This window comes from Protopterus annectens, chromosome 5.part1 (assembly GCF_019279795.1).
Source record: "Protopterus annectens isolate FY-2018-M chromosome 5.part1, PAN1.0, whole genome shotgun sequence".
Lineage (NCBI taxonomy): Eukaryota > Metazoa > Chordata > Ceratodontiformes > Protopteridae > Protopterus > Protopterus annectens.
Window position 1 is genome coordinate 194,434,635 of NC_056736.1, and position 72,089 is coordinate 194,506,723.

Genomic DNA, 72,089 nt, shown 5'->3' on the forward strand with positions numbered 1-72,089 from the left:
GGTACTGTAAGGCTGTGTAGTGCTGCACCGACGACATGGTGCTGACTTGACAGCTACAGTGTACACTGCAGTGTGTACGTGTGTGTCCTGCACCTGTGACAGCTGAGATGGCAGCTGTGTGTGTACAGGTCACTGCATGTGTGACCGCCCTGTGCGTGAGGACAGTTATACCTTACTGTGCCCTTCTGTACTGTGCCCTTCTGTGTGTACACTCCATCTGCATGCACGACAGGCCTTTGCAACAGCTAAATGTGTGAGCATGCCCAGTATGCTGTTGTGTAGATGGACACACAGTACAGTCCATGTACACAGTTGTGTAGATGGACACACGGTACAGTCCAATCTGAGACCTTCCGTGTTTACACTCCATCTGCATGCAAGACGGCCCTTTGCAACAGCTAAGTGTGTGAGCATGCCCAGTATGCTGTTGTGTAGATGGACACACAGTACAGTCCATGTACGCAGTTGTGTAGATGGACACACGGTACATTCCACACTGCGCCCTTCCATGATTAGACTCCGTGTGCATGCAAGATGGCCCTTTGCAACTGCTAAGTGTGTGAGCATGCCCAGTACGCCGTTGTGTAGATGGGCACACAGTACATTCCACACTGCGCCCTTCCATGATTAGACTTCGTGTGCATGCAAGATGGCCCTTTGCAACTGCTAAGTGTGTGAGCATGCCCAGTACACCATTGTGTAGATGGACACACAGTACATTCCACACTGTGCCATTCCATGATTAGACTCCGTGTGCATGCAAGATGGCCCTTTGCAACTGCTGTGTGAGCATGCCCAGTACGCCGTTGTGTAGATGGACACACAGTACAGTCCACACTGCGCCCTTCCATGATTAGACTCCGTGTGCATGCAAGATGGCCCTTTGCAACTGCAAAGTGTGTGAGCATGCCCAGTACACCATTGTGTAGATGGACACACAGTACATTCCACACTGCGCCATTCCATGATTAGACTCCGTGTGCATGCAAGATGGCCCTTTGCAACTGCTGTGTGAGCATGCCCAGTACGCCGTTGTGTAGATGGACACACAGTACAGTCCACACTGCGCCCTTCCATGATTAGACTCCGTGTGCATGCAAGATGGCCCTTTGCAACTGCTAAGTGTGTGAGCATGCCCAGTACGCCATTGTGTAGATGGACACACAGTACATTCCAAACAGACGTGTGATACTAAGCGTGTGGGCATGGCCATTGACATCCTGTATTGCCATGGTGGTTATCCAGGCAACAGATGTCCATTTTCAATGTCACGATGGATGCCTACATTGAACACACTGGTTGCTGTCTCTAAGGGTGTACTGTCTGTGGCGCATCCTGTATCTATTTAGTGTTGTAGTGCTCCATAGATATTTAGTTGGCCCGATGACAGCACTGCCGTGTTTGTCCACGTCTACCTTGGGACAGTAATATGCTTTCAGACTGCTTACTCTCTAAACATTCCCTATCGGCATCTTTGCCTTTGCGGATGATGTCACCCACCTAGAAGTATGCCTCTGGGAGTGCTGTGTTCAGTAATCTCAATAGCGCATTCTGTAAATGCGTAATGCTGTAGTGTGATAAGGTAATTAGGTGTATGTTCAACTCCCAGCCCTGCCAAGTGTGTGTGTGTGTGTGTGTGTGTTTCCAGCTGCCTGGGGACACAGTAATACTTTTAGATGCCTCACAACACATACATTCTCTATCGGCGTCTTTGCCTTTGCGGATGATGTCACCCACCTAGAAGTATGCCTCTGGGAGTGCTGTGTTCAGTAATGTGGGTAGCGTGTACTGTAAATGCATAATGCTATAGTGTGATAAAGTAGTTAGGTGTATGTTCAACTCCCAGTCCTGCCAAGTGTGTGTTTCCAGCTGCCTGGGGACACAGTAATGCTTTTAGATGCCTCACAACACATACATTCCCTATCGGCGTCTTTGCCTTTGCGGATGATGTCACCCACCTAGAAGTATGCCTCTGGGAGTGCTGTGTTCAGTAATCTCGGTAGCGCGTTCTGTAAATGCATAATGCTGTAGTGTGATAAGGTAGTTAGGTGTATGTTCAACTCCCAATCCTGCCAAGTGTGTGTGTGTGTGTGTGTGTGTGTGTTTCCAGCTCCCTGGGGACACAGTAATTCTTTTAGATGCCTCACAACACATACATTCCCTATCGGCGTGTTTGCCTTTGCGGATGATGTCACCCACCTAGAAGTATGCCTCTGGGAGCGCTGTGTTCAGTAATCTCAGTAGCGCGTTCTGTAAATGTGTAATGCTGGAGTGTGATAAGGTAGTTAGGTGTATGTTCAACTCTCTACCCTGCCAAGTGTGTGTGTGTGTGTGTGTGTGTGTGTGTGTGTGTGTGTGTGTGTGTGTGTGTGTGTGTGTGTGTGTGTTTCCAGCTGCCTGGGGACACAGTAATGCTTTTAGATGCCTCACAACACATACATTCCCTATTGGCATCTTTGCCTTTGCGGATGATGTCACCCACCTAGAAGTATGCCTCTGGGAGAGCTGTGTTCAGTAATCTCAGTAGCGCATTCTGTAAATGTGTAATGCTGTAGTGTGATAAGGTAGTTAGGTGTATGTTCAACTCGCGGCCCTGCCAAGTGTGTGTGTGTGTGTGTGTGTGTGTGTGTGTGTGTGTGTGTGTGTGTTTCCAGCTGCCTGGGGACACAGTAATGCTTTTAGATGCCTCACAACACATACATTCCCTATCGGCGTCTTTGCCTTTGCGGATGATGTCACCCACCTAGAAGTATGCCTCTGGGAGTGCTGTGTTCAGTAATCTCAGTAACGCGTTCTGTAAATGCGTAATGCTGTAGTGTGATAAGGTAGTTAGGTGTATGTTCACCTCCCAGCCCTGCCAAGTATGTGTGTGTGTGTGTGTGTGTGTGTGTGTGTGTGTGTGTATATATATATATATATATATATATATATATATATATATATATATATATATATATATATATATATATATTTTTTTTTTGTAATATGTATGTGGATATTAGCACTATTGAATGTGCTGCATTATCTGTACATGATCACCTTGGATGTATCTGAATGTGCTATGGCTCTGTGATAGTGCACATACTGTGTGCTGTAGTGATCCTGGGTTATAGTTGTGTAGTGACCAGTTATTTTGTTGCTGGGTATTACAAGGGACATTGAAAACAATGATAGTACAGCACCTTTAAATGGTCATGTGCACATCTCAGCAGCAGTCAGCAGTGGTTATTACTTTGGAGGATGAGTATGGCTCATATAACTATGTATTAAATGACAATACTATGCAAATCAGGTTAACATTACTGACATCCGTTTATCCACAGGTTGTGATACAGATCCCAAGAATGTATGTGTATTCATTGCCAGGTGCAGGACTGGAATATGGTTGACTGCATGGAGGTGTGTCCATGGCCAGGAATGGCGATCTGTACAGCCTGGCAGGTACAGTCTGTGACTGTCCCACAACCTCCAGTATATGGCTGACACATGCTGAAACAGTGTACATGCAGAGACACACATAAAACAAACAGCTAGGGATAACACATACACACACACATTGCATCAACATTGGGCCATGCAAAACCTGTTGTCCCTCACACACACACAAATGCATACATGTTGATTGGATGGTTCAATGACAGGCTCTGGAAAAGAAACTACATACCCTGTGCATATGATGACACCTGTGCCACCTCTTGTAATGTGTAACATTGATGCAGGTACAGACTAACATGGCGCTGATGCACAGGGTTGCTTCATAGCACTGTAATAATATTACAATGTTGTTAACACAAAGTGTGATTTCCTTCTAGGTGTATGTAAGCAGGCATGATACATTACAGCTAGATCATCAATGTAGTATAGTGTAAGCACTGTTAATTCTGAAGATGTATTATCCATCCATGTGCCATTTGACTGACATGTGTAGTATTGGCAGCATGTGTTTCAGAGTGTGCAGTACGTGTGTGATGTGTGTAGTACAGATTTTCATGTATTTATATGTGAACATGGTGAAGGTGCACTGTCTGCATGTACATGTATAGTGGACACATTGGAATGGTGACATGCCCTGTATTACACACTGTTAACACTTCATAGTTTCTATTGGTGGCCAGTATGCATTATACTACACATATTGTTGTACTTGTCTACACATGTGTGATTGCTATGGTTTTACACGGTGCTGTGGGTGATACTGTTACTATCTGTGATTGTTTTGCATTATGGTAGTAGACACGACCCCAACAGTCTGAATAACCAATTGTTATATGATATCTTCACAACTGACCCACACATGTAGGACACACAGTAGCATGTGGATCCTACATGTACTATACTATACCAGTACACACTGGTATTGACCACCACACATTGCTGGGACCATTACTGTTTGACATATAGCCATGTTAGTTACAAGCAAAGACAATAGGGATATTCCTGTCCACATCTGGGAATTCATACTGTGGCCTAGAATGCATTCTGCACATGACACAGTTATTCTACACAAGGGTCTCATACAGACAGATACGTTTTATCCAACCCATGCTGTAAACCTATAAGGCTAAAAAGAGTCAGTTATCCACATTTACTACACATACTTTACCAACAGTAACACATAGGTATTACACCCCAATATGTATAATGGGTAACAATGTGTACATATAGATAAGTGCTATGTCATTTGTCATTTGATATTTGCATTTACAATGGTATTTTGAAGTACATCACTGTATCACATATGCAATGAGAGTTCTGCATGCATATCCTCCAAGGTGGTTGTACAACTATGATGAATGTCCATTATTGACATACTTTGCTGTGTTTGAACTGTTCTGCAGTAATACACATACATGAACAGTCACTCACACTATGTATATAAACTGTCATGTGTGTGTGTGTGTGTGTGTGTGTGTGTGTGTGTGACACAGATGACCTAGGCCACAGACAATTCTGGCACATGTAGTTAACAAGTGCTTTAATGCTCCACCAGATGTGTCCAGGCACCAGAACTGTGACTTGAGCGACACAAATACATGCTAGAGTAAAGTTTCTGTATGTGCGTGTGCCTCATTATGGCATTCCTGTTCATGTGTGTGTGCATTTCTGATGTGTGTCATCAGCCACCGTTGAACTGCACATCCAGCATCCGCCACTAGGTGACCATGAGGGTTGTCCCCATTGCCAAATGTTTTGTACAGCTGCGTCAGATATCACATATCAGAAGCATTGCAGCTTCCAGGGCATCCAGCACACACATTCATTATTATGAGCTGGCCATCACACACAATCCGCCACTTCATGGAGGGGAAGCCCTTGTGGATGATGTAGGCCCTACCACACTCACTGGCTGGTGCTTTGATGCATATATGCGTGCAATGTATTGCACACAGTACTTAGGGTATTCCACTATTGTGTGGAAAAGACACATATTGCTGCCCAATACCTTACAGGAATTGGGGATATATACATCATCATTGACATGTGCTGACATGGCATTCATGAACTGGTGCAGTACCCTGGATGCTGATGTTTGTAAAATCCACATCATATCACCAGTTGATCTCTGGTAGGTACCTGTTGCTGGTATCCTTAGGGCAACACATACCTTGGTTTCCACTGGGATAGGTTTCCCTCTGTTGGTTCTGTGTGTGAGACATGGCCTGCACAGCTCCACAATCTTCTGCAGGAGGTCTCTGTCCACTCTATAGCGCTCTACTATCTCCAGCTCATAAAGCCCCTGGTAGGTTACCCTGTGCCTGCACACTCCTCTCTGTCTACTCACTGTGTGATGCTGAGCAGCATTCACATTGGCACAACCCTCCACGTGTTGCATATGTTGACGTATAATAGCAATGGCAGCCCCTAACATTATGTTGTCTCAGTTAAGCTTTTACAGTTTTCACATCTCTTAGTATACTACAGTGTTGCAGTGTGTCTGAGAAAAAACATGGTGGAATGCTGTTTGTAGAGTTGTACGTGCTGTGCTGTGCTGGCCTACTGTACTGGCTGTGTAATATACTCAGTCTGATTGTTTTCACCTGCTAGCTGTGGTAGTTCTCCTTGGTTAACTTACTGCTATTTGTTTACCTTCCTTTTCACTGTTTGTGTCCGCAGTGAGCGGCGCCGCGCATAGGAGCACAGTGAAGTGCACATCCGCTTCCACGTGCGCACACAGGCTTATACATGCGTACAAACACTTACACTGGCTTACACAACATTACACGGGCTTCAACAATCTTACAGTAGCTTACTCGTTCTTCAACTCGCGCACACTGGCAGACACACATGCACACATGCTTACTCAGGCTTACAGGCTTGCACGGGTGCAAGCACACTTCACCAGGTTTGCAAGGAACTTCAGTGATATCCATGGAGTACATCATCAGTTTACTGACTTTACCTAGGATAAATCATAACACGCCTCTTCCACTGTTGAGTCACTGACAGCAAACATGTGACACTGCTCCAATAAGATTACAGTGTTTTATACATACACACTCATGATGTTACCTATCTTCTACGCTGATAGTCCCCTTAACATACTCTTACACTGTAGAGGCTTGGCCCATATGGCATGACAAATTGTGCTTCACTATCCTCAGCCTCAATTGCACAGGATTGCCTACTAATGCTTGGTTACATCTCTGAGAATGCGCTTCCACACATAGCAACCACTACTCAGTAGCCATGTTGTCTTCAGCTTGCCATTCACCTGCATGACGAACTAACTTTTAACTGACATTACAATTTGTATGTATATTTTACATATTTGTCTTGTTTTGTATGCACAGCGCTGCATTTCGCTGCGCTACGCTTAAACACCGGAGATCGGGGGAGGACAACTAGAGTTTTATTAATTTCCAATGGAAAAACATGCCACTGGCCTTATATTTGGCCATTGGCATGCTTCTTCAAATAAATCCATCCTTTATTTGCAGATGACATTGCTCCGTTTAGCTACTTGCAGAACGTTACTCGGTTAACATCCGTGTACATTTCTGCACATAACTCTACTCTTGCACAGACAGCTTACTGTTTCATGTATCGCATATTTTACAGCATTTGCATAGCTTTCACCTACAAATGGGGTAATTTGCATATCCTAACATTGTCCGTGCAACGTTTGTTTTAGAGGCTGTGTTACACGCCCCTACAGGATATTGCTGAATAGCTCGGCAGACATCTTGCCTTGCTCTACTCTTACTCTACTCGTACACACCGACCAAAGCTTCGTGAATCCTGGGCTAAGCTTTGCTGTGTGCTAATATGTCTATTTGTGGAGTAAGCATGGCTGTAGGTATGTTTTGACCTGCTACATCTGTCATTTCTACAGAGCAGCTCCCACTTTCATCATTTGTAGAGGTGACAGCCCTATAGGAACTATATGTACAGCTGTGACATTTGACAAGTCCACACATACCTGCGGTCAATACTAAACTGACTACTTCAGTACTTTTCATACCTTCAGATTTGTCTTGTAGTGGTATAGTCGATAATACTGTTTCCTATAACATGTATCTGTTTCTGATACAAGATATGTCATTTTATTACACCACTACACACAATATATGAAAAAATCACAGGCCAGATGCCATTACATTCCTTTTGTAGGACACACCCGCCCAGAGTGTTGTGTTCCTCACAAAAGCCAACAGGTGCTAATCAAAACATATTCTGCTATCACCTACCTTATGTGTTCGCCGGTATTTGTCTTTCCGTCAGTGGCAGAACTCACATGCGAGTGTGGGAGACTGAACACTGTATCGGGGACACTGCATAGCACCCTGAGGGACACATTTATGTTGTTTCTATTAACCTTCCACATTGACTATCACAGGGCATAAGTATTCATCCAAATTTATCGAGGTACATGCTTTTGACTTATACATGTTTTGTCATTTGTCATCATGTCTTTCTTCACACCTGTCCACCTAATCTCACTAGTTCTGTACATTTATTTAGGTCAGGGTTACCTTCATACCTCTCAACTGTACACATTTTGGGTAAATGTCCCGAACTTAGACTTCTGATTTTGTTCATTTTTTAATAATATTGTGCCTTTCCTGGTAATTTAGCGGCAAGTCATTAGGGACTGTGGGGTTAGACAATAATGACAGAATTAGTAGTTTACAATTAATAACCCTCAAAACATTCATACTAATGAATGATCCATTATTCTATCAACGTTCTGACTTTGTAAGAGGAATATTTGAAATATTCCCTATTTGTACTTATTTTAAAATGTCTTTGTCCAGATGTCTTATTCTGATTGAGAGGTATGGTTACCATCTTAATCGTACACATGTATGTCCATGATAATCGCTTACATGACACTAATATAACTCCCTACGTCTTCCCCCAATAGTTTACACAATATCCAGTAGATTGGTTCTTCATTTTTGGAAGTCAGAGGCGTCTGCTATACCCACATAGGAATATTAATCACTCCCATGGGGCAGACCTCATAAATCTGTGCCAACCAACACCTAGGCACCTAGGCCCATTATTGCATACCCATGATTCCCAGACCTGACACCCCTCCACAGTAGTCATAACACATATTTAATGTGAGCGATAATAAAGTATGAAGACACTTCTAAGCACTATCCACTCTCCGCATGTCGGGACATATGTCATACATTCTGTCAACCCATGTGTTATTACACTTGCACAAGCTACTGTTGCATGTACAGCTATATTGTAGTTGCGGATGACACTTCTTTGCAGCAATCATTACAGGACAGTGCGTGTACAGATTCACAATTTTTGGGGTCCTGCAAAGGACACCTATATCCATGTTTAAAGAGTAGGACTTGCAGATCTGGCACACTGATACTTTCCGGGCAATAGTTTTGAGAGCAGCAGTGTATTTACTTTAATTGCATGTCTGTATGTCTATCCATACTAGCTATGGTGTAACCTATTTATGTACATGTGTTATATCTACGAGGACATTTGTTTATATGTTTGTTAGGTATATATCAATTAATGTTGTATGTGTTTCTGTATATATATATATCTATATATATATATATGTATATATATATATATATATGTGTGTGTGTGTGTGTGTATATATATATATATATATATATATATATATATATATATATATATATATATATATATATATATATATATGTCTGTACATTCTTTATTTCATATATTTATTTAGTTTAAGTCTGTGGATATATATCTATACACAAATGTATATATTCATATATAGACATTACGTGTAGAAACCAGCATTCATTTGCTATGCTGTGAGTGGATTACACATGCAGAGGCACACTTGCATTTCCTTACTGTGGGTTACGTGCAGGTGCACATGCATATCCTTATTGTGGGTTACATATGTTTACTAAGTCTTTGTGCTTACGTGGGCTTTATTACTTGTGACAGTACCAGTAAAATATATGTAATACGGTTAATGGACATATGCGAAACACACGTTCACCTTTACATATTTAAATGTCTGTACAGCACAGACGCATTCATTACACTTTAACATTATATGTGCTATAGTCGTAGTTGAACCGGGACTGCATTCACGTTGGCCGGATGCTGTAACCACTATACTTTAGGTGTTCTGACTCATTTATATGCATACCCATAGTACATAGCTACATTAACATATGCCTCACCGCTTCACTTACGACACAGGCATCCATTCTCCTGCTGGGAAAAATGCGGTACTACATATTACACATTCCCTATTCCCTACTGCTCTGGACCCAAGCTGCATATTTAATCACTGCAGGGATATTCAGAACCCCAAGGCTTATAGTCCTGACACATACAAGTCTTTAATTGTCAGGGTGTTCATGTGGTGATCTGGGTTTAGGCTTGTCTGCCTGGTGAACGGAACTGCCCTAACCATGTTCAAATGTCAGACAAAGCACATGGACAGAGTTTGTCTATTTTAAACATTTTATCTGTGTTTACAGACACAGGTGTTTGGGCACCTGTCAGCAGCTTATAATGTTGGCAATACATAATATGGGTGGGGGTGGTTACAATACATAATCCACGGTGAGTGGTGTTCCCATTCACATTTGACTATTTCCTGTATTCATTCATACGAGGATTATTATTTTGGACATGAATTAACTATGAATTAACTACAGGTATGCAGTAGTACAGTAAACATATGTGAAGGTTTGTTACAGTAAAAATGTACGGACCTCTGTAATACTCGGGGACTACCCACATCCTTCACAACATTTCATGCTAATGTACATACTATTATTCTGTGAACTTTCGAAGTTTGTGAGAGCAGTATTTACATCTGTCCCTATTTGTCCACCCATCATTTTAGGCTTTGTCCAGATTTTGTTGCTGTAATAGGTTGAGAGGTGGTGTCGGCATGTGATTGAGTTGAATATATACTGTCGATAATTCAGTGGGGAGTAGGGTTACCACCTGTTCCTCTTTGCGAGGGGAAGTCCCACTTTGGACAGTTGTGTCCTGCGATGAAACCTAAGACATGGCAAATGTCCTGTGATTTTAAGACAAAAGTATATTTCTTATTTTCTTTAATAGTTGCATGATACAGGTATTTTGTATCTGAAGCACATAACTATTATTTGGGATAGCATAAGCAATTCAAATGCTATGAAATAAGCTTTTATCTTAGCAAACAAGTGTAATTCTGTCCTTTGCACTGGCCGGGGGTATGTTTTATCCTGCAAATTCTCACATTTCTACAAAAGATGTCCCACCTTGGGCATCTGAACAGGTGGCAACCCTAGTGGGGAGACCTGCTTGGTGGACAGGTGTTCCATCCTGCGTAGTATGTTTTGCATGTCTGTCTAGAAACTGAACAGTACCGTGACTACACATACATGTTTTGTCCAGATGTGTACAGTACTAGACACCGTGGTGTGTAAACAACTCTGATGTTTCAACAGGTTACTTATCCCACGTGGGATGTACACACATTTTGCCAAACCATGAACGCGCGGGCATTTGCATTTACGTAACTGTGATGGGATGTTTACAAACGTGGGATACATATTTGCAATCCTGACACTGCCTAGGACTATACTTCCTACTACATATGGGGAATACTCGGTATGTGTAGGTGTACGGCTGCGCAAGGCTGGTATCTGGATTTGGTGGACATTCGGACATGGGTGCGGGTTATGTGCTATACAGGGGATGTTGCGTATTGCATTTGCATGCATGGGTCCTGCATTTGGATGTCCCGGTTCCGCATATAGTATCCTATGTGTATGTGCTGGTTACGTTCCTGTTCATGTGTATAGCACATTTTAATATTCATATGTTTGTGTGAGTTTGGTATAGAATTTGGACTGTCAGGTTTCTTTACGGTTGTTATATGGCCACAACTGCCCAGCTGTGTACTATCACTACCACTGTGGGACTGCTGGTGACCATGCCCATGGGGCTAGATGTGTGTATTGGTGGCGCGCTGACATGATGCGCTTCACTTCCACTGGGTATAACTACTTACAGTGCAGTACATTACGGACACATGATTTTAAATATCATTTGTTCCATGGACGGAAACTCATATTGTGTTGTGTGCATTTCTGTTTGGTTCTCAATTTTGTGTGGCCGGGAACTCTCTTGCATGCTTTGCATACGTTTCATTATCCACGGACACTGATAGGTGCAATTACTATTGCAGGCAGACTATAATATTCAGCAGTTTAGGTTGCTCATCGACAGCCGACATTGACACGCCTCTGGGCGCAGCTTAGTAACGCCCCATGCACTCGTGCACGTGTCCTATGCACGTGGATGTGGTGGCAGCGCACCTTCATTAATATGCATATGGCGCTACTACACCATATATACGCTGCACGGCCGGTGCAGGCCTTACACCAGCCTTGCGCCAAGCTTCATGAATCCGGGGGTTGGTGTATCACAGGATTGGATAGTTTGAATTAATTAGTATTATTTAAAGGCTGTTAGTTTGAGAAATGGTGTTCTGAAGAAGTCTATGGAGGATAGATGAAAGCGCTTAACCTGATGTACCAATAAACAACACTTTTAGTATTTCTTGTCTCTTTCCTTGGAACTGGACACTAATTTTTAACCAGTTATATCGCATTTATTGACTAGCATATGTATGTATATATATATATATATATATATATATATATATATATATATATATATATATGTATATGGACATATAGATGTAGACATATATATCTATAGATGTATGCATATGTATGCATATATATATATATATATATATATATATATATATATATATATATATATATATATATGCGTATATATATATATATATATATATATATATATATATATATATATATATATATCTACATATATGGATATGTTATATCTATTTAGATATTAATATATATACACACACACATACAGCTACATGTTGAAATACATTTCCTGTACTGTTGAATGACTGGGCTGGATGATATGTTTGTGAAAACAGCGGGGCTATGTGTTTCTGACATGGCTTAGTGGTAAATCATTTTGGCTAGGGTGTGCAGCTTCCTGGGTTCGAGCATTGTAAAGGCTATTTATTTTGTTGCCCGGCAGAACAAGGGCCGTTGGATACAGAGTGATTAAGGCACTTTTAAGCAGTTGTAAGCGGGTTTGCATGGTTTTGCATGGAAGTAAGCACTGCTAACTTCCGGTTACAGTTTCTTATACTCAGCTTCTAAATTGCTTAACCTGTGTAGGCATTGTTTACCCCCATGCAAACAAGCGTAAACCCACTTACTGCTGCATAAAAGTGCTTACTCCTGCTTACCCCAATGCTAATTTCTTTAAAAGAAAAGAAAAAAGGGTTGAGAGGAAAGTGGTGAAAAAGGGGCACAAAGAGGGTAAGACATTGGGGAAGATAGATAGGGATGTGCAGGAGGGTGTAGGGAAGGTCCATAGCTGCCCATTTCTTCTACAGCAACAGCTGTGCATATACACTGAATTTGGAGGTAGATTTGGACACTCAAACTCCTGAGAGAAGGATGAGGCCAACAATAATATGTTGTGATGCCAATTAGACCCGATTACTTGTGTCCAGTGGACATGTATGTGAAATGGACAGCTATGTATGGGGCACTGGGTAGGTTAACAGATGAGACAAACAACGCATAGAGGGGGCAGTATATGACACTTGTGAGAGGAAACACCTTGACGGGGAGGGGTGTTGGGAAATCGGAAGCCCATGAGCCCCCTAGTGGAAACAGTGGGACTGAGATTCCCACCCATGGGCAGTCACACTGCACCTTCACTGCCCCGAAGGTGGCTGTACTGGGGGCTGAGTCGGAGAGCCAGGCCGACCATCTAGTCATGACACGCAGCCCTCGATATGGTGTAGAAGATCTCCAAACTGCTGACTGAGCTCTCTACGCAACACAACCTGGACCTGATGATGGGTGACATCTTTCTGTCCGCATCCGCTCCCAGAGGGTTGAGCCCCATCCCCTGAGGTGGTTCCACCCAAAGGTGGTGCAGGACCAATGGACAAAGAGGTCCCGGGTTGGGCCCCAGACGTGCTGGTGCCCAGTGCCACGGCCAGCTGAGGTGGGTCTGCTGGGACCTGCATTCCCATACGTGCTATGGTGTTTTTGATTTATCAACATATGCAGGTTAGTATTAGTCAACACATTCCAGGGTTAGGTATAACAGCATGCATAGATATTCCTATTGACCCAGATACCAGATATGGAACAGTTGCATAGCAAACAGAACACATGCATATATGGGACCACAGTGGTAATATCAACAGCATGCAGGTACATTGACTGCACCATGCCACCAATGTTGGATTATATCAACATAGCACATACATACAAACAGATTTAAATAATTATCAACCAATAGGACATATGTCCCAACATAACAATGGAGTCATCACGTACCAGTTGAGGTGGGTATTTAGTGTATTGTTGGAGATATGGTGGGGGGATGTCAATTAACAACTAGTATATTCCTATAATTCGCATTACTTTCCTAGTCAGTGCTGTTATCTGTACCTTACACGTATTACTACACTACCCTATTGCCTTAGTTTGGACAGTGATATGGTTGTCAACATCTTTAAACATGAACTGGTTCTACTTGCAGTATACACCTCTTACCTGGTATACCAGTGGAGGAATTGTTTGTCAACACTAACTAACTGTTTCAACACATACTCCCAGATTCCAGGTTGATGTTATGCACATACCTGTCCATCTCTTTTTGCACAGACTCTGACCATGTCTTGAGCACATTCAGGTGAATCAGGACATATGTAGACTATTGTCCTGTTCAACCTTTAGTGACTTACAACAATCTTATACAGGATTTCCTAGACCATTATATTATGTAGCACAGTGTGGGTGACAGTGATCAGTGATACCTTGTTATTCAGAGCAACTGCAACACTCATAGTTCCAAACAATATCAGAGTAAACAGTACCAGTACAGGGTATCAAGCTTTTATTTCTTGGCACAGTGTTTGTATCTGACGTACCTGTGGGAGCAATGTTTGTTAGAACTACCTGTACGTTGCTACACAAAGTACCAGATTTCACATTAGTATTATGCACATACATCTCACTCTGGTCACAGCTTGACAACATGGGGGTGTAGATAGGACATACTTGGCTTATTACTCTCATAACAGTTTGGGGAGTTGCTAGAGTGACAGGTTTGTTCTCATAGATGTGTGACAATCAGTTGTATTTCTTGTTTGCTGCCTATACGTCTGGGATCATCCCTCTGGTTTCCCAGGAGGACAAAGTGACAAGCAGCAGGTATGGGCCAATTTACAGGGCATTCTGGACATATCTGTACAGTTTTGAGGTATGATTCTGTATGCAGACTACTACCACTCCCAGGATTCGAACCATGGCTGTGTGTACTAAAAATACAACAGTTTATGTCTCAGTTGTGGGTGCTATTCAGATTTTATCGGTCTTTTCACTGTTTTCTGTCTATGTCTCTCTCAGTTGTACTAAATGACCTCTGGGGATTACACCACTCATATACATACATTCCTGCACATTATATTTATGTTGCACAGTGTGGGTAACAGTGCTTAATACAATGATACCAGAGTATACACATACAGTCCAGCAGTTAGACCTTTATTGTCAGGCTATTATACTTTTATTTACATACAAACTATATGAGACTCTTCCTGACATATTCTTCGGTGTATGCAGTACTTGCCTTAAACAATACAGGTTTTATACTGGCAATTAACTTACTAATGCTTTAAGATTTAGTACATATGACAGTACATGCAAGAGTATTACTAACCTGCCTCTCATCGCAACCTCTGCAGGTGACATCCATGGGCCTCCTGGTTCGTGGGCTGCTCACTTGCCGCTGTGAAGGACATAAGAGGAATATTTAGCCATACCCCTCCATAATATACATGAGCTGGCAATTATTAAACAGGTTGTGGAGTGATACTTACACACAGCTGGGACAACCCCTGCCATCCTAGCCTCTTGGATCCATTGATCCAAGAGATCCCACTTGCACCACTTCAGGTCGGCATAGTGACACCTAACCTGCTCACCAGTTCGAGGTATGCCAGTGGCACTGGTGAGGTCACTGGCGAGATGGTCCCAGGCTTCCGCCTTATATTGGGAACCCTGGTACTGGCCCTGCAGCAATCTCTGCTCATGGTTTTTGACAAGGAGTCCTGCCATGACTCTCGACTTCTGGATTCCCCAGCACTGCACCCGAAAGCCCATTCCCTCTCCCCTTTCTGACATGGTGCCTGCAAGGGGAAGCTACAGCCAGTTATGAGATGTACTCCCACCTGTTGGGTTTAAGAAGGGCCAAATTCCCACACTTTGCCATGATTGGCCAGTTTTGAAAAGGCTAAGCTATGGGCAAACCTGCTTACCTATGGTTGGCATTGTTTAAAGGGGTATACCACTGGGCAAATTGAGTTAGCTGGCCTACACATTGCTTACACCATTGCTGTTTGGCATTGATTTATTATTCATTATATTTTATATATAAATATATATATATATATATATATATATATATATATATATATAGCATCCATGAGTCATGTGTACATACACTGTATGGGGTCCTTGTGTTTAAAAGGGGACTTCAACTCTATTACAATTACACCTCACATCTGGGCTTACTTCTGTACTCCAGTTCACATATTTATGTTATGTAGTAGGTTATAGAACATATGACTGTATACTGATTCCATTCACATGTTCAGTTTGATTTTACTGCAGTGAGGATTTGTTTGATGATACCTCATACTTATGCACTGCTGTGATGGTTTAGTGGGTCACTACTGTGACTATAGTGTGTAGGGTCCTGGGTTCAATACCTACAAGGCTTTTTATTTTGTTGCTGGGCAGAACAGCGGCTGTTGGATACAGAGTGATTAGGGCACTTTTAAGCACTTGTAAGCAAGTTTGAGTGGGTTTGCGGGAGGGTGAGCACTGCTAACCTTTGGTTAAATATGCTTACAGAGAGTTAGCTTCAATATTGCTTAACCTGTGTGCACATTGCTTATCCTCAGGCAAACGGGCTTAAACCCGCTTACAAGTGCTTACATATGCTTACTCCCGCTTATACTGCTTAATAGTGCTTACACTTGGTTACTAGTGCTTACTCCCACTTACCACTGCACTAATTTAGACAGTAATGTCTAATGTTTCTTGGGAAGGTGGGGGATTTGGAAGCTGTATGGAGTTATCATTGCACATTTTACCTTCCATTTGTATCCCTGATTTCTGTCCTTATCTGTGGACTTTGCAACATTATGACACTGAAACTTCACATCTGCATTTAATGCAGTACTCCAGTTCACAAATATATGTTATTTAGTAGGTTATGCAACTAAAAATATTGGTCATAACGTGATTTGACATGGAAAAGTGAATATGCTACAGTGGGACTCAAACCGGGAATGACTGCTCATAAGGAAAATGCTCTGCCCACTACACTATTGCTAAACTGCTTCATTTGCATATATATTCCTTTTTATCCTCTTCTGCCATTTAAGCTGCATTAACCATAGCTAAGCGATGGGCAAACCTGCGCATCTACAGTTAAATTTAATCTGTTTCATAAAAAAAAAAATTATCTTTATATTGCTTGTGTTTACTATTGCTCTTGTACATGTAGGAGCATGTTGCTGGGGGTATGCGGACACTTATGAGCGGTCTTGTTCATTCTTTTAGAGCTTTCTGCTGTTCTTCATTGCAGGGGCATGTATATTCTGAGACCCTTGCTCTCAGACACGACCACTGCACTCTTACATACTCCATGTAAGATTAGGAGCTCAGGCAGCGAGCCCTCATTAATATGCATGGCACACTACTATCCTGCTCCTAAACAGCTGCTTCCGTGCAGGACTAGTTTAGTCCTGCATGGAAGATTAGTAAATCCGGAGGAAAGTAAAATATTAGAAATAGGGATGATTGTTGAGAATTTTAAATCCTGACCACAGCTAGCTTAGCAAAACTTTGAAAAAATAAAAGTCCTCTTTCCAGAGGAAAAAAAAAAAGAAAATCCAGTTAAGTGTTTAAGCGAATCTTTATTCATTGATGGATGATAGTTGTTTGGATGTAAATAATATAGCACTGTTAAAATTTCTTTCTCTTCATATGCCACAGTAAGCCTTTGTACCCCATTTACATCAGGAATAAATATAAATAAGCATATGTCAAACATATGAGTAACCGGGAATAATTCTCATCAGTACAGCAGTGAAGCCTTTGATTAATGGAGGCAACTGACTGTGTAAAACATTGTTTCCTCTATTAGAATGAACTGCATAAAAACAATCATTATCCACAATTTGCACAGAGGTGTGGTTTTCTCTTATAATGGCTATTTCTACACTCAATTTAGTACCCTCTCAACACCTGCTGAAAGAATCACGTTCACAGTCAGTTATGAAAGCAGAAACACATTTATTTCCTTTTAGATGGTAGTGCTCAACACCTGGCAGAGAGACATATGGTTCATCTCTGGGATGGGTTCTACTAAACTTCAGGCCATATATATGTATATATATATATATAAATATATATATATATATATATATATATATATATATATATATATATATATATATATATATATCAGAATTTGAGTGTATGTTATTTGTTATATGTACATTAACCAATAGCAACATACAGAAAATTGAAGTCATATAAATCTGATAATTATTCAGAAGTTCTGACTAAATGTTTCTGGAACCATATTTTTCTGTCTGCTTTCGTACAACCTAAGGATGTGCATTTTTTTCTCTCAAGATAGAATTCACTAATGCACTGTTTTTCTGCTTACAATATTTACTTTAGGAATTCACTTAGTGTACTGTATGCTTAAAGGCAAATTTGTTGTAGCAGATTCATTATTACACACCTTATGTTATTTTTTTTATTTACTTCTGATTATGTTGTACTTATACTTGGAAAGATATAAAGAAAGAAAGAAACACAAAGATCAGTGCATATTTTTCAAGCATTTCTGATGATTATTTAAATAAATTCTGCATTAAACATTATAGATAATAAAAGACTGCCTTGCAGATTCATAAAGAACCCTAGTGCCCGTGTTAAGGGCACAGGTAGAAAGGACCTGTTTCTGTGATGCAGAGATTTCTGATTCAGAGACACATTAATAATTATTGGCTAATTTGCATGTCTCTGAATCACCATTAACTTCTGCGACTGCAGATCAGCACTTTCCTGCAGTTTTTAACAGTGCAGACCCCATTGTGTTAGCACAGGTACACTAATCAGTCACTATGTCGCACACAAACACACCGTAAAGCATACATATGTGCATACACACATACCCCATCCCGATCCCTTTTGTCAGAATATCCAAAGTGTCTTCTTTTTCCCCTACTCTGGTAATTTGTGGATGATTACAGTCACTCCTTAATACCAGACATTTCATTTTCATAGGTTCATGGGATCATAAGTGTTTACTAGGTTAACGACCACAAGGACATTTTTGAACCTAGACATGCATCCTAAATCTCTGACAAGCTCTGGTACCCTTGATAAGTGTAAGCAGAGGCTTGGCAGATGAAACATTTACAAGCAGGGCTCTGGGAGATTAACCATTTACGGGTTGCCTGTGTCCATTAGATACATAGGTCTCAAATCAGAGATGATCCCCATCAAACTGTCTAAGTTGCATTTGAATTAGGCTAGGGAGGAACTCTGCTTTATATTGATGGAGAATCTGTTCCAGAGAAGGGGCAATCTCTGAGATACACACCTGTCTCTCCAGCAGGTCCTATTTATACCACAGGCAAGGTTAATTATTTTGAATGGGTCATTTTGGTTCTGTTTGTTTTGTGGATATGCAGGAGGTCCATCAGAGTGGGGTTTGATAATGCTTTACATGCCAGCCATAGATCTCCCCTCAACAGCCTGTAGGAGACAGAATACAGGGATATGGACTTGAGGTGGTCTGCATAGGACATTATACTTATGCTTTGTATTCTTTTAGTGATGAATCTCTGTGGATGTTCCCTTTGTTAGATATGCTTGAAAAGGTACAAAATAAAGGGGGCATTGCACTCAGTGATACGTCTGATTAATGCAAAAACAGTGGAACAATGATTTTCTTAGACCTGGATGCCATACCTTTGCTTATAAGTTGAGCAACATAGAATGATTTTCTCACTAGTTTAGACACATGATGGTCAAAGGATAGATTACTGTCTATGTGTGGCCCTAAGTCCCTGACTACTGGGTCAACTGTAAGCGGTGTACTATCAATATGATAGTAACCAGGAATTGATGGATGACTTCCCAAAGGATACTATTATGCATTTCTTAGCATTTAGTTTTAGTCCATGGCTCTGATACCAGTTGTTTATTTGTATCAGCCCTTCCTGGAGAACATTTGTGTCAGTGGGTGATTCAATGACAGCTCCTAATTTACAATCGTTTGGAAATTTATTCAACCAGAGGCCACTGACATTGGCCTTGACTTCGGAGAATTAAATGCCAAAAAGGAGTGGTCCAAGGACCGAATGTTGAGGGACTCCACTTGTGAATGGCCTCTTTATAGAGGTGGACTCCCCAGTTCTAGCTTCCTGGAGCCTGTCTGTAAGCCAGCTGGCTATCCACTGGGTGACATACAGGTTTGTACCTAACCTCATGAGTGTGTCAACAATGTCTGAGTGGTGTATTGTGTCAAATACCTTGGCCAGGTCAAGGTAGGCAGTGTGAGCCATTTTGTCCTCATCTATTGCTTTGGTGACCTTTTCAAAGAAGTTCACCATGTTGAGTACACATGACCTGCTCTTAATGAAACCAAACTGGGTTGGGTCCAGTGCCTGGAGGTTTACTATATTATTAGTGGTCATTTCCATGATCATTCTTTCCATGGCTTTGCATATCAGACTAGTGAGACTTATGGGTCAGTAAATTCCAGGATCTGTAGATGGCCACCTTTGTGCAGAGGGATAACTGTTGCTATTCTCCATTTATGTGGCATGAATCCTATTTGGAGGCTACAGTTAAAAAGTAATTCCAGAAGGTCTGATAGGTTATGTTTCATGCTATTTAGAATGCATCCTGGGATATTGTCTGGGCCCATTGATGCAGTGTTCTTGGCCTTAGAGAGAGCATTAAGGACCGGTTCCCTAGTTAAAGCAGGGGGAGTTATATTTGATGGCATTTCATGAGAGAAGGTTGAGGGGGAGAGAGGGATAAAGTTGGAGCTGAATTTGTCAACCATTAGGTTTGTTATATCTTCTGGCTCAGTATAGGTGGTTTCATTTACAATGAGCTCTGCACACAATTGTGCATTGCCTTCATACATCATAGCTTTTGGGAAATGCATCCTAATGTCTTGCTTTACGAGTTTGAGAGATATGTTTAACACTCTCTGTTTCTGTCCCCTGTAAGTTACAGACTGTCACAGGCATTCTATAATGCTAGATACCCTCATATATGTTTAAAAAAGCTGTACTAGCAGGTCAGTTAGCACACTGAGTTAATGGTGGGGTTTGGTGTTCTCTGGGTGCAAGGTTCAAATCTGTTTGCACACATTATTATTTTTTCCTCACTTTTTTACATGTAACATGATATCCTGGATATCTAGTGGTGGGGAGGTCAGAGGGCACAGGGCTGTAATCCCTTTTATTGCCTTTAAGCCACACTACCTATCCCTGCTGTCTATTCATTCCCTGCACTACATTTTTTTTAAAAATGCACTTTTAAAGCACACTATGTAGAGTATCCTTGGTGTCTAGTGTCTCTCTCTCTCCTCTTGAACCACATTGTGTTTCAGTGCCTCTCAGGCATGTTATACAGAGTAATCACTGTTTTCTAGTGTTTCACCAACCTGAGGGAGATTAAGGTATGTAGCTTAAGATTAGTGCTTTCCCCATCTCCCAATCCCCATCCTGTTTAAGTGCCAGTCAGGCATGAGTTTAAAGAAGTACCCTGGAGTCTAATAATTCCTACCTGCCCCCCCATCCCTGTTCGGTTTTAGTGAAACTCAGGCATGAATTTACAGAGGTATGTCTGGTGGTGACTGGTTTCTACCATCCAATTTTTCATGTTCTGCTTGTTAGTCTAGGAGTATGTGGAAGTATGACAGCTACCTCAATCTACACACATATGCATACACATGCACACATACATACACACACACACACACACACACACACACACACACACACACACACACACACACGCAGACAGCAACTAACTCCCCACCTGATGGCACTAACTGGTTCATTCATCCATCCATTCATTCATACAAACAAACAGACATTTACCTAATTTACCCCATCACTAACCCCCTGGCATTACCTCTAAGGCAGACACATCCTCACATATTTACTCATATATGCATCCTCTGTCATGTTCCCACTCACATACTCCATAGTGCTACCTTATCATTAAACTCCCCACCACTTATCTCTACCATGTCACATTAACATGACCAAAACATGTTCACTATTACAAGGGCAAGCAGTAGCCATGTAATCTATACAGCTAAACTATATTCTCAGTCTTTCATTGTATAAATCCCTTATTCCAGGCAGTTCTGATGAGGCAGAATAACTAATCAGCTTATACATCTCCACCAGACTGCCTCATTAGCACATAGGACAGCCTTCATGCAAAAGCCGAGACAGACTTTGGGTAAAAGTACCATGGTAGGGTTGTCTTTAAATTCCAAAATATTAATGTGTGTTTTTTGCAAGGGTGTGTATTTTATGGTTAGGGTTATGGTTAGTTAAGGGATTGATGCAGTGCTGTTAATGTGTGTTTGTGTGTGAGTGTGTGTATTTTATGGTTAGGATCAGGGTTAGTTAAGGGATTAATGCAGTGCTGTTAATGTGTGTTTGTGTGTGTATTTTATGGTTAGGGACAGGGTTTGTTAAGCGGTAGACAAAGTGCTGTTAATGTATGTCTGAGTTTTAGCTACAGGACACTTTCAGAGACCCAAATATGACATTCTGAGTGTGTCACAGGCATCAGCATCCAGGACTGAACACCAATTCCTAAATGCCATGCAATAGCATGCCAGTGACTATATATATATTTCAAGAAAGTACTGAGAGTACTAAACAAAACAAAGAACCAAATTGAAGGTAATGCCCTGGAGATAGAAAGAAACCAGCTGCACACTATCACAGGTGCAAACAAAAATGTTTATTTAAAAAAAGATTTTGTGTTGTCATCCCTAGCCAGACGCTTCATTAGAACACCAACTAACTTGCATCATCCTTTTATGTCATCAGCAGTTGACACAGATCCATATTATTAAAGAGCCATTGCTATTAAAACCAGTGCCATTGTTATACGTATTCTTAACCATTTAAATCAAATATATAATTGATCAACTACTTGTTTCAAATTCAATATATAAATAAGTAAACAGTAATAATCACTTAAATTAAAATTGTATGCACAGTGAATGAGCAGTCACACATTCTAACATATGTAAAAAAGCATATAAAGAACAAAAAACAATAACATTCCCTACTCTATCTATAGATGTATATATCTTGAATAAAACAATATGAGCATCTAAACATAAAAGTAATAAATGTTCAACAAAAAGCAAATGAGTACAACAAATAATAAGTGTTCCCATAGCAAATTAGAGTTTGGCAGAAAGTAGCTTTAACACATGTTTTATTGATACATTTTCACTCAAACTCCCTTGTCCTAATATTATAATATTGCTCACAAATTCTTTCTTGAGTGTCCTCTCAGTTTGTACCACATAGAATCGAGCACAAGTTGGGTGCTTTGCAATATACTCCACACCCAAAGTCCTACAATTATCCTTTTGTAAATGTATTATGGTATTAAGGCCTTTATCAAGACTTAATACTTTCGCCACAAAAATGTATGAGCACTACTTGCAAGAACCACATATCCTAGCATTGTTCTAATTACAGGCTTTTATTGTTGTTTGGGCCCATACCACTATTACTTTTTTTTAATTAAATTATTAAAGTTCATAGCAGTCTTGAAAACTAGGGAGGGACCCTACTTTTCAAACATGGTTGGATTGTTTTTTTTAAATGGTCCAGCTATAATTTACACTTATTTTAACCTGATTGGAGCTTTCATTATATTGGATGACCAGTGGTCTTTCTAAAGCTATATTCAAGGTTGTAAAAAGATGCAGAACTGACAAGCTTGCATGTAAAATCAAGACCCATTTGGGATTTGTATTCTTTAGCCCATTCCTGCAACAGTTATTTAGCAATATCAACAGTGAGGACCCGGGATAACCTCTTTCCACAAACATAAAAATGAGTTTATCAATTTCCTTTTTCCCTTCATCTAAAGAGGAAGCCATCTTAGCCACACTTATGCACTGTCCGTTGATCATACTTTTCTAATAACTTAAGGGATGAGCTTTCAAAATGCAAATATGAACTGCTAACAGTGGGTTTTCTATACATGGTTGAGGTAACACCACTATCAGGTGATCCAATCACAGTGTCAAAACAGTTATTCTTATATCTATTGAAACTGGATGTAAATCTAAATAAGCCAGTTCATTTATTTAGATATTCAATAAAGTTCAGAATTTCATCTTCTGTCCCAGAAATAATTTAATTTGTTGTTGATTACCAAGTGCATAAGATACATAGTCACCTGAATCAACTCACCTGAAAGGGAAGTGAAATCCACCAAACTTTCATAGAAGAAGTCCAGGCCATCTTCCATAGGTATTCATGTAAAAAAGATCAACTACATCTATAGTAAGGAACCCCAGGTCCTTCAACCACACCTCAGGCGTAAGTTGCCCAAGGAAATCCTAAGAATCTTTAACTAAATTGGACTTTTGCTGATAGTTAACTTCAAAATCCTGTCTATAAACACTGCCAAAGAGCATGTTTTTGAGCCCTGTACAACCACAATGGATCTAAAAGGATGTACCAGTAAATCCTTCATATCTCAAAATGGTCCAGATTTTTTCCACATATTTTTGGTCTTTTCTACATAAAATCGTATGTTTTTTTTCTAGCAAATTATTGAGATTTCAAGCCATTAAGTAATAATAAATAATGACAGACATTTGAGTTTCAGACTTAATATCTTTCAGAAAATACTAATTCAAAACCTAATCTTCTATTGATTTTTAAAGATTATAGGAGCAATTTTTAAAATCTGTCCCTATTTTTGAGACTTTGCACCACCCCCATTATTACTGGCTTTTTTCCAGATTTCTTGCTCTAAAGGTTTCAGAGGTATGATATCATTATGGATCTTGTGGGGATAACAGGCTCCATATTCTAAAGGAAATCATACAACGTTTTCAAAATCAAGATCTCAAAAATTAATTATTCAAGTGCTAAATAAATATTGGAATAGGCAGTATTGACCTTGTTCCTAGATATTACATTGTAGGTCATGCAATCATGCAAAATGTTACCCACATTACTCAAATAATCAATTGGGTTAAAAATAGCCATACCTTCAACTTTATCAGGCTACATGATGTGAATTGATTCTTCCTTCCTTAGGGAGTCCAAGGTGGCCTTTTCATTAATACTTAAATTATACTTTCTAACATGTTTACTAACCTTGGCCAATTTACATAAATAATTGACATAAACCTTTTCAAAAGCCTGCATGACTGACTATAGCACTGGGTTAAATAAGCTTTTCTTCTGAAAAGGACTTTTTGTGGGTTACTTATTCCCTTTTATATTACCCTTATCATCAAACAGAACAGTTAAATTCAATTTCCTAATAAAAAGTTTTAATTCAATCAAAGAATTACTAATGTCGAAAGGTATACTGGGTATACATTTTTAACCTTTTCTAAATAGTGAAAAGTGATCTAATGAAATGGAAATATGACTATAATTAAAATGTTGAATCCAATGTGTGAAGTCATTATTTCATTTGTGTGTGTGGTATCATCACATTTTTTTTTACTTTCCCTTTGCCATTCCCTTTGCAGCCTGTGGTTTGTCTATTGTTGTCCCTGTGATGGTGTAAATCTTTTCTGGCTGGGCCCAGATCTGATAGGTGTTGTGTTGTGTTGTGTATCACTGGTCAGGCATTTTGATTGACATAGGATTGGAAAATCCTGAGCATAGTTCATATCCAGATTGTTGGGGTTTGTGTTTTGTTCTATTAATAAAAAGTGATCCTTATTCTGCCCTGTTGCTTAATTACTCAAGTCAGATGGAAGCAATGCATTTCTAACAGGCAATGGATATGCAGTTTTTTATGATACTGGCTTGTATTTCTAATATTTTAATTTATATTTAAGTTTGACAATATCAACACATTTCTTATCAATCTTATTACAAATATTGCTGTACTGAAATTTATTACTCTCAAATAATAAGTCATTCTGAATAACATTATTCAACTGTTCATAGGCTCATAGGTTCATAGGTGTGTACTAGGCTAATGGCCCTGGAGCCTTTACAAGCCTAGCCCATAGAAGTGCCCTGGCATCATGGACTACAACATTAGTTCCCAGTGCCACTATCAAGTAGAGCCATTGGAGTGATCCCTGGGTGAACTTTCTATTTATCATCCACTCATTAAAATTTCTCTTGAAGAGGGCCAGTGAGGTGCTCTGCTTGACATGTATGGGAAGTCTGTTCCAGAGCATGGGCAATCTCTGGGTTATGAACCTGTCCCGCCAGCATGTTCTGTTGATTGTGGTAATGAGGGTGAGATCTCTAGAGCATATGGTGCAGGGGGATTGGGATTTCTTTAGATGCAGCATTTCTAACAGAGCTGGGTCAGACATGGCTTTGAAAGTCAAGCAGAAATTGTCTCTTAGTAGATGATATGAGAGAGAGAATAGCTGGAATTTTTTGAGTGTGTCCATGTAGGAAAAGTGTTTAAGGCCTAGGATCCTCTTCATGAGGTACTTTTGTGGTCTTTCCAGCTGTTGCATGTGTCTAGTGAGGTACATGCCAAATGGGGCATTATACTCGATAATTGGCCTAATGAGGGAAGAGTAGAGAAAGATGATGACCTTTTCCTTCCTGGATGCAAAACCTTTGATATGAGATGTGACACATAGAAGGACTTTCTGACCATGGTGGCAATGTGGTGGTAGAAGGAGAGGTTGCTGTCAACCTGTGTCCCCAGGTCACTTATGACACCTTCAGTGTTCAAGGGGCTCCCATTGATGGGGTAATTAGTGGGAACTGAGTTTTTCCCAAAGGGGATGACGACACATTTTTTGACATTAAGCTTAAAGTCATGGTTTTGACACTAGTCATTGGTCTCAGTAAGGCCCTTCTGTAGGATGTCTACATCACTTGGGGAGTTAATAATGGCTCCCAACTTTCAGTCGTCTTTGGACTTGGTCAGCCAGAGTCCCTCTGTGTTGACCTGAACTTCTGAGAAGTAGATGCCAAACAGAAGAGGACCCAGGACTGATCCCTGTGGGACTCCACTCGTGACTGGTCGGCAGTCTGACTTGGAGTCCGCTACTTTCACACTGTGGGTTTTATCTGTGAGCCAGTTTGCAGCCCATCTAGTGATATGGGGTTGATACCTAATTTGGTGAGTTTAACAATAATTCCTGAGTGGAGAATGGTGTCAAAGGCCTTGGTCAGATCATGGTAGGCTGTATGAACTGCCTTGCCCTCATCCACAGCTCTGGTGACTGACTCAAAGAAGTCAACTAGGTTAAGCAGGCATGATCTACCTTTCACAAAACCAAATTGTGTGGGATCTAGAGTTTGGAAATTCCCTGTATCCTTGCTCATTAGGTCCATGATGATGTGCTCCATAGCCTTGCATATTAGACTTATCAGGCTAATGGGGAGATAATTCCCAGGGTCTGTAGTCACTCCCACTTTATAGAGTGGGATGACTGCAGCAGTGTGCCATAAACTAGAGACAAAGCCTGAGGTGAAGCTGTGATTGAACAGGGCATACAGATGTGGTGCCAGTTCACTTTGTAGTTCATGTAGAACACATCCAGGGATACTGTTGGGTCTCATGGAAGCTGTATTCTTGGCCTTGGACAATGCAGGTTTAACCTGTGTTGCAGTAATGCTGGGTGCCTGGCATTCATCTGGTATTGTGATTGGTCCTTTACAGGGGAGAAGGGGTAAAGTTGACATTGAATCTGTCGGCCAGTATGTTAGCAATATCTGTTGGCTCAGTATAGGAAGTAGCTCAGAGCAAACATGGGTATTGCTGTGGAGATTTTTGATATAACTATAAAAGGCTTTGTGGTTGGCTTTAATGTCTGCAGCAATTTTGCCTTCATAGCTGGCTTTACAGGTTTTGATGATGTATCTCAACTTTTTGTTGAGGCTAATAAGGGAGTTTTTCCAGTCTTGGAACTTCACCTTTTTCTGCAACAGTTTCTTCCTTCTGTTGCAGAATTTATTAATGGCAGGGGACCACCAGATTGGCTTCCTTTTTTTTGGAGGAGAGCATCTTGATTATGTTGGGTATGGCTAGTTCCATGCATTTATGTACATGTTCATACAGTGCATTGGTGTATGATTCAGCAGTCATGCATCTATTTTCCTTTGACATGGGTACTGTGAAGTTTGTCACCTCTGTTTTTAGAATCACACAGTCAGCTATGGAAAAGTTTTCATGGTGGTTACCTTTGCTGGGGGCGTGGGTGAGATGTGGATTTCAATGGTGATTAGCTTGTGGTTGGATCTAACCAAGGAGGAATTTACTATGTAAGAATGAGCTGGTCCAGGGCATTGGACTTGTTGAATTCCAGGAAGCATTGGGCCAATGTATTGGTGCATGAGTAGTTTTCCCAGTTGATGGAGGGGTAGTTGAAGTCACCTAGTATGAGAGTGTTGGATTGGACCTAATAGTTTCCAGGGTGCTTAGGAAAATGGAGGAAGTGTCTTGGGACATGGTATGGCACCTATAGCAGGCTACGACCTGAATCACCATCTTATCCAATGTTCATTGTACCTGAAGTATCTCAGATGCATTATGCTGGGCTACTACTCTGGAGGTGTGCATATCCTTTATGAATATGGAGATGCCACCACCTTTGGAGCTTTGGTCTATGTTCTGGGGCCAAAAGGTGTGGAATGAGTTATAGCCTGGTAGCACAGGGGTACTTTCTGCTGCTTCAAACCAGGTCTCTGTTACAGCACAAATGTCAATGTTCTCCATTTTGAGGAGTGCTTTCAGCAAGTGCATCTTGAAATTTAGACTTCTAGCAGTGAGCAGCATGACCCTCAGATTTCATTTATTTATAGCTGTGATGGTGGTAATTTGGTCTTTGGAACTTCACCTAAAAAAGACACTATTGGGAGGCAAGTGCCTTAGCCAGTATCTGGAAACCCAGGAGTGACAGATGTAGGCCATCTCTGGCAAAGCATTGAGGTCTGTCAATCATGTCATCCCAAGCAGACAAATACTGGATCCTCTTAGAATGACACCAGAAAGTTAACCAATTCTTGAAGTCAATAATTTTCTGCTTTTACTGCGGTATCATTCTGGGTGACACTAGGATGCTGCTCAGGGCTAGGTCCATACCTGCCTGGACCAAATAATCCGAGAGCTCCTCCATGTCTCTTTTCATGTCATCCAGGGAGGTGCGTCTCAGGTCATTCACACCCACATGGCAGTGACAGAGTCATACTTGTACTTGTTTTGGAGTGACCTGAGTGCATGTGTTATGTGTCAGATTCTGTACCTGATTGACAGCTGACTGTTACCTTCTCCTTATTCAACCTAGTGAGTGGGACATCAGTGTGCCTCACTATTGAGTTACCTATGATTAGTGTATTGGGCAAGTTGTTTTGTCTTAGGGGCTTAGGTTGAGGAGCACACTGTGTAAGTGAGCTATGTGCCTTGTGGTGTGTGCTGTGTTGTGGTGGTTGAGTACATTTTTGCCTTGGAGGTCTCTGCTGTTTGGGTAGATTTCTCTTGAGAGCCTCCATGAAGGTGGGTATGCAGTTTGTGTTTTTATGTGAGAGCTGTGATGGTGGATGTTCTGGAGGGCTATATATTTCATGTGGGGTGGTGCAGACATTGATCTTCTCCTCTTGACCAGCTATTCCGGTCTTGGCTTGAGAGTGCATGGCTTCCAGTTTGTATATATATATATATATATATATATATATATATATATATATATATATATATATATATATATATATGCATCTCTCACAAGTCTGAGTGTTGGGAGGTAAGAGGGGAGGGTTGTCTGTGTACATGAGGCAGTTGCTACACTGCCTCAGAATGCCCAGGTTCACCAAGTTAATAGTAGAAAGTGCAGGGAACTGACCTTTAGACATGCCAGGAGGGATGGTCATTATTACTACATACTTGGAGCTGTTTCCTTATATATTCCTTTTACAGGAAAAATGTCTCTCAAGATGTCTGAGTCTGAACAGAGCACTGCCAAACACTTGAGGGGAAGCTAATACATAGACCCTGAAAATTTCAGGATGAAGTATTTAGGAGGATATTCTGAAGTTAGAAAAAATCAAGCAGTACTTACTGAAAAATAAAGAATTAGCTTGTTAAGAATGATGAAAAGAGGAAAGTCACCTGAATGGCTACTGTCTGGCTACTACTAATGCTGGTCTCCGCACAGCGTCACTCTGTTGGGGTACAATACTCCTTTGATTCTTCTCTCATCAGAAGCAAAATGTTAGTACCAATCCCAAGAACAGAAGCAGGCCACGGCCTGTTTGGTGAGCCACAGTCTTGTCCGAGATGATGCAAGGGTCTGTAGGCTTGTAGCCTTTTTCTGGTAGATGCCTCGAATAGCAACTAGACCAATCAGGTACGTTAAGTACAGACACTCACTCTCCAACCAGAAAGAGTCAGGAATCAATGCACTCTGCTCCTACTGTCACCAGGATCAGAATATAAGCACAGATTCCAAGCTGTCAAGCAGTTATTAAGCTTTCTGCTAATCAGCAGTCTCCAGGAAATAATGTAACTGCACTCCTTCTCTCACCAGGAGAAAATAGAAGCACTAATCCCAAGATGACTACTGAGAGGCAGAATGTGGTAGAAAAAACAGTTTTTGGCTTTAGAAGAAATAAAAAATCTGAAGGATTTATTATGTCATGAAGTGAAGACAGAAAAAAGTAGGAACAATTTTACACAACGTGCAGGTACATGAAAGTGCAGAAATTGCAAAGCACGTGAGTATGTTGTGGAGGCATAATCCTATGTACACCCTGTATCAGGAAAACAATATTGCTTTGATTTGTATGCAGATTGTAGAACAAAGAATGTTGTTTACATGGCTGTCTGTCAGGACTGCAGCTCATTCTATGTAGGAAAAATTAACTGCATGCTGAAAAACAGAATTTTGAACCATTTGTCCTCTGTAAGATTAAAAAATGAACACAACACACTTTTCAGGCACATTTTTAAGTAAAAAAATCATAAGTTTAAGTTTATGGTTATACAATGTGTAAATAAAAACAAAAGGGGAGTTGATTTGATTAACGAGACAGAGTTGAATGAAACCAAGTAGATCATTGAGCTAGCAGCATACAAAACCCCAGGTTTAAATGGGGTTATACCTTTAAGACCTGCACTAAAGAAAAGGAGGGTATGGTACTGAATGTCAACTGAAGAGCTATATAAAAACTGCAGTTTCATTTGAGTTTTGTATCTGAAGAAGGGCTTGATCCCAAAAGCACTCATTCCTGTGTTTTTAATTGTGTTTTAAATAAAAGTTTTGAAGCTGTTCAGCGTGGTGGTCAGTACCTGCTTTTTTCTTCTTTCCTTTAGAATCTTTTCGGGCAGGCAACCTTTGGTGGAGTATCTATATTTAAAATCAACTGAGAATGTCCAACTGTATGAACTGTCTAATACTGGATAAGAAATGTGACTTGCTTTTATGCACATGATTTTCTTGTTATTGCAAATCTATGTTTGGGAAAAGAGAGATAGCTCACTACAACTCTATTGTTTATTATTTATATATTTGACATTTGTTGAATGGGAAAGTCCAAGTGAGCTAGTGTCCTTTTTAGTGGAGGCCAATGAAAAAAGCTCCACAGAAGAACAAAACAATGTTATATACATAACATGAAAGAGAACATAACAGAGTGAATATACCTTGGCATTCAAGAAAGCTATACAAGTGTATCCAACAGAAATAAATGCACACATTAAGTGTAAGTACAATAATAGGGTCCATATTACGATGTTGAAAGACGAGTTCACCAAACACGGCTTTATCAACATGTGAATTTCTACCTTTTCAAACTCCAAATGGCCACTTCAGCACATTTTTTCCTAGGGGAAAAATCACTTGGGTTTACACAAACAAACCAAACTTTCAAACCCTACATTGTGGGGGGGGGGGGTGGCTTTGCCCCCCCCCCCACACACACACACCCCACCTACTAAATATACCAACTCCAAGATTGCACTACAGTGGGGAAAAGGGCAAATCCCAGATGACAGCCAAGCATTTTTTCCACTGGGAAAAAATTCACTGAAGTGGCCATTTGGCATTTCAAAAGGTCAATATTTACGCATCAATAAAGACGTGTTCGGTGAACTCGTCTTTCAACATCGTAATATAGACACCAATAAAATTATGGATCAAATCCAGAGCTGTCTAATTGTTTAATCTTTGTTTCTCTTTTTTAATCTATCCATTTTTTTTCCTGACTTTACCATGTGCTTGGCACATGGCATAGCGTAAACAAGGTTTACGGCTTAAGGAAAAATTGAAAAATTTAATTTCAGTCACCATATAAATAGCAAACATGCTTATCATCATTGAGTGGAGGTCAGCAAAATTGATGGTAATTATTGCAGAAATTCCAGCTATTACTCAGTTGTCTCTGTGGCATAAGGTGTAAATACACAGATCTATGAAAGAGACAACATAGGTAAGGCAGGGTTGGAGTCCTACAGATGTTTTCACTAAAGAGAGGTGTTAATGAGTATTTACACAAGTAATATGTTCATTATTGCTTTTATATTTGCATATTGCCTTCCTCTGCACAAACAATGTTCATTACTTAAGGAAAAAGTGAAAAATTTAATTTGGGTTACATTCCTTCATAAAAACAAGTTCAGCAGTGATGCATGGCATCAGCACTCTGGACAGTACTGAGTGTAGAAAAGACACTGGCACCAGGCATAAGGGCAGTGAGTCCATAGCCAGAACACAGGTAAGTCAGAATTCAAATCCAACACATTCTACTATTCAGTAAGGGTGTCCCGTTGTCATTTTCACAAAACATTGATTATAAAGGTAATACTCCATAACAATAGCTATGTATAGCAAGGTGAGTGATGGAAAGCTATCATTACTGCTTGCATACGTATACTTTTGTAGGTATACAAAATTACTTACTTACTTAATTAATTAATTAATTGTCATTAATGACTGGCACATGAACCCCAGTTGATTATGTGTGTAAATAATTTAGCATGACAATGATTATGTAATAAAAAATGCAGTTGCATATCTGTGATGGACAGAATAGTTTGCTGTCAGTCATGCTGATTGGGGGTTGGTGTAATGGTTAAGGTATTTACCTCACAGACCAACACCCCTCCCATAACCCAAGTACAACTGTAAAACAGAATGTATTGTGAAGAAATTATCATAACCTCATACTGTATTACTGAACTCATGCAAGTCTATCCATTTCCAGTATATTGTCAGACATTAGTCCTGTATCACACATGAGAATGCATAAGTCAAGACCTTTTAATGCAACACAGATACAGGCCTCGTTGAAGTATAGCACCAGTCACTCTTTAAACTCTATATCTGTAATGACCATGGATGACAAACATTTTCTGTGCCAATGAGGAATAATCACCTCTGTGGAAATGCATGCATTTTCTTTTACATAGGTTTGAAACTCACATTTTACAAATTATTTTAACAGTATGTGTAAGTCCCAAAAAATATGTGCAAGTCATTCCATTGATTGCCCCAAAGTCATGGGAAAAAAGCCATGTCCTGTAGTATTTCAATGTTGACTATTGGACAAAGTGTGACCAGGTATAGCACCACACATGCCATAAATCAATGCCAAATGCCGCTTCATCTTTGCTGTTTCATAAACTCCATTCCTTTTTGTTTGGCAATGTTTCTCTTTGCTTACCATCATACAAATAAGTTTGCCATGGTTGTGCATGTTAGACCACTAGTCATAAAACGTGATATTACAATTTGGCTGGAAACTATTGCTAGTGTTGTTGAAGGCTCTCTGCAGACATGACAGGAGATGGAAAGGATGGTGACATATTCAGGTCACAGAGGTGCGACGTGGAGGAGTTAAAAATCTTTGTTGCACTCCTCATGAAGTGCTACAGCCATAGGCTGCTGCAGCGGGACTATACCAGGTCTCAGTACAAGGCTGAGGCTTGAAACAGCCTAGCTAAGGTTGTATCTAGTGCAACTGACATACTACACACTAGGGAGCAGTGTAGATACCATCAAAGTGACTGAAGAGGCACAAGTAGACACAACTTGAGCAGTTGCTGGGTGAGTTTAGAACTGCTAACACCCTCAAGTTGTTTACAGATCAAGCAACTTGAAATTATATGCAATGCTGTAGAAAGCTAAGGCTGGTATGCATAATGCTTTCATGTCTCTTTTTCTCTCATTCTTTATTTTACATCTCAGAGGAAATCACAGTGAACAGGGAGATGTGCTGAGACATTGGCATGATTCAGAGAGGCAATGGCAATGCTGCCGTACAGCTAACCCAGATTGTAGTAAATATTATGATTCCATAGATTAGGTGCACCTTCAACAAGCATATCTTAACTGTAACATCAAGCATGCATGCTTTCTTCTGTAGCTGTTGGTAATTGTATTAAGAAAGTGTAATTCTGTATTCAGATTATGTGAGTTTAAGTCCCAAAAATAACCTATAGATTCACATTCAACAAATATAATTTTTACATTTGAAATGCAGCAATATTGGCTATAATGCCATGCTTTTAAATTAATCTGTTGTACCTTTAAAAGCATAAGTGGATTATGTACATATTCCAAGGATTACTTGTAACAATTCACAATCAGTTTGGGGATTGTGAAAGCTCTATAGCTAGTATAATAATAAAATGATATTTATTGAAATAAAGCATAAATGTGACATATAATGGTTTTAATCATCTGTCTCTCTTTTTTTTGTTGCAACCCACCTCTTAACTATCTTTATTTATGTATTTTTCTTTGGGGGGTTACCAGAATCACACTATTCTGATGTCATATCTTTCTGACAACAAAGCAACTGCATTTCAGCACTAGGAGGTGGCCCGACTGCTGCAGTTCATCCTGCCAACCCTCTACAGGCTGCCATACCAACACCCAGCACCTCTGTGACGCAACCTGACATATACAACAAGAGGAAGAAACTAATGTCCAATAACAAGAGGAAACTGGCTCAGGAGAGGAAGCTTAAATAAACAAATTAGAGATCTTGTCAAGTCTTTCAAAGCTAATTATGAAGCAAAAATAGCCTCCCTAGCTAAGGATAACCACAAGGCATTTTTTAATTATGTTTGAAATCGAAAATGAAATACCCAGTTATGTGCTGAACTGGTTGTGGATGGCACCACCTATACTCAGCTGGAGGTAATAGCCAACCTGCTAGTTGACAGCTTTGAAGTACACTCCATCCCCCTGTCTCCTCCAATCATCCACAAAAATATACCTGCCACCATTCCTCAGCCTTTTATCTCAAGAGAGCAGGTTATCTTGGTGCTCTCCAAGCCCAAAAACACAGCATCAATGGGACCAGACAACATCCTAGGTTGCCTTTTAAACAACTTAAAACATGACCTAGCAGACCCATTTGAATCCCTGTTTAACCACAGCCTGTGACCTAGCTATATGAAAGTGGAATGAAGGAAAGCAACAGTAATTCCTCTGCAAAAATGGGGACCATCTACCAACACTGGGAATTATAGGCCCATAAGCCTGACTAGCCTCATATGCAAGGCCATGGAAAGAATCTTTATGGGCCTTATTAACAAGGACATAGGTAATTTCCTAACTCTGGACCCAACACAGTTCGGATTTGTTAAAGGTAGATCATGTATGTTAAACAGGGTTGACTTATTTGAGGAAAGTCATCAAGGTCCTGGATGAGGGAAAGACAGTGCATACCACCGATTTGACATAGCCAAGGCATTTGACACAATCTTCTAGTCAGCTATTATAGAGAAACTCTCCCAATTGAGAATTAATCCTTATATATCCTACCAGATGGGTAGCCAATTGTTCACCGACACGACACATACTGTCAAAGTGGGTGACTTTAGCAAAAGATTAGTTAACAGAATCATACCACAGGATTTCGTGCTGGACCCCTTACTGTTTAGAATTAACTTCTCAAAAGACCAGGCAACTTGAATGGCGTGTGGCTGACCAAATTTGCTGACAATTGCAAATTGGAAGCAATCTTTGAGTCCCCCAGTGATGTTAATATACTGCAGACAGGATTAATGCAGACAAGTGATTGGTGCCAAAGCCACGAATTAAAGCTAAATGTAAAAAAATACATTAGTATTTCCTTTTGGGAAAGCTGACATTCCTGCTAATTACATTATAGACAACACCACCCTATGTGTAGACCCAATGGCGCATTGTGTTCCTACTCAGGTTGATAGCAACATGAACTTTGACCACCACATATCCACAGTAGTACATTACTCATTCTATGTGGTAAATCTTATGAGTCAAGGCATCACATCTAGATCTAAGGATGTTATAATTCCATTATACTCACCCTCATCAAATCAATAATTGAGTACAATACTTCCTTTTGCATGTACTTCACCAGACACCTGCAACAATTGGAGATAACACAGATGTTTCTCACCAAGAAATTACAGGGTACACAAAACAAGTCTTTTGCAGAAAAACTGAAAGCCCTGTCCCTGTACTCTGTCTACTCCAGGTTGCTAAAGAGTGATCTGTGCCTGGCTTAGAGGGCAGTCTCTGACCTGGTTCTGATGGAAATGCTACACATTCATAAGTCAAACTGCAGGAGAGTCACTCACTCCAGGAATCTTAACCTAGCCTCTTACATGAACAGGTCATGTTGGAGAGATAGATACATCTCCTAGAGACTGCCACTTCTCTGGAACAAGCTTCCAGTTCAGTGAAACAGTGCCCCTCCCTGCCCTTCTTCAAATGCAACCTAGATCAGTGGGTGGGTGACCACAAATTCACTCCTGGGGTAGCACCCATGTCCCTCCTGGATAGACAAAGTCATTAACTATCATAGACCCTTACATCTGTGAACTTCACTCAGCTAACCACTGATGTTTGGGACAACATGGGATAAATATGGTTAGGCTTGTAAGGACTCTAGGGTCATTATCCTAGTTACCTTCTATGAACCTGTGCACCTATGTAATCCTCCAATACATGGTAATGCATTCATAAACTCAAGAGAAAAGCAGTGACGTGTGTTTCACAGAACATACATACTGTCTGATATTCATGTGAGCCCTGTGGAAATGCTCTTGCATATGATATATCAGTACTCGGGCCCTTGTCAAACAGACTCCTAAATTACATAGCCTAACTGAATTTCTATACTTGGAATGGGTTTATAGTGGCAGCGCACATTGGTCATGCATGATTATATACCATTGCTAGTTTCAGTAACTTGTATTAATGTGGGCATACTTTCATCCGATAATGAAGACACATAATTCCATCATTGCACTACTGGTATTTCCCAAGTGTGTGTGTGTGTGCGTGTGTGCGTGTGTGTGTGTGTGTGTGTGTGTGTGTGTGTGTGTGTGTGTGTGTGTGTGTGTGTGTGTGTGTGTGTGTGTGTGTGTATCATTTGCAAAACGTCCTGAAAAACAGGTACACATCTGTCTCACTTTTGCAATATGCACTTATGACAGCTTATTTGACCTAGCCTGCCAGGATGTATTTATAAGTACTATTGCAAATTCTGCTCACACAATCAAATCACAAGTTTTAGCTTTGCACCCAAGTCTCAAAACAGAATTTTACCTGCAGTACATTGATGATGTAATCCTCCATAAAGTACACTATGACACTATTAAAGTCAGGCTTCTGTATTGGCACTACTATTAAGTTCTGTGTTGTCTAGCTTGTGTAATATGATAGGTAGGAGTTCTAATCTCACAGCACTGAATAACTTCAGTCTGTATTTTCATTCAACTGTCCTTCAGGAGAAAATTTTACATTGGAATGAGACTCCACAGGTCTGTCAGACACTCCTCCCGACATCTTTTTCTTTTTTTCAAAACAGGTTTATTGTTTTAACATATAAGAGAAATATCATAACAATTTTATACAAGTAATTAAAAATAGGTATTATTATAATATTCAACAAAACAACTAAAGTATTTACAAAGACATCCACTACAATCAAATCAATTAATTAAACTAAAATACCCGACATCTTTTTCTCAGTGTACACTGATGTCATCTTCTGTAAAGCATACTCTGACACTGTTAAAGTCATACTTATGTGGTAGTGCTAGCATTAAGTACTGCGTCTTATAGCTTGTGTAACTCAATACATAGGATTTGTAGTCTCACCTCAATGAACGTGTGTGAGTGTGCTTTCCTTCAACTATCAGAAAACTAAAAAAAAAAAAAAATAGGAAAAAAAGCATTTTATGATATTTGTCAGAAATGTACTATAGGACGTTGCGTCAGGTACATACAGTGGTGCAATGGTGTTGTTGTCCAGGTCATATGGCTATAAACCATGTACTTTCCAGGCTGTCAGCATGGATATGTATGCAAATTAGGTGAATTTGTTGAATTGATAAAAAGAGCAACCATGTCCGCAGATCCCTTTCATGTAGGCTCCTACACCATGTTGATGTTTCCACTGGATGTGGATGCCAACAAATGGGTGTGTCCAATTAATTTTAGGATTTTTTTAATTCCTGGTGCATGTGTTTGTGCAGCATGCCACATAGCTGAGCGTGTTCTCACAGAAACACCACCCAGGTCACAGTGATGACATAGGCAGCTAGTAATTAAACCAGATATATTCAATTACTGATTCTGACTTTTGTATAAGCTATGCTGCAACACGCACTGCATAGTGCCACATTGTGCAATAAAGTAGGGCCATTAAATGATGTTGACTACATTCTAGGCCGGTGAAATGCATAATAATTACCCAATCACACATGCTAGACCTACAGCAAACCTGTATAAAGTATGTGTACACCCTACATTTTGATTTTTCCCCAATACTCTGGACCATTGGAGTAAAAACTTTGTAATTTTAACTGAGATAATGCAAGGGGCTACTGAAGGTCCTCTATATCTGTATGTGCTTGATGCTGATATCAGTGCTGCTGGTACTGCTGATAATAGGCCTAGGCTGAGAATTAGAAGAGTAATCAGGCCCAGTGTAATCTTCCATGAGCTACATGAGCTGGAACTTGTAGAGCACTATAGGGTAGACAGGAACATATTACAAGAACTCACTGAGCTCTGCTGCTCTTGACTCAGAGCCAGAGCCAACAGAGAGGAACCCATCCAAGTGGAAACAAAGGTATGTGTAGCCCTTAGAATACTAGCTACAGGTACTTTTCAAAGACCAACTGGGGACATGATGGGGGGGGGTGCCACAGGCATCTGCATCCATTATACTCCACTACTTCCTAGATGCTATGCTACCACATGCCAGTGAGCACATATCTTTTCCCCTCTCCCCGGAGGTGAGGGCCAGCAATATGTAACACTTCTAACATGTAGCACACTACCCTGAAGTACTGGGATCCATAGATTCTACTCATGTACACATCAAGGCACCACCTGGTGAGCAGGGTAGAATCTACGTTAACTACAAGGGGTACCATTCCACCAACTGCCAAGTTGTGTGCAATGCTCAGTGGATTATTCTGAATGCATGTGCTGGCAGCCCTGGCATTTATTACAACTCCCATATCTAGCACGCATCACAGCTGTACCGGATATTTGTTAGGTGGACATCCCACATTGTCATTTACTTTGGGATGCTGGCAATGTCCTGGAACCATGGATGATGACACCTATCAAAAATGCACACAGACCAAAGAAGGACACCATAATGAGGCACACACACAAATTAGGAACATCATAGAGCATGTGTTTGAGCTTCTGAAATCACAGTTCTGGTGCTTAGATATATCTGCTGGAGCCCTGCAGTATTCTTCAGCCACATGTGCACATATATTCACAATATTTTATTTATTTATTTATTTACTTATTTATTTACATTTGTTGACCAGGAGTGTCCGACTGGACGTAGGTCCATTTTCAGCGGAGGCCTGGGGAGAAAAGCTCCACAGTTAAAATATACAGACAGTAGTTATATTGGATTTACATAGCAATTAATAATTTAATCAACATAGCAATAGTTACAGATTAAGAACATAGTACATCAGTAGACAACTAGAATCTTTATCATCTACAAAGTACATAACAGACATTAACAAATGTTACAATAAGAAGTTCCTGCTGTATAATAAGTAGTTAGGCTTATGAGCATCTAAGCTTGCTATAATCAAGGTAGTTAATGGGGTGGAAAGAAAGGTAGTGGGAGGATGGGGTGGGTGATATTAGAGGGGGAGTCGCAAGGGCATAGCCAGCATGTTTTTATGTGCTATGCTACACAATATGATCCTGTGGAAACAGCTGCAACAGGATCAGCAAAGGGAACATATACACAGCCTCACCAGCAATGCCTAGGTCACCACAGCCACAGCCACAGGAGGACTCAGAGGAGGAACCCCCTGCTGATGTCCCTCTAGGTAGACATAGGCATGCTCAGTATGCTCTTGCTTTGTCTAAGAGGCAAAGCATAGCACATTCACTGACAACCTACGGACCTAGAGAACTGACACGTTACTCCTGCTTGCATACAGCAATTAAAAATGATGGCCAGCAACTCACATATCCTGTACCTACCCATGTATTGGCTGTGTACTGCTTGCATCTGATAAAGTCAGCCCTGAACTATAGTTGATTTGCCTGCTGCATATGCAATGTAAGTCCAGAACCTACACAGTACTTGTAAGAATTATTATGTTATGGCATTGTATGCATGGATTTGATACATTAAGCAAGTAAATATAGTGGGCTACTTGGACAGAAATAACATCCATATGGGACTACAGATATCCATTCCACTGTCATGTTTCCATTCATATTCATTAGGCCTCATACATGGAATATTCATGCAGTGCTACTGGAACAGATTGCTGGTACATCAGTCAAAGGAGATGTTAGACAGTGGGGTGCCATGATAGTCAGACTATTATGTATTCTAGCAGAACATGTAGTGGTGTGCCACCCCCCCAACGCAGAAATGTTCCCTTGTAAGTGCTGTAACACAAACTTATCAATAGTATATCAGCATTCCAGGCAGTCTCAGGACAATACCATAGAAATTGACATTGTATATCTTACTTAATGCATGAATAACAATGTACACAATTATGCAGCTGATTGTGTGATGAATGATCCCTTCCTGGCAAGCAGCTTGTGTGGCTCAAAAGAACAGGGTAATTAGCTTGTGTGATGGTGTTCATGGTTCTAAACTAGAAGTACCCACTTATTTTGGATGTGAGGTATCATGACGTTGTGTTTTACAGATTGTCACTCTGTGTGTGGTGTACTACTGTTAACCTCTGTCACATATTAATTACATCAGACAACTTTAGAAAGTTGTAGTCAATGTCAATGACATGCAACACTAGAGAAACAGGGACCAATGTCATTTTGTGTAACACATAAATTCTGGACTGAAGTACAGGTAGGTGTGGGCTGGAATCAGGCTATAACTAGTGAAAATCCCACTGGGCATGCTCATACACTTACTTAAGCAGAGCTCAATTCCATTGCTTCCCACTAATAATGACTTCTTATATATAGATATGTCTACAGATACATACATATATGTATACATATCTGTCTGTCACTATCTCTCTCTCCCTACTGATATATTATCTATCTCTATATGTAAATATAAATATATACATCCACATGTATGTGTGTATATATATATATATATATATATATATATATATATATATATATATATATATATGTGTGTGTGTGTGTGTAAACACATATAATCTTGTCTCTTTCCATATATCTATGTAACACATATATACATATATCATGCACGTGTGCACACACACACACACACACACACACACACACACACACACACACACACACACACACACACACACATCTCCATTTATATATATGTTCCTGTTCCAGGCATAAATATGTATGTTTATATGTGTGTGTATGTCTGTATTGTCTGACATACCCTGATAATGGTGATTAAGGCTGCACTATGACACATACATAATGTTGCATAAAGGACCAAAAGTAAGGCTCAGCAGTAGATAATGTACTAATTTACAGCCCCCTGTGCCTGCTGTATGTCATCACACATGCACCAACATGTGAACAGGTGGTGTTATGTATCATGTTGTGTAGGCACACATTGACAGGGCACATTGTTTTTGCCCACAGACTTGTCCATCCAAATGCAAACACCCACATGTGGCCAAAATGGGTACTGTAGCAACATGATAAAAAAAAACAGGTATCTGACTGCTAGATTACTGGAGGCAGAAAACAGTTAGAAGCAACGTCACTTTGCAGGCCACACATGCTGTTCAACACAAGCCTAATTTATGTACTCAGCAAGTAGTTGCCTGCAGTCATGTATAAAGCAGATAACAACCATGGCTCAAGTGATAAATACTGTAATCTGTAGTGTCTAAGACTAGATAGGTAGGGGTTCTAATGTTTTTTGATTGTAGCAGGTGAGATGGGCCTCCAAATTCCTGACCACAACAAGGCCTGCTGATGTCATCTAGCATAGCATTATTTTAGTTATTTATTTATTTATTTTACATTTGTTAACTGGGAGAGTCCAACTAGATATAAGTCCATTTTCAGTGGAGGCCAGGGGAGAAAAGCTCCATAACAATTTTATAGTTAACAGATAAGACAATAAGTATAACAAAAAGGCACATTTGACAGCATACATGAGACACATTTCTTACACCTTAGAGAATTTGGATGTACAATTAGTCTTCCTGTCTAAGATGAGACTTTACATCTGAACATATGGACAATAAATGCCTGTAGTTAAACTATGAATCTAGTTGATAATAGAAAAAAATAATGAATTACTAGCCAGGGGTAGTACAGGAGCATAATCTGTTATTCAGGAAGTGTATTTTGAGTAGTTTCTTGAATTGGGTTGAGGAGTTGTTACTTGTTATATGGGCAGGACGGAAGTTCCAGATTTTAGAGCTGTAGTGGCTGTAAACAGATTTACCTGCCTCATTGTTAAATTTGGTTACCTTAAAGAGGTGTTGGGAGCTTGATCTTAAGGATCTGGTAGTGGTGTAGGGTTGAAGTAGTTGTTGTTGGGCTGGGGTGTTGTCTGAGTGATGCAATTTGTGTGCGAGTGATAGTTGATTGAACTGAAGTATTAGCGGGAGTTCTAACCAACTGAGTTTTTTGAGGCATTCACAGTGGTGGGTTCTAGGGGGTGATACTGCGGCAAATCTAGCTATCTTATTATAACAGCTGTCAATTTTGTTTAGGTCAGTTTTTTGGAGATTGGTAAGCACAGCGGAGCATAAATTAAGGTGTATAGCAGGTGTGTCCTGGCTATAGTAATTTTGGAGTAGTTGTTGAGAAATTGTTTGTTGCGATAGAGGGGACCCAGTTTTTTATTAACTTCTTTATGCTCTGGGAAATGTGTATGCCAAATCTAAGGTGACTGTCAATTTCCAGGCCTAGCAGTTTGGTGTGATTGGTAGGGGTGATGGTGGTATTGTTGTGGGAGGAGGTTGTAAAGTTATATGAGGGGGTTAAAATCTGTGGGGGCTGAAGAGCTGTAGTTTTGTTTTAGCTGGGTTAAGAATGAGGTTTTGGTTGGTGATCCAAGTTTTGGCTCGGGAAAAGCATTCTTGTGTTTGGGAGAGGAGGAGATCTAGGGTGTTGGCTGTGCATATTATGGTGGTATCATCTGCATATTAGACTATCGAGGCTTTGGGAATGTTGTATGGGAGTTGATTAGTAAATAGTGTGAAGAGCAGTGGGCCCAGGATGGAGCACTGTGGAAGCCCTAGGAAGAGAGGCAATACATGAGAGAGTTGATTTTGCCATTTTACAGATTGCTGCCTACCATATAGATAGCTCTTAAACCAAGAAATAGCAGAGGTGCTAAGGTTTAGGGTGGATAGTGAGTGAAGCAGTTTTTCATGGTTGACCATGTCAAAAGCTTTGGATAAGTATAGCAGATACTAGCAGTCCATTATTTCTGTGGTTATTGATGGTGTTAGTAAATGATGTAAGTAGAGTGGTGGTGCTGTAGAAGTGCCTGAAACCATGTTGCTGTGTGGATAGCAATTTGTTTTCTGGGAGGTACTTCATCAATTGCATGTGAACAACTCCCTCGAGAAGTTTTGATAGGGGGGATAGTATAGCTATGGGACGATAGTTACTGAGTTCGAAAGAGCTACCCGCTTTGTGCAGTGGAGTTATATGAGATATTTTCTAAAGTTGGGGTACTTTGTAATCAGAGATAGATCTGTTTATTAGGATGGAGACAGGATAGGCTATAGCTTCAGCGGCTAGTTAAAGATATTCTCTTGGTAATTTATTGGTGGCTGTGGAGGTTGGCTTACGTTTTAGGAGTAGTTTTTGTATGATCTGTGTTGGTACAGGGTTGAATCTGAAGTTGGGGTGATTGCTAATTGTTTCAGGTAGAAAGGGTATTATTGTTGGAGTGAGGTTGTTGGGGCTCAGTTGGTTGTTAGTTAGGGTTTGGATAGTTTCTGTGAAGAATTTGTTAAACTGTGTGGGGATATTGTCTTGGTTATTCACTATTTTGGGAGTGGGGATGGATGTCTTCCCTGGTTGTAATGCAGAGTTGATGCTGCCCAGAATTTTTTTGGGTTGTATATGTTTAATCTGTATATTCTGGTAGTAGGTGATTTTGTCTGTTTTGATAAGTTGTTTGGCTTTGTTGCATAGTTTAAGGTATTTTAGTTTATCTAACTGGGATTTGCTTTTACGATAGTTTGTCCAGGCTTTGTTTCTATTTTTAAGGAATGTTTTAATATCTAAAGTTAGCCAGGGGGCATGTTTAGTTTTGATTCTAGTGGTTCTGGGGGGGGGGGGGTTGATGGTTAAGTATGTTTGTAAATGTAGTATTGAAGTATAGTACTGCTTCATCGAGGGCTAAGTGTTTTAGGGGGATCCAGTTACACATTTTTAGGTAATTGTTAAAGTTGAATAGGTTAAAGTGTTTTTTGTTCCTAATTTCATGCACAGTTACTTGGGTCAGTTGGGGAGTTTTATTTCTTAGCAGAAATGTAGCTTGGTGGTTGCTAAGGGTGTCTGGCAGACACCCAGCTTGGGATATTTGGGAAGGATGGGATACAAGTATCCAGTCTAGTATAGATTAATGTTTGATTCTCTTGTCTGTTCTAGTGGGAGAAGTTATAAGTTGGGTTAGTCCATGTAAGTTGATGTGGGAGAGAGGGTTTTGACTGGAGTAGTTGTGCCAGTCAATATTAAGGTTGCCTAATAGGATGTTTTCTTGGGGGAGGGAGTTAGATTTTCAATCTAGGAGTTTTTCTGTAATGGGAATATTGTTGCCTGGAGGGATATAGCATCCTATAATATTTATGTGTTTATTTGGGTTAAGTTTTAGTTCAGTGAGGATGAGTTCAATGTTTTCTAGGTCTGGGGTTGTGATGTCTAGTTTTTCTAGGATGAAGTGATTTTTGTATAGTATGGTTACTCCCCCACCCCTTTTTCCTACTATGTCACTACAGATTATAGGGTAGCCTGGTGCTGTGATTTCATTATCGTGGATTTCTGGCTTTAGTCAGGTCTCAGTCAGTATCACAATATCTGGATGATAAAAGGAGAGTAAGGTATGGAGGTCATGGACTTTGTTCGAAATACTTCTAACATTTAGATTTATGATGTGGAGTGAGTTTTTAGGTCTGTGGAGTAGGGTATTGTTCAGGTCGGGGGTTAATGTGTCTGGATTTATGGGCCTGGGTTGGGATGTATGTCACCACATCATATAAGTGTTGTTTGCAGGTGTAAATACACTCTGAATAGCTTATTGATGGTTTTTATGTGCTTTAGAGCAGTGTGGGATTGTCTGTGTGATGGGTGTATCTTGTGTATGAGGTGGTGGATAAGGGTGGTTTGGTAGAGGTATGGGGCTAGTTGAGTATAAGGCTTGGGGGTTGGAGTGTTGGGGATGTAACTTTGTTTGGGAAGATTAGTCTGTAATTAATTTGAGTTTGATAACTGGTAATGGAGGCTAGCAGTATTAGGGAAGGGATACAAATAGTATATAGTAGGAGTTGTGGTTTTAGTTTAGTTAGGTTAGTAAGAGGTGTTATAGGGAGAGGGTAGGGTGGGGGGTGTTGAAGAGTGTTAATAAAAGGTGTACATAGGCCTAATTGGATGGTTGATGTGATAGGTTGAGGTGGTGTGTTGGAGGTGGGAGTGGTCAAGTGTGGGTGTGGTATATAGGTATAAAGGTAATTGATGTGGGGGTGGGTGAGAATGGGGTAAGGTAGAGGATCGGAGTGAGCCTGAGTGAAGTGAGGGCGAATGGAGCGGTGACCAACCAAGCCTCCTGTGCTTACTAAAAAGACAATCGATAAATCAGAATTATCTTGTGCTTTCTACCAGGCAGGTCAGTTCCTTTCAACGTCAACAGCTAATGTTGCCAAATGGACTTTCTTATGGTTAATCCTGTTAAACAGCGACTTTGGGAACAGTACTATAATTTGTACTGGCTTGCTATATGTATGGATTAGGGTAAGAACGGAGAGTGCTTAAGGAGATTTAGTAGAAATAAGACTTTTAAGTTTGGGACTAGTCAATTTATAAGGTTGGATGTCTTAGGTTTTGCATGCCATCTATTGGCTAAGGTGGGGAAGCATGTGCCCCAATGGTGGATAGGTCTAAGTGAGAAGGGTGAGTTTTTGCATGGGTAGTATGAATTGTCCGTGCGGTTGTGCTAGATAGTGGTAAAGATTGCATATGTATAATAATACATTAAGAAGTAATGAAACCTACACTTCACAATTTCTTTAGAGTATAGGTGTCCTTGCAGACAAAGGGGGGGTCATGTGGTATTTTCAGGTCAGGAGAGTTAGAAGGATTTGCATTCAGTTCAGCAGGAAAATGCCCACTTCTTTTCTGTGGCTTTTGCTAGCTATAAGAGAGGAAAATTACATTAGGAGAAGGCTATATCACTAGAAAAGTATTTTGAGTGAGTGAAGTAATCTTTACTGAGACTGGGCTACACCACTAACACTTGGAGGTCTGTGGGTTTGAGCAGGTAACACTAACTCATAGCAGTGGACATTGAGACATACCAGATATGTAACAGACATTGCTGATCTATCTATGTTTTAACAGTATATGTTCTAAATTTGATATGGAAACAAACAGTCAAAACAGTTGAAAATGCAGGGTATTAATGAAAAATGTTTAACAACCCAATCAAATTCTCTGCCTTGCACTTTGCTAGGTTTTAGCCTAATCATTCAGAGCAGTCCTTTTGCAATCTAGTTTAAACGCTATGCTAGCATGAAAGCAGGATGAACCTTACACAATTAATATGGTGGGAACAACATATTTAACACATTAAAAGAGCAGCTGATAATAGTACTAAAGTAAATACTATTTTAGCTTTTATAACACAGTCGGTGAAGTCTCTACTATTATACATATGACATTTCTATCCTTAGCACAATTAATACAGTGGCAACAATGTTTCTAACACATTTGAAGAGCAGCCGATAATAATACCAAAGTAAATACTATTTTTAGAATTTATAACACAGTCAGAGAAGTGACTACTATTATACAGATGACAGTACTATCCTTAGCATTTCTTACATGATAAATTAAGTAATACTGTTAGCAAATCCTTTGAGGTAGAACAATAAGCTTATCAGCAGGCATGGACCACAGGGATGCTGAAATGACTGGGATGGGGAGACTATGTTTTTTTAAAAATGGCACCACAAATGTGGGTTCTACATATAGATTCTAGTGGGGATGGGTGAGGGAGAAGCACATGTGATTGGGGGAGGTGATTAAGGTGCCAGCTTAGCCACAATAGTCCTGTACTTACTAAAAAAAGAATCACTCAATCAGGATTAGCTTGTGCTTTCTACCAGGCAGGTCAGTTCCTTTCAACATTTAACAGCTAATGTTGTCAAATGGATGTTCTTATGGTTAATCCTGTTACACAACGACTTTGGGAACAGTACTATAATTTGTACTGGCTTGCTATAGGTATGGATTAGGGGAAGAACGGGGAGTGCTTGGGGAGATTTAGTAGAAATAAGACTTTTAAATTTGGGACTAGTGAATTTATAAGGTTGGATGTCTTAGGTTTTATTGCCATCTATTGGTTAAAGTGGGGAAGCGCGTGCCCCAATGGTGGATAGGTCTAAGTGAGAAGGGCGAGTTTTTACACGGGTAGTACGAATTGTCCGTGTGGTTGTGCTAGCCAGTGGTAAAGATTACATATGTATAATAATAAATTAAGAAGTAATGAAACCTACACTTCACAATTTCTTTAGAGTATAATGCAGACAGAGGGAGGTTATGTGGTATTTTCAGTTCAGGAGGATTAGAAGGATTTAGGTTCAGTTCAGCAAGAGAATGCCCGCTTCTTTTCTGTGGCTTTTGCTAGACTTCACAATTTCTTTAGAGTATAGGTGTCCTTGCAGACAGAGGAAGGTTATATGGTATTTTCAGGTCAGGAGAGTTAGAAGGATTTGGGTTCAGTTCAGCAGGAGTATGCCCGCTTCTTTTCTGTGGCTTTTGCTAGCGGTAGACATGGACCACAGGGACACTGAAATGACTGGGATGGGGAGACTATGTTTTTTTAAAGCAATACCTAAAGAGATGTTTAGCCTTTTTGGCCTTTGCAGGTGATGCCAGTTTCCAACCTCCTGCCTTCCACAAGGTTTGCTGATGTCATGTACCTTAAGACTACCAAGTGGCATTCAAATGTCAGACTTCAGCCGTGGTGTGTGTGGCAAATACTGTGATTTGTAGTGTGTAAGACTAAATATGAAGGGGTTCTAATCACACTCCAGCATGTGTACAGATCTCCTGACAAAATAAGTATGATCAACACACTGACTTAGAAGGAGCTAGGGTTTTGCAGTTTTTTGGCTGTAGCAGGTGATGTGGGCCTCTAAATTACAGACTACAAGGCCAGCTGATGTCGTCTAGCATAACATTACTTAAAAACATATTAATAGCAAACTTGAGCTATGGTATGTACCATTAGATAGATGGGGGTTCTCCTCTAGTTACAGCCATCTTGGAGCAGGTGTGCTGTACAGTGTTCTGATAACATTTATTGGTAATGGTATTATTCTCACTGTAGCCAGGTTTGGTGTGTGGATGTTAGACCATTTTAGATCACCATATGTGATCATGGGATCATTGGACATTAGTAGCCTAATGGCCCTAGGTCCCTTAAAATCCTAGTCAAGTTCTTACCCTAATTTACACGATCAACACATATTGCTCCTGTCCACAAGGGACATATGCAAAAGCCCAGTGTTGAAATGATGGTCATCCAGGCAATTATATAGATTGCATCTGAAGAGGGCCAATGAGGTGCACTGTTTGCATTAGGTGGGAGTCTGTTGCAAATGTTTGTTAAAGTCTGGAAGACATATCTCCTTCAACAGCATGTATTAGTAATCTCAGATACCAGGTTAATGTCCTTACAGCAAGTAATCCATGTACCATTTCACCTACAGATATGCAGTATTTCCAATACAACACGGTCACACATTGCCTTGTATGCAAGGCAGAGCTCACATCTGAGTAGTCTATGTGACACAAGCTACAATGACAGTTATTTCAGACAATTCCCATAGGACAGACGCTGAGGACTTGAAGTTCCCCTGTGAGGAACTTTTGCATTGTGTGCAATTGCCACTGGTGCTTGGAAAGGTATATGACAAAATGGCCATTGTGCTGAAATATTGCCATGCTGAGGGAAGAGCACAAGGAGTTTATAACTACATCATTATTGGATGCCAGTGATCTCAGTAATGACATAAGCATGATAAACTCACCTTCTTGCCACTGGGGAGACATGGTGATGTATGATAAAGTAGGTGTAAACCTGTGTGGCCAGGCCTGTGTGGCCAGGTCTATCACCCATCAGTATGTACATCAGGTGTTGCTACTGATGTGCTACTTACCAGGGTCATTGGTGTTACCAATGGAAATAATACTACATGCACATTTGCATGGGGTTTACAGCCATGAGTATGGCAACAAGCATGCTCATGATGACCCTATTGTAGGAGATTTACATGACTGGGTGATTGCATGACCACTCCCAGTTTGCTGTGCCATGAGGAGCTTGTCTTCCTCCTGTTAGGTACAGCAATGTCTATGCAGTTATACAGGTGCTTGCATAAAGCATTGGTGAAGAGCTTGGCATAGTTGTCTGTTGCATCTGAGGGGGGAGGTGCAGTCTAGCTGCTTGTACCATTTCATAGGAGGTTATAATTTGTTTTGGTGAAGTTTATTACTATGTTTATTGCAATGGGGGTGTTCAGGTGTGAGTCTAACTTTTAAGGAGACAGATTTGTGGTCAGATCTCACCAGGGAGGACCTCACAGTGGAAGCGCTACAGTGGTCACCCATATTGGTAAGCACCCGATGCAGTACATTGGTTCCCCTTGTGGCATTGTAGTTAAGTAGATTCAAATAAGCACTATGAGTTTCTTGATTCATGGAGTTGCTCTTGTATCTAACAGTGTCTCCAGGAAATCACATTGTTTAACCAATCTGGATGTGTATCTATCTTTAACAAATATGGATACACCACCTGCATTAGCTGTCCACAGCCGTGAACCAGGTGTGTGTGACTGTGCAAATGTCTGCATCTTCCAAGGTGGGGACACCTTCCAGTGAGTGCTGTGTAGTGTTGGCATTCCTAGTGTGTAGCAGCATAACTGTGATATTATTTGAAGATGGCATTTCCTCACTGGAAAGTTTTCCCTTGAGACACCACCTATAAGATGCACTACAGAGATGTCAGCAGACTTGGCCAGTACACAAGCTCCCAGGGGTGACAGATGAACTCCATCTGTGGCAAAGCATAGAGGTCTGTTGAGCAAGTCATCTCCAGCTGACATGCACTGGATCCCCCTTACAATGACACCACATGAAAAGCCAATTTTTGACTTCAATCATTGCCTCTCTCTGTATTGAACCATCATTCTAGGTGAAGTTGAAATGCAGCTGAAGGCTATGAGCATACCCACCAGAGACACAGAGTCTGTAAGCATGTGTCTACATACAGTCCATTGAGGTATGTCCCAAGTTGTACATCAACAAAACAGTACCTACAACGTTGTCATAACACTACCTGATGTTGACAGACCTACATGCATGTGTGGTATGGTGTATCCTGGCACCTCCTAGACAGCTAAATGTAACCTTTCATATATGTAGCCTCATGAGAGGGACATCAATGTGTCTCATGTCATAATCACCTATGAATAATATGTATGAGTTTGTGTTTAGCCTCAGGTGTTTGACCATTGAGACAGTGGTGCATGTGCTATTATGTGTTCTGTGTTCTGCAAATGCATGATTATGGGTAGTGAGCTTGCAATTGTGTTTCTGAGGTGTCTGTTGTTTGTGTATATGTCTGGTAAGGAGCTCCACACATGCAGGTGTTTGTGATGTGGGTGTGGGTGGAGTATGTGGTGAGATGTGCATGCTGACAGACTGCTACTTGTCATATGTATTGACTGATGTGTGAGACAGCATGGAATCAATGTTTGTAATATAGTCACATCTCTCACATGTTGTGTTTGTGTGGCATAGGAATATAAGGTTGGGGACACTTTCCACCTCTCAACAGTGGTCACTGATAATGCCATTAGCAATAGAGTCTTGCTTGTGTGAACATCACAGCAGGCCATTGTTAGGCAGTGGCCTGACAGATACTGAAATGTAACATGTTATCACCTTTATATAGTTCTCATAAGGTAAAGCAGCACCTGACAGTGTGCCATAACATGGTTGAGTGAGTGCAGTGCTTTGCCAGGCATGTAACCCTTGGATTAACCATAATCCTGTTATTAGGAATGGTCACAGTAGCATACCTACAAATATGACAATGTACAACTCCACTAAGTTAGGGTCATGTTGCTACACCCTTGGGGTTGAAAGCCTCAAACAAACTGTCTGTAGGCACTCCTTGCAGTGTAGATGTGGATATCTTTGCACGTACGGAGACCTTGTTCAACTTAGTGGTCATTACTTTGGCCTTGCTAGTCTACAGTGGTTCTCAAGCAACCAGACAGCAAACTGGATGTTGTGTGACATGATTTGGGAACGCAGACGTGTTCTGGTTATATAAATGTACAGTATGATATAGTTAGGACATGTGCAATGTTCACACACTTTGGCCAAAGGTGGCCACTCCTCTGTAGAAGGCCTCAGATCCATGTCATTCAGATGTGCACCATGACGTTTTGAAGGTCAGACTGCATGAACTGCTGTGAAATTGTTACAGCAGGGATCAGTGCCACTGCGGTACTTGTTTAAGCAACATTGCATATCTATGTCACCAGACATTGAACACTATATTATGATGCTGCAGCTGTGCTCTGACTTACCATCTGGTCAGTACCCTAGTAAATCCTAACAACCCTGGAATACAAGACCTAATACATGCCAAACTCAAATGAGTGTTCTTGTTGCTAAATAAGGCATCTACATGGAAAATGGTATGTGAACCCTACAGGGCCTTGCATGATGTGAGACAACTATGTGGATGAAAAAAACAGGCTGTGGCCTGCTCCTCATGTAGTGATCGGTACTAAAATTTTGCTTCTGGTTAGAGACAAAGCATAGGAGCAAGGTATCCCTGGAGAGAATGGTTGTGGTGAGACCACCAATAGCATTTGACAGGCACCGGCATTGCAGGGGACACCCCTCTTGTCAGCATTCCTCACAAGGTAATTGTGACATTTCAGTGCACACTGCTTGAGTAGTGTCCAACTGCAGAATAACTATGTAAATGTGCTCTCTTTACCTTCACAGGGTGTATGTATGACTTTCCCCTCCATTGTTTGCCTGTGCTCTGTACAGACTATCTTGTTAGAAACCATGATGGAATTAACTGCAATGCTTAGTTGCAAACAGGACAACTAGCATCCACTGAGAAGCACTATCCCCAGATGCCTCAGTACTCTTATATTTAAAGCCATGAAAAGACTTATCATGGAAATGATCAGTAAGAATGTAAAACACCTGCATACACTGGCCAAAACCCAGTTTGTTTTGTTCAATGTCAGATCATGCCTACCCTAACAAGTGGACTTCATTGAGTGTTAAACTATACAATGGATTACAGAGAAATGACTCATTCCACCTACCATGGCCTGAGAAGGAATTTGACAAAATTAGGCCAGCAGGCATTGTTGAAACAGTGTACAGGTTATTTACAACCTAGTATGTCAGCCAGTGGATAGCTAAGTGTCTGACAGTCATTATCCAGGAAGATAGCATTGGGTAGTCCCCTGCTTCAATGAGGCCAGTCACCAGTGGACTTCCCTCACACATCATTCCTGGGAAAAACTCTCCTAGCCATACCCTTCTCTGCACTCCAAGCCAGTGTCAGTGACCACAGAATGAGTACATTTGTAGATGATTGCAAAATAGGAGTTGTCACTGAATTCCACACAGAACCAACAGTTATTCAGGATGGGCTGACACACACATTCAGTTGTGGTCAGAGCCACTGACAAATACTAAATGCCAAGGAATGCACAATACCATACTTTTGGAAGTTATCCACCCCTGGAAAATATCATATTGTCCACATGCCTCCAACAGTTGACCCATTAGTCAGGGCCTTATGGACACAGAGACTGATGCAGCCTTTGACCTTTACTGCTCTATCAGAAGTGGGAACTCATTCAATGTTGCACAACCTACAGAGAAAGGGATGGCATGTAAATCCCATAATGTGATTGTTACACTGTATTTGTCACTCATCACATCCATCATGGAGTGCAATGCCACCTCTTCTATGTAACTGCACAGGCATATCTGAAAACTGTAACAGGCACAGAGGTTCCATGGTAAAAAAATACACAGTGTATGCAAAATCTCCTATACAGACCATATCAAGGCCGTAACTGTGTATTCTGTCTCCTACATGCATTGGAGGGGAGGTGTATGGCTGCCATACAGAGAGGTGTCAGATCCCACTGTGTACCTCCTGCACATCCAAGAAAGGACTAGCATGAGAATTACCTATTCTACACATCTACACTTTCACTGTGGTATAAATAGGACATGCTGGAGAGATAGGTATGTAACTTCACACAATACATTCTATATGTAACTGACTCCCCATCCATGTGAGGCACACTTCCACTGTAACACACATCATGTGCAAGTTACACAATGGGATATAGAACAAGACTATCATAACTGGATTAGGACAAATGTCTGTAAGGGACACAGGGAAATTGTAGATGGTTCCTCTCATATGCCACAGCTTATAGATGTGTCAGCTCCAAAAACCCTGCTTACACTTATCAAGGGTACTAGACCTTATCAGAGATTAGGGATGCATGACTAGGCTGAAAGAAGCCATTGTTCTTGTTAGCCTGTTATACACACATGAACCTATGGAGCCATGAACCTATACTGCTTTACCTTTCTGAAGACATTTTTCTTCTGTGCTGACATTCCATTCTCTTCTCCGAATTTTATGGATTTATCATACCTGTGTACACATAGGTGTTTTCTGCACAGTCCTGAAACTGAAACATAAACAGTTCCATGAGACACCTTTCATTGAGTAAGTATACAACCATTACATCATCCAATGTGATATATACAAAATAATGTGGTTTACTCATTACAAACGGCAGTAATAAATCTCTGTCAGTCACAGTACAAGTGGCATGTCAAAGGCAACAATGGATGAAACAAATACATAGCAATTTAGACAGCCACCTTGTGCATCAGACACATAGCTTCATTTCCCTACATCAAAGATAAGGATGACAGGGATGTGGCACAGGTATCATCACTTGCACAGGGTGCGTTGTGGGGTGCAGGAAGCCTAGGCTGACCCCATAAGTTGGCAAGTGTGGGTGTGAGTCAGTAAGGGAAGCAGGCAAGATGGACCATGGAAACATGCTGTGTGTGCCTGTAGGTGATCTAATTGTGATAGTGATGTATAAGTGTCTGCAAGAGCACAATCAAGCTCAGTGCTATCCCTTTGTATCAGTACAGTGAACAACTTTGAACCATGCATGGTAGAGCTGACAGTTCACCATCTCCACCCCTGAACATGGTAACTAGCTCTGCCAGGAGTTTCACTGGCATTTGCATGCCCAAAGTCAGATGCTGGGCTAGTATTTGAGGGTGACTGCTGTCTGCTGGGACCATGTCCTTCACGGAAACGCCCAGGACCATGAGCCCATGGCATGCTGTGTCTTAGTTTGGACAGCACACTCCCCTTTGGAGAGCTGGATGTACTGCCAATACGGGAGCATGACTGTGGATTGCCACAAAGACTCTTAGCAGATGTAGTTGTTGACCTATATCCACGAGTCCAATGCTCAACTCCAAAATCACAGCTAATGTGTGATCCAAAACAAATAGTCTGTAATCTGTCTCAAACCAACATCTTTCCACTGAGTCCATCACCTGATCCAGGGTATCAGCAATGAGGTGAAGGCAGCCATGGATGTCAGACTGTGCTGCATCCAATAACTCTGAACATTTATCGGGAGTTCCTTTTGGAAAGTGCCTGTGCCTCCATGATGGCCTTAAACATATGCTGAGTGACATGTGACAAGACACCTGCAACAGGTGGTGGAAGGACAGCAGGCCTCCAATGAGCATCCCTATCAATCTGCCTGAGTGACACCTCACCATCTTTTTGGCTATTGCCAGTACTGACATTCACTGCAGCCATAGTAACCACACTTTCCTGTTCAATATCCCCACCCTCTGACTGTCCAATGCCTGTGGACTCAGGGTACTGGATATGCATAAGCATACTGACTGTGTAAGGTGATAATGAGGGCAGAAGAGGGCTGTCATCCTTTATGACAGATTCAGCCCCTGTAACCCCCACATGTGCCTCACTTTGGCCTTATAATCATCAGAGTCTGAAGAGACACTAACATCAGGTTGTGAAGGGGACAGAGACCAGCCCCCCTGGTCACCTGTGATAAAATGGGAAAAGCAATTTATTAATACCTGAATTACTATGCTCTGCAGTACTATCTCTCAATATATGCTAAGCTGTATACAGTACTGTCAGTATTACAGACTTGTTTAACACCCACAACATCATATACTAGGACATAAAGACATAATTTTCTAACACCTGTAGTTACTTGTAAATAAGAAACTTTTTAATAAAGAATCACATGAGCAACAATGATGTACACTGTTGACATTTGGCAATCCTCTGCACCATTGACACATGGCAGTCTGTAATGTCCTGAAAATACTGTCAAATCAATCAGCGTGATCACACCTACAAGGCATAGGTATAATTCTCAGCTGTATTCAGTTGGAAAATATCTGTGCAGTTGGCAATCATGCAGATGGTACATCAATCCAGCTAGCAGGCCTGGGATGACATTTTAGTGAATACATTGCATTAAATCTACATTTCTAACAAAACAGTGTTGTGCTTACCAGGAGCAGGTGCATGGCCACTTCCGATTCCTGATGGTCCTGTGAAAATTTAAGGGAGAGGTAATGTACATAGCACCACATGTTGCACTAGAACAGGCTAATACATTCAAATATCTCACATTTACAGTAACTACCCCCCCCCCAAAAAAAAACTGACATCCACATAAAACCATGTACAGCCTGACACACTAAATTCTACAGTATTCCACTGCTGATCCATTAAGCTTACCTGGACACTCCTCTTGCATAGAAACAGTGGCAATACCCTGTGATAGATTCACCAGGAATTCCTCAGTGGCTGACAGTGGTTGTTCTACCACAGGCCCTCCACTAGTGACACCATGATCCCTGGCCACATCTGCTGCTCTTCTGCATGCGGAGTTGACCCTATCAGTGGTGGCACAGTGTCATACCTGCTCATATGTCCTGCTCTGGTGACCGATAGCATTCACATTGTGAACCAGGTCAGCCCACAATGCTGCCCACTCTTCCCTGTTTGGCCTCCCCCTGGACAGCAGGAGTTGATGACGTTGATGTAAGGCCTTCAGGATGATGTCATTTTCAGCATCTGTATAAGGGGCCTGATGTTGGGGATACATATTTTCTAAAAAAACAACAAAATGGCAGCACATGTCAGGATCACATATGTGAGAGCTTGGTATATAGAGCTACAGCAGTAACAGATGGCTGCCAGTATTCACAGCTTAATTACACATCTCACATTCAACACAATGCAAACATAGTAAGGGTGTGGCTGCAACTAGGATAGTACCAATAGGCAACTATTCCTGTTTGTGCCATGACACATACTGATGTATGATCACACACCCAACATAGGATCCGTTAAAGTGTGGCCCCCTAGGTGTAAACCACCCTTATACTATATAAAAACAAAAGTGCCAAACAAATAGCAGTGTAGCACTACAACTGCTATCAAGGGAATTCTCCAGGAGACCGGTGTACCTAATTAACAAAAAACATTCTACCCTTACTGTACTCTAGTTCCTCTGTAGGTGTAACACATTTGCAGATCAATGAGGTCATCATTACAGTTCTGAGAAAGGCTTAATGATCTAATCCCCATTCCCAAGTATACTGAAACATATGCATCATTTGGAAACAAAATGGTTACATGCCTGATGGAGTACAATACTCCTCTGTTGAAAGGTACAGATGTAAATGTTGCGCCGATGAGTTCACCCTTCAAAGTAACTCTCATATACAGTGATTCCCCTGGCTAGCTGTTTGCCTTTTTAACATGGTTCTCATTAGCAAGTGTTTGCCTCTGAACTAATCCATGCCTCTGAAACGATAATTGCCATCAACACAGCTGATTTGCAGTAGAATCAGCCAACCCCATGCAACCACTGAACAGGATATAAAGCCTCAGTGTAAATCACAACCACTTTCTCATATGCTGGGTTGGAAATTACTGGGGTACAGATACTATATAATTTCAGAGAGAATGACTGTAGCAGCTACTTTTTACATACAACTGTGTGTGCTACAGGCTGAAGCTGAAGGTCATGCTGCAGGCAACAGGTATAGGCAGAGAGGGTGAACACTTTGCAGTACAATAGGTTTTAAGGGTAAGTTTGGGACCTGTGGCAGCCTTGTTGTCTGGGAAGAGCCACATTGAGAGTACCCATCCCACAGGGAATTAAGGTATGTGTTTCAGGTAAGCATGTCAGCCAACGGTATGAGTAACACAATACAAGGCAAAATGCTCGGTGTGTCCTAGAAAAAAGTAGGGGTCCATTAACCATGATGTTACTCATTTGGACAACTGCCAAATCACATGTTATGTCATGGTAGTCCCCTGTTCAGTGTTTGCTGGCAACCCTTGCATCTAGCTCAACCTCCATATAAGTATGTTACTTGTGCAGCTGTAGCTGTGTGTGATATCACCAGCACATCATTGTGGGCTGCAGTCTGATATTACTGGGCCACAATTTCAGTACACACTTCAACATCTTCTGGTAATTCAGGCTAATGCATGTCCTGACATTCTCTGCACTTTTCAGTGTTGTACTAGGACTAGTTCAGAGTGGTCCTGTCTGTAGACTTATGACCCCTATTATTTAGATGCAGACATTCCAACTGTACTGCTTTTGGGTGGATAAATAGGTGATGAGACAGACATACATACTATACCACAATTTATAATGTTGATGTCTACATACATGCATTTTCATTGCTAGACACAGCTGTAATTGAACCCAGGATCATGTGTACCAAAAAACAATGTTCTCAATGCATATTACAGACAGAGCTACAAAGTCACTAGTATAGCAGCTGTTTTTTTACATGTAGTTATCATTGCGCAGTTAATTGCTATGAAATACTGCACTTACATCTAGTATTATATGTATGGCTTTAGAGTACTATATTTGTATACCAGAGTCCTAGTTAAAAATCTATTTTCCATTAATGTTTTAGCAAGTATGTTCTTACATGTACATATAATTGTAGGGTTATCTGCTATTAAATACCTCACTTACATCTAAGCTTAGGTGTGTGGCTTTATAGTGCTGTATTTCTGTACTACAGTGCCAATTACAATTTTCTATTAATCTCTTAGCTGATTTGCATGGTGTGCATGATGCACAACATCATTTCAACATGCTTAATGATGGGAACTTGATCATTACTCTGTTTTGATTAAAACAACTGTGCTAATTAGTAGCTGTGTGGCTTGGTGAGTTGATCCACTGTTCTGCGGGTGTGATAGTCCTGGGTTTGAAATAGGGTGCAGGTGTACTTTTTGAACATGATTAATATTTTTTTTTTCAAAAGCATATATCAGTGTAGCTATATTTAGCATAGCTAAGCGACAAGGTGCACTGTGTCGCATAACACAAACATTTTTAAAGAAAAGAAAAATGGGACGCTTGAACAGTGGTAAAATGGGGTGCAAGAAGGGGAAAATCATAGTGAAAGGCAGGTAGGGATGTGCTAGATGGGTGTAGGACAGAACCGTAGCTATCCATTTCTTCAACAGCAACAACTGTGTACTTCCACAGATTTTTTTGATGACAACATAAGTCTGTTGTCAAGCCAATTGGACCAAATTACATGTCCATTGGACACATGTGTGAAATGGAGAGGTATGTATGGGACACATTTTTTGGGGCAGGTGCCCATTTTTTTTTTTTTTTTTTTTTTTTACGGTGAGAGTGGAATGTTGGGGAAGGAACATAAGCACGTGTGGGGAGGTAAGTTGGGTATGTGAGGAAGGTTTTGCAAACAGACAAGATAGCAGACAGGGTCAGTGTGTGACACAAGAGGGAGATGAACATCTTGGATGGGGAGGATGTTGTAGAATCCCAGTCCCATCAGTGTTACACATGGCAGCAATGTGACTCAAGTTTTCACCTATGGGACTGTCAGCAATTCTCCTTCACCACATGAAACTATATGTTTCTGTGTTACAAATTTTAAGAAAATAAATGGTATTAAGTTTTCTCCTGGTGGTAGCTTTTCATGTAACAGTGAAGGGATAATATATGCTCTCAGCTGCCCTTGTAATTTATTTTATATAGGAGAAAGCAAAAGGAAATTTAAAGTAAGAATACAGGAACATGTAAGAGATATAAAGAATGGTGAAATAGAAATTAATGTTGCAATGCATTTTAAAACAGTTCATAATGCTGATCATTCTTTGTTAAAAGCTTCTGTTTTAGAGTAAGTTTTTATAAAAATTGGTGAAATATGTGATATTAAGGACAAACTTCTTTGTAAAGAATCTGTTTATATTTTAAAGTTCAATACTATGGTACCTGTAAACTTAAAGTTAGAGATTAATTGGAAACAATTACTATGCAATTGAATAATTAATCGATGAATGGTGTTATATAAAGTCTGTGTAAAGCTGTGTGTTTTATATTACTCCTGGAAGGCTGTAAGCCGAGGCGCTAGAGTTTTGAGTTTTTTATTAAGCCTGTGTTTGTGCTGTGGCCAGTTGTGGATTTCTTCTTGCTGCTGTTCTTCAAGTTGTTACATACTTCTCCTTCACCACCCCTGTAGTGGCAGTGGTGGATGCTGGTGTCTAGGGAGAGGCCACCCCACCAGGATGGACTGCATGTTCTCCATCCAGCATAGATGTGTACCAACAGTTCATCACAGCAGCACAAACCCTTCCTGGCAGTTTCTCATGGGTGACAAAATCACCCCCTCCACCTCCGCTCCCAGAGGAGGGCACAGCCATAACCTGTGGGGCAGACCTACCCAATGCTACCGGTAGAGGAGGGACAGCATAGGGACTACCACCAGGCTGTGGCTCAGATGTGCTGTGCCCCGGTGCCTCTGCCAGGGGAGCCAAGGTAGGTGGGTTACCAGGAACTGGCCTACCTTGTCATGCTGTTGTAAATTAATTATAAACATAAGTTAACAAAAGAAATAACCAAACAAATGTTAGTATTAACTTAATGGAAGATAATATTGATTAATCAAATGACATATAAAGGAATATAATGAGGAACACAACAATAAATAATAAGGAAAGTATGTTAACAGTAAACCAGTTTAAAATAATACATAAGGCCAACATAACAGTTAGTTACAAATAATATATTAATATCAAATCATAGTAATAAATAACATTAATAAATTAAAGAAGATAAGGGGTGGAGAGAGAGGGAAAAACATACCATTAATAACTTTGCCAGTAATATTACTTCACAAACTACTAATACATACTTTCAGAGTTGTGAAATTTCAGTTGAGAATACAGTGACTGCAATTCTTATATAGATGACGTTGCACATACGTACCTCTCAACCGGTTAGTATGGGACATTATGGGACAAGCAGTAACAAATGCTGGTACACAGGCACAACTACAGGGAACTGTTTTACATAGTATGTTCATACATTACTACAAAGGTGTTCTGTAAATGGATTTCCCAGTGAATTGCATTCCAAGTAATGTCATGTATCTGCTAATCAATGGCCAATAATATGGGGCACTAGTGATTACATTCTTCAAAAGCATGACAGTTGAGAGGTATGTTTGTGTTCACTAAGTACACTAGACAGCTGGTCATTTGTCAGCTGACAGCCATGGAATTAGAACCCACAAGCTGTGATTGCAGGAATTATGTGCACTTTATTTCAGTATCATGAATTCTCAAAACACTACTCTCCTTTACGACGGTTATTGCAACATTTTGTGTGAAACCATACATTTACACACATGCACAGCTATGTGTGGTATTACATTGCAAACCAAATGTAATGAACAGATGAATAATGAGCACTTTAGTTGAATACAGTAGTTATCAAAGCACAATCTTGTTTTTAACTTTATTGATAATGTTCCTTTAATTCTGGCATTTAGTCACATAGAAAGCAGTCCAGGACTTCAGTTACCTAACCCATATACTGTGTTCATTGCCTGGATGGAATATACTGCATTATTTCAGACAGAATGAGCAGAACACAAGCTTAAACCTTACTCTGGTTATTGCACTACATGCATTTCAGACATTTATGGCTACATTCTTTGTTCATTAACATTTAACAGTTGACTGGTGTCAGATTAGAACACACATGCAGTGATTACAGGAATAATGATCACTTATTTGAAAAGATTACTTATCAAAGCACACTCTTGTATTGAAAATGTTCCATAATATCTGCCGTTTAGATACATGGATAGCAGTCCAGGAGGTCAGTAACCTTACCCATATTCATGTTCATTGCCCGAATGGAATATAGAACATTATGTCAGACAAAATGAGCAGAGCACAGGCTTGAACCTTACTCTGGATAATGCACTACATTTATTTTAGACAGTTTTTGCTGCATTCTTTATTTATTTACATTTCACAGTTGACTGGTGTCAAATTAGAACACACATTCAGTGAATACAGGAATAGAGATCACTTTATTTGAAAATATTACACATCAAAGCACCATCACCCTTTAGATTTTATTGATTAATGTTGCTTCAAGTCTGGCATATAGACTATGGATAGCTGTTAAAAACGTCTAATAGATAGCCCATATGCCCTGACCATTAATTGAATAGAACCTACAGCATATTTCAGACAACGGACAGACCAGAACAGTGACTGTTGATATTGGTGGTAGACCACAATATTAACTGATGTTTGGAAGCTATACTACACAGTACTACATGCTTACCTGAATTAACTTCCTCTACCATTTCAGATAGACAGTGAAACATTACTAAACATGTCTCAGGTATGTCATACTTGACTGTTAAGACTGCAAACACTGTAAATAATTTATTATAAGATTACATTATGCATTACATTATTACTCTGATATTTCCCTACTTACCACACTCTCGCCTCATCCTGGCCAGGCACCCTGCATGGTACTGGGACATTGCTAGCCCTCTCATCTACAGCTGTTGAAAGAGAAGCAAACCATTATGCATGCCAGTTTTGCAGAGATTCAGCTTGTATATTTCTAAAGTACTGGTAAACATACTTACATATCTATGGTGTCTGCCCAGCTGGAGCTTCTTGGACCCAGGTGTCCAAGGTTCCCCTCTTCCTCTGCTTCAGGTCATCGTAGTAGTGATGGCACTGCTCACCAGTGTAGGGGATACCAGTAGCACTGGTAAGTTCCCTAGCCAACCAATCCCAGGTCTCAGACTGGCATTCTGAATCCTGGTAATTGCCTAGAAGCAGCTGGGTTTCATAGTTTTTCAACAGGAGTCCAACAAACACTTTGGACACCTGCACACCCCACCTCTGTGCCTGAAAGTGAGCACTCTCTACAACACCACCAGGCATATTGACAGCCAAGTGAAGACTGTAATGAATGGTGTGAAATTCCCACCTATTGGACTTTATATAGGCTGCATCCTCACCATTACACATCATACTGTAATTTTCAAAAAAGCACCACTTTGCTTAGCTTTGTGCAAATTTGCACAAACCGTTTCAATGAAGCTGAGCATCACACAAACTCGCACAAGTCATGTTTAAGTGTAGCTTAGCAATGCACAAACATTATAGACCACTGACCATGTTTAAGTGGTGCTTAACACCCCACAGCTTTTCTAAATGTTACAATTTTTTTAATTTTAAATTAAACTGATGTTTCAGTCACGTGACGCATTTTCATAGCAATAAATATAAAAGATACACTGGGTCAGGATGAAAACCCAGAGCCTACTACACTGTAAGTCATGACTCAACCTATCTAGCTACTTGGATAGTACAGGCAAGGAACATATCTTCAGATATACTAACAAAATACCTCTTGCATTGCACAGTGAAGCTGTGCGGGTTTGTGCATTGCTAAACACAAGGCAACTACAATTAAATACATCTGGTTTCTATTTTTAGCTGGCTGATAGCATTGTTATGTACCAAATTGCTTGACACAAACTGGGTAGAACACACAAAAAAAAAAATTATAATTGATTACATCTGGTTTCTATTTTTAGATATATAGCAGATGTGAGGTGTATAGGTAAAAGCGCAGCTCGGCATCACCGTGTTACTAGCAGCACACCATAATTAATATGTATTGCATGCTGCCAGTGAGGAACCATGGCTGTGTACATGGATACATTCTGTGTAGACTCTACATGGAGCCTACGCAGATTTTATTGAGTCCTGGGGCTGGTTTAGCACTGTCCCTCTTAACCCTTCCAAAAAGTGGGCTCTTTTGGGGAAGGGGTAGTGAATTCCCCTTATAAAATACTAACAATCTTTAAAGCTGTATATGTCTGTTACTGCACATCATTTATAATAAGTTACAATCACATATTCTGTCAGTGCCATAGGTTAATGGTCATAATATTTTAAAAGTGTCCATGATTGTGCCTGTTCCTTTCTAAATTTGCCCAGGCGACTGTTGCTATGTATTCATGATTGGTTGAGAGCTATGATGACCTGTCAGTCATATTCAAGTCAATCTGCATATTTTCAGAGTATGCACATATTCCTTATTGTATATACCTTCCTTGTTATGTGACCTCTCTAGTGAGCATGTCAGTGATATGTATATTACAACCATTCACATCTACTGACATGTAACCTTGTGTATCCATCCCATTTATACTATCATGTGTGTTTATATCATAATATACTTGCACAGAAGGTGTAAACAGCAGTAGGTACTGAGCTATCTACATATGTGTTTAATGTTATGCTACTGACTTGTCTTGGAAGTGTACATACATTGACATATCCTATCATAAGGACATTGCCATATTTACCTGGCCTTCTTCCTCTTTACTCTTTCTTGCCATTCATGTCTGTGCACATGGTCTCCATCATACTTTCCCTGCCCAGTGTACCTTTCATTGTAGTTGCGCTTGCTGTTTATCCCCCTTCTCTATTATTTCATTCAGCACATAATTGTTTTAGTGTACATTACACTCGGTACACTTTTCTTTACTGTGTTAATACTGCTGTTATTGTGGTATTTTCAGCCCTGGTAGTCTTTTTTTTAATTTCTCCAAATCTTTTGGGTTTCTAATACCATGATGGGAATGGACCCCATTCTTGAGTGAAAGTAGGATTAAAGTTCACGTAATTAGTATTGTTTCAATCTTTGATGTCAGCCAGAAGTGCTCTTCAAAGCACCTGCAATATGCCTAGGAATGACTCGCAATTCGTATTGGTAACATATCTAAATGATATTCTAGATTCTTTTTCATAAGATCTGTTGCTCCTACTACTATTGGAACTGCCGGGGTAACTTTTTTCCACATTGTTCTCATTTCTGCCTGAAAATCCTGATATTTTATGAGTTTGGGTCTCTCTGTATGCAAGTCAATGTAGTCACTGGGTCTGGAGATTTCAATGATCAATGCCACTTTTATCTTCTTTTCATATACCAGTATATCCGGTTTTCTAGCATCTAACTTTCGAACAGTTGGTAACAGGTGATCCCATGTGATGCAGACGTCATCATTTTCTATGATGCTTAGTGGCTGATATTTCCAGTGTTATTCAACCACTTCAGTACTATAATGTTGTCACAATCCCCAATGCAACAGTTTTGCCACATTATTATTCCTTTCAGTATACAGTCCTTCTGCCATTTATATGTCACAAGCAGCAACGAGGTGTGCGACTGTTTCCAATTCCCTTTTACAAAACCTACATTTGTCTGTTTCTCCCACATGTTAAATGGACTTTGTAAACCAGTATGCACATAGCTCACTACCTTGAGTCACCAATATTAACCTTTTATCTCTCAGTTTGAATTCACCTCTTCTTAACCATTCCTGCGTTCGATCCTGATCAACAAGAGGTTCGTCCAGAAGTTTTCTATACTTGCAACTATATTTATGCTTTTTCCACATTTATTGCCCTCTCATCTGGTCCTTCACCTTACATTCTTTCTTTTATTTTTTAGCACATTCGGTTGCTGCCTGATTTTTATCTACTTCTGGTTTGATTTCCATTCCTGCTTGATGCCAATATGCTTCTGCAAAAAAGTCATCTTAGATTTATTCTCCTCATGTTTCAAAACTATACTACTTTTGGTTCTCGTGAGGTCAGGAGGTATGTATACAGTCCCACAATTGCAGATCTATACATGTAATCAATTTCAAGGAGGCCCATCCCTCCTTCAGAATGGGGAATATATAATCTTGGTATGCACTATTTTTTTAAATCATCTGATGAGCATGAAACATCCTTCTTGTTTTCCTGTCTAATCTAACACATTTTGGGGACAGTCAATCACTCCAAAACTGTAAGTTAGGACAGGAAGAGCAAATAGATTTATAGCTTGAACTTTGTTCCTAGATGCCAAAGCTGTTTCCAGGATTATTTTAAATCTTGTAAAGTATTCCTTACTAAATTTTATTCCTATTTATTCTGTTTTATTATTGATCCTTCATCAATTCCCAAATATTTATACACCCCCTCTTGCTTAAATTCTTTTATATCACAGTCTTGTCCCAAACTGATGTTTTCTGGGTGCTGCAGTCTTCCTGCATTAAAGGTTGCTTTTGTACATTTATCAAGACCAAATGACATTCTTATATCATCTGAAAAAGTTTTGTCTACTTGTAGTTTTGCTTTCAGTTCTTTATTTGATGAGCTATACAGTTTTAAATCATCAACAAAGAGAAGATAAGAAGTCTTTACACTTTGTTGTTTTCTAGGAGCCAAATTATAGTCGTGGCCTAAGCTGTTAAGTAGACAGCTTAATTGGTTAAGAGCAATACAAAATAGTAGTGTTGACAGAGAGTCACCCTGGAATATACCCCTTTGAATTTTTATCCTTGGGATAATAATTTGTCCTTTATCATGGCTTAATTGCAAAGTGGTCTGCCACTGTTTCATGGACACTGTAATGTAGTCGATCAGTGCAGGGTTTGCCTTATACATTTTTAACCACTCTTTTATCCATGAATGCGGGATATTATCAAATGCTTTTTTGTAGTCAATCCATGTCATACTTAGATTCTTCCCCTTTTTGCAGTTCTACACATGACTTTCTTTTATTGCCCTTTTGTTCTATTGCCATAATTGAGTTTTCTTCTAAGTGACTATAAACTCTGTCGGCATTAATTCCAGTGTATAGTTTATACATCGTCAGAAGGCAAGTTATTGGTCTATAATTTTTAGGGTAGCTTACAGGACCACTCTTAAGTAGGTGCATTGTTTTTCCTGTTGTTAGCCAGGTTGGTGTCTGTTCGGGGTGTGCATATATAGTTCTTACTCATGGCGAAATCTTTGTTCAAAGATGTTAATACTTTTAATCAGAAGTTATGTACTGCATATGGGCCTGGCATTTTCCAATTAGAGGCTTTTCTTAACTTTGTTTCAATCTCCCCGTCTGTTACTTCATCCCATTTCATATCCTGTACCTTTAACCTTCTTACACTTTCTTTTACTTCTTATATCCATTTAGCATCTTTGTTATTTTCCACAGAATCTTCATATATACAGTACACAGGGAAGTAAATAGTGTGTGAAGAAATAACCAGGGAATTGTTATGGCTATGCTTGTATAGGCCCTAGGGCTGATAGCCTAATACCAACCTATGAACCTATGAACTTCTCCAAAATATATCTATTTCTTCTTTTTTTGGTGGCCTTTCAATTCCTTTAACCTTGTTTCTCAATCCTCTATAAAACTTTTTTGGGTCACCAATAAATTGCTTATTTTGTACCTTTCTTTTGTATTTATCGGTGTATCTTTTAAGTTTTCCTCCTGTGCTGAGATTTTTAGTATGTTATTTGTGATAGTGCATGATAGATCCTGATCTGTTCTAATACTGCGCATTGCTTTTATCACGTCTATCTTTCTAAGTATTTCTTAGTATTTTTGTTGATCTGTTCCCTCTTCTATACTCTTCTAACAGTGACACTTCTTTTCTTAATTGCTTTATAGTTTTCTCTATTCGATATTTCCATCATGGTATTCAATTTCTCCCCTTCGTTTTCCTCACTATCCTATGTTCTTGTGGTAGAACTTTATCAGTTATTAATTTAGCTTCACAGTAATATATCCTATTTACTTCTGTTATATCGTGTGCATCTCTATGGACAGTCCTAATTACTGTGTTTATTTGTTTTATCAAACGTCTGACTTTTGAGGTTTTATTGACCTTCAGTAGTCTATTTCTTTCATTGATCTTAAAATGTCTATCTCTATTAAATCAAGCAACTCTTCTCTTAGCTCATTTTCTTCTAACCTGAGAACACATATTTTGTTTACCATTTCCAGAAGGCATTCTAGAGAAAGTTCCATTGCATCTACCTGTGGCACATTCTCTTCAATTTCATCCTGTGCCATTCGTTGCTCTGTCATATAGGAACTCACTGAACTATGATTCCTCAACATTGACTCTGTCAGAGTTTCCACAGTTTCCTGTTACTTCTCTTGCTGTCTAGCTTCACGTGAACATTTATACTGGTTTCCTATGGAAGGCTCCAGAATATCTTCATATGGCACCTGACCAGTTGCTTCCTGTTCTGCTGGTTCCCCTTAATTTGGATGCCCATTGCTCTATCATGTTGTGGTGCTTTCTGAATGAGATTTTCTACACTGAATCATTTACTTTGCAGGTACTCCATATCCTCAGTTTTTATTTCTTTAACTTCTCCATTACTAATCTCCTTTTCTACTTTTCCTCTTTGTCTTCTTATTTTTTGTATTGTAAAGTTTTCCATGTCAGGATTCTTTTGCCTGTAATTCTCTTCAAATATCTTTGTTGCTGCTCATTTTTTATTGATTAGTTTTGCTTTCGCTTTTGCATAGATATTACAGCATATTAAATCTCTTTTTCTTTCCCATGTCCATATTTCTTCTTCAGATGTCACCTGAGCTTCCTGTTTCTCTGTACTCCTGGGGCTCAGTCTATCTTGCTGTGATATAACCTGTGTTAGACTTTCAACACTAAATCCTTCACTTTGTAGGGACTCCATAACTTCAACTTCTATTTTTTAATTCCTTCTTTATTAATCTTTATTTATACCTTCCCTCTTTGCGATATTATATTTTTTTTGTGAAATTTTCCATATCTGGATGCCTTTGTCTGTAGTTCTCTTCAAATATCTTTGGGGCTGCCTTCTTTATATTGATTAATTTGGCTATTGCCTTTGCATAAATATTGCACTATATCAAATCTCTCTTTCTTTCCCATCTCCATATTTCTTTTTTATACTTTTTGTAAATCTTTAGGTTTTGTTGTTTATATTTTCCCACTTCCTCATATGCTTCTTTTTCCAAACAAATCAAAGTTTCTCAGTCTATATAGTGTTTTTCATAAATCTGTTGTATTACTGAATACAAATTTTTGAGGCTTCTGACAGTTTTTCCTGTGAAAGTATTTTTCTTTCCTTTAATTTCTTTCTTAATGTTTTTCTATATCTTGTGTTTGGAAATTGTGGGCTTTTTGCATAATAGCAACAATACATAATTTCTTTCTTATACTAAATAGTCTACTCTATTATCTTTATGGCTCTTTTTGGCCTATCAATTTTTGTGATTTTTGTGGACTGTTGCTTCTGTAACAGTAGGGCCATCCTTCCCCTGGGCCTGGCCTGGCTCCATTGTAGGAATGTTTTCATGTCTTGAGGATTCTACACTGTCATTTTTTTTCCAGTCCTGGCACCAGTCCGCTTACCAGGATTGGGCATTTTTTATCCTGGGCCTTGTGTACCCAGCTATCTTTTTTTAATTGTTGACCTACTTCTGTCCATGATATATACTATATAAACACAGTCTCTATATCACTGTCGTCTTGGTGAGATTTTGTGAAAAACAGGATCCACCTTGTGGAGGTACTTACTAAGACATGAGGATGAATTCAGTTTCAGCAATACCACTCTCCTTTGCTTACTCTCCTTTGCTTGCTGACTTATCACCTCTACATTTAGTGTACATTACACTCGGTACACTTTTCTTTACTGTGTTAATACTGCTGTTATTTTAGTATTTTCAGCCCTGGTAGTCATTGTGGCTGTCAATGTGATCTCGCAGAACAGTTCTGATTGTAGGCAAACTTGAAAGCTTTGTTTGTTTGTGTTTGTGCTGCTTTGCATGATTTCCCGACCAGCAGCACTGTTGCTGGCCACAAAACCTTGCTTGTATTTTTGTAAGTGTGATGAGTAACATGAATATGTGATTAGCACTGTTGTTCTTCGAGCTACTTGTAAACTAACCAGCAGAAAAACAAAGCACTAATAAAATAAAGAACAAAGGACCACAGTTCCAAAGACAAACCAAAACTTTTAAAGTATGAGCGCTTTCGTTCACTAAAATCAGATGAACGTCTTCAGACAAATTCAAACAGTAAACACCTCCTTACATAAGTATGAAGTCACATGACCAACAAAATGCATTGCATCACAAGTTTAAAACTGGTTGTTAAAAGGCATGTACATATTTCTAAAGATATTTACATACACTTTAAAATAATTTTTAAGCACAAAGTGGAACACTGTTTATATATAAAAACAATCAAAAAGGAGCATCCCGACAAACCTGTAAGTACATAAAATATTATCTTATAAGAACATTCTATACTGAATTTGTTAAATTCATTCAGCATAATAAACTTTTAAGCTTGAGTAAACCCATAACAGAATGCTGCTCATTAAGGCCTGGGTAACTATGTGCATTTAAAGTAAGTTGCCACCAAAACTCTTGTCTTTTGAGTAAAAGGGATGTATGCCTACCTCTAGGGGTCTCCATCACCTGGTCGATCACCTTAAATTTAAAGTGGTGTCCAGGGTTGTCCCTAATGTGAATGGCCAAAGCATTATTTTCGCTGTTTCTCTTTATACTCTAAATGTGTTCATAGATCCTTTCTTTGAACCTATGATCAGTTTTGCCTATATAAAACACCGGACAGAGTTATGAAGTTGGCCCTGCCATATGTTATTCACCATAATTCACTTGTTGATAACTGATGCCTAAACCCATAAAGGTTGGATACATTTATTTATTTATTCATTCATTCATTACTATTTCTTAACTAGACTATTCTGACTGAACAAGAGGTCATTGTCAGATTTCATGGGAGAAAAGCTCATCAAAATATACAACAGCTGTCAAATACATAGAATGCTAATGTAACACAGCATTGTATAAGGTAGCATCATACAAAAATTAACAAATGCATAAATTTAGAGTAGCACAGCATAGCAGAAGGAAAGAAAGATGACGCTAATGTTATGTAATTCCTAAAGAAAATACGTTGCAAGGAGTACAAGCTTTAAGTTGTGTGGAATAAACAATAAGATCTGAGTTTACACAAAGGCTAACTTGATACATCTCAGAGATGTACTGCATGAATACATATATGCTACCATCTGTTATTATATTACTGAAATGGGAAATCCAGCAACAGTTACAGATATTTTGTAAATTCTTGCTGTTTTTCAAAAATGTATTTTTGTATTTGTATATTTCCTCATTTACTGAACCTCCTTACCAACTATTTGTGTATAACTAAATCCACATTGTGATGTGTACATTGTGTATATAAAAAAAAATATATATATATATATATATATATATATATATATATATATATATATATATATATATATATATATATATGTATATATATATATATATTTTAATCTATTATTTCTCTGTATAACAAATTGCATTTACTATGGAGCATTTCTCCCCGAGCATCTGCTGAAAAAGGGCTACTCAGCTCAGTCGGACTAACCTGGTCAACAAATAAATAAATAAAATAAAATAAAGTTCTTCTGTTCCAAAATATGTTTTAATGGAAGCCCTAAAGCTTGCTGTGAACATCAGTTTGTATCCATTTATATGTAATATTCTGAACTGTCGGGAAGTTTCTTCTCCACTTATTGTAAATTATTTTGTGATAGACATGAGATATGTTACCTAGCAGATCCCTTACTGTAATGTGGTCATTTACGGTTCTAGAAGCCTATGTGTTTGGTTAAAAACAGAGGGAAATTTTGGAAAGATTTTCAGGTAATCAAAAATGTACAGTCAAATACTTTTTGATTTCCCTGTAATAATAATTCACTGGCAACACTTACTAGTATAGCTGTGGTATGAAAAGGTTACTATCCCTCTGTCCACTTTCATCATTCGATGAAATATGCATATTTGTTTAGAGTAGCACATTTCTATCATTCATTGTCAAACAATTCAGGCACATGACAACACAGCAATGTATTAAATCTTTAGGGGTGTGAGATACAGATGTTTGTGCAGTTGGATTTCACTCAGTGTAATAGTACATGTACATTTTGTGTTATCTCAGCTAGTTTGAGCTATAATACAAACAATCTCAGATGTATTTATCAGCCTCAGAATGGGGTGATTTATATATCTGAAAAGTTCACAATAATTGCACATATAAAATTCTTTGTTATTGGACACACAAAAAATCGTTATGAGCTCTTGTGAGGTGAAATATGTTGCAATGGTTGCTTAGATTAATAAAGAATA